This window comes from Lepus europaeus, chromosome 14, assembly GCF_033115175.1.
Source record: "Lepus europaeus isolate LE1 chromosome 14, mLepTim1.pri, whole genome shotgun sequence".
Classification (NCBI taxonomy): Eukaryota; Metazoa; Chordata; class Mammalia; order Lagomorpha; family Leporidae; genus Lepus; species Lepus europaeus.
In genome coordinates this window covers 35,671,477-35,743,565 of record NC_084840.1, presented here as the reverse complement: position 1 = coordinate 35,743,565, position 72,089 = coordinate 35,671,477, and the positions used below count along the sequence as shown (strand labels likewise).

Below are 72,089 nucleotides of genomic sequence, written 5' to 3'. Positions count from 1 at the left end.
TATGAATTTAGTGGTGACATGTATTTTCATGATGATTGCTATTAATCCAGGGCACCCTTCGGAATTCCTTGTAAGGCTGATCTGGTGGTGGTCAATTCTCTGTTTTTGCTTACCTGGAAAATATTTTTCCCTCACTTTTAAAGGATAGTTTTAGTGGATATGATATTCTTGGTTAGAAGTTTTTTTCTTTTTTTTTTCTTTGACAGGCAGAGTGGACAGTGAGAAAGAGAGATGGAAAGGTCTTCCTTTTCCATTGGTTCACCCCCTAATGGCCGCTGCGGCCGGCGCACCGTGCTGATCCAAAGCCAGGATCCAGGTGCTTCTCCTGGTCTCCCATGTGGGTGCAGGGCCCAAGGACTTGGGCCATCCTCCACTGCACTCCCGGGCCACAGCAGAGAGCTGGCCTGGAAGAGGAGCAACCAGGACAGAATCCGGCGCCCCGATCCTGGTGTGCTGGCGCCGCAGGCAGAGGATTAGCCTATTGAGCCGCGGCGCTGGCCCAGAAGTTTTTTTCTCCCAAGACCTTGAATATATCATCCCACTGTCTTATGGCCTGTAGGGTTTCTGGTGAATAGTCTGATGCTAATCTAATTGGTTTTCCTTTGTACATAACTTGATGTTTTTCTCTTTCTGTCTTTAGGATTCTCCTCTTACCTTTAACTTTTGACAAATTGACAGCAATATGCCTTAGAGAAGACCTTTTTTGGTTGAATCTGCCTTGGGTTCTTTGAGCTTCATCTATCTGGATGTCGGTATCTCTTTCAAGTCCTAGAAAATTTTCAATTGTTATTTCATTTAGCAGGTTCTCAATGCCTTTTTTCTTTTCTTCTCTTCAGGAATACTTATAATATGAATATTTGGTTGCTTAATGGTGTCCTATATTTTGCATAAACTTTCTTCCTTTTTGAAATTCTTTTCTCTTCCTTTTAATCTGATTGGGTGTTTCAAAATTCTTATCTTTGAGATCTGAAATTCTTTCTTCTGCTATGAAAGTTTTCAATCATATTTTTATTTTTTGAGAAGTTCACCTCAAAAATTTCTATTTGGTTCTTCTTAATGAGCTCTATCTCTTTAGGAATATTTTTATTCATGTTACTCATTGATTTCCTCATTTCTTTAATCAGTCTATCTGTATTCTCCTGCATCTCATTGAGTTTCCTTACAATCATTATTTTGAATTCTATATCTGTCATTTCATAAATTTCCTTAATTTCAGCATTTAATTCTGAAGGATTAATCTTGTTCTTTGTTACCTTACTTCTTCATGTCTCCTGTGTCCCTACAGTGATGTCTGCTCTTCTTTATGGAGTAGGCTTTATTGGAACAAGAGTTTAGGGTTTAGCAGGGTATCACTTGGCTTGTTGTTTTGGCATTGGTTTCTAACTGAGCTCAGTAGTGTAGTCTCTGAGTGGTTTATTTTGTCTTAATCAATATCAGCTGTGTCCATAAGGGACACAGTGGTATAGACTCCTGCAGTTCATAAGGATAAAAGTGTGGCTTTGGGATGAATAAGGGTTTCCTTGGATGTGTATCTTTGTCCCACAGAGTGGTCAGTGTCGGTCGTCTTGATGAATGTGATAGGCAGGGCCTTGTTCTTGATGCTGATGGAAACAAAGGTAGTTGTTCTCTTGTCCCACTGCCAAGCCTGAATGATGCCAGGGCTTGTGGCACCAATTGCTGTGGCTTTAGGACTGTGTGATATGGATGGATCCTTCCGCAGACCCTACTAGGAGAGTCCATCTGGAACTGTGGCTAATAATACCAACAGCCCTAGCCTTAGGACTAGAGGATGTGAACCTGACCCTGTTTCAGGCCTACAGGGTGACTACAAGGTATACAGGAAATTTTGCTCGGGAGAGTATGTGTCCAGAGAGTTTGAATGTGATAGGTCTTTCTCTATGTCCACCAGGTAGATTCCAGTGGCACTGAGAAATTTAGAATGAATTGTTACAGTCCTGGTGTTACAGGAAATAGTCAGGTCATTATCCAGATCTCCCAGGGTGGGAGCAGATTCTCTCATGGGCTGCTTGTGGTGTGAATGCCCAGAAGCTAGGCTCAGCTGTCTCACATAGAGTGTGTAAGCATAGCTCTAGGGCTGATACCACAAAACTCCCAGAGTTTCAGGATGCAAGGGCTCCGTCCTGTGCCCCACACGTTGTCCTGACTCTGACTACAATGCCAGTAGGGGCAGAATAGAGGCCCGCTGCACAACTTTTCACTGCCAAGTATGGCACCCTTTGCGGGGGGGGGGGGGGACAACGCAGCTTTCCTGCTCCATGTCTGGCAGTTGCTCAGACCCCAATCAGCTCTCCAGGTTGAAGTAAAAGCCAGTGGGCGACTGTGGAATTCCCGTCAGCTGAATCTGCCAGCGGCAGGGTGTGCAGTGAGTTCTTCCTATTGAAGAGGTAAGATGGCAACTCGCAGCCAGCAGCTGACTGTGCTGGTGGCTGGCAGCAGCCGTGTCTCTGTCTTCTCTCCTTTAGTTCCACAGATTCTTCATTGTTTTTTCACTTCTTTTCCAGAATTTCCACCAGTCAGACCCCTGGGAACGTAGTCCTTCCGTTGTTCTTTTCATATCCCAGAGCAGCATTAGCTTAGCTACACGCTACTCAGCCATCTTGGATTCTCCTACGAATCCAATTTCAAGTTGAGAGTATCAGCTCAGTTTTTCTAGTCCTTGGGAACAAGAATTGCAAATAGAACATGCAAGTGGCTAGGAATTTCCTGTGAATTAGAGTATTCCTGCAGAAAGGTGACACAACTGCTCATCACCCATACCTGCTACACCTGCATTGGCAAGTGAATGAAATATGGCTACTGCTCTGTTTGACCACTCCCAGATCCAATCTATTTCTCTTCTTCACATTCTGACTTTTTGTGAGCTGGACATGTATGTCATCAATAGCCATTCCTACCAAAACTACAATGTTAGTCAATTCTGACAGGGATTTTTGTCTTATATGATGAACATCTTGAATTGACTTGACCTCACCTGACTTGACCTGAATTCATTTGAGCACCTACTGTGTGCCAGGGTGGCACTGTTGCCTTAGCACTCACTATCTGCAGGGGCCAAGAATGTACAAATACAGTTGAGTACTTAGCACAGAGTAGACACTTCAATTCATCCAAACACAGATTGACTGGCAAAGAATGTGATTATGAAATGGTTGTTTATTTACTGCATAAACCAGAGACAATTCTGAAAACTCCCCCAGGATGAGAAATCTGGGAGGACTTGTGTCACTTTCACAGAGCACTTGAGACAGCCCTTCTTGGACTGCTGCTCCCCATCTAATCCAGAATCAGAGCAGAGCATATCCACCCAGAACATAAAGAATTCATTGACTTCCAAGCAGAGGTCTTTGATAAAATGCCTTTCTGAAGACATGTTTATCAGCTTCAGTCACATGCTAGAAAATAACCACTGGTCAACCTGCCAAAGAGATTAACACCAGGAAACACCAGGAAGTATCTGTCTTAGCATTCTAAAAAGGAAGAAGTTGAAAGAGGAAAGGAAGTAACTAAGAAGAGGGAATTTTCTAAATATGGGAGATAATGTTAAACATAATTTTCTCAGAGTTTTTAAAAATTATTTTATTTAAGAGGCAGAAAGAGAGAGAGAAAGAAAGAAAGAGAGAGAGAGAGAGAGAGAGAGAGAAGAGAGTCTTCTATCCACTGGATTACTCTCCAAATACCTGAAAGCCAAGAATTCAATCCATGTCTCCCACATGGGTCACAGGGACCAAAATATTCAAGCCATCACCTGATGCTTCCAAGGGTACACATTAGTACGAAGCTGGAATCAGGAGCAGAACCAGGGCTCAAGCCCAGGCACTCGGATATGGGATGCAGAAGTCCTAGCTGGCAATTTAACCTCTGTGCCAAATAATCCACCTTGAATAAAAGATGATCTAAATTTTCAAAAGTGCCGGCAGATACAAAAATCAAGAATGGAATGGATTATAATCAGAATATGTTGATATTTTCATAGATGCAAGGGAAAAAGTAATTGGAGTTGATTTGTCAAAAGGACAATACGTTAAGTAAAATACAAAACGAGTGCTTTGAAAACCATAGAGCTTTCCACAATAGATGTTTGGTTAATATATTTCTAGGTACGAATAATTCAAAAGATTTAGTTCCCTAAACTGACAGCTAACACAAAAGGCCAACTCAGTAGCTGAGAAGGTGTGAGGTGAGCCAAGGGCATGCATCCAGAAAACCAATGACTCAACGCCATGCCCATACTATGGTGTGAATGATTAGGAGCCCCTAATACTCACCTGTTAAAACCCTAGAGCATGGGGCCAGTGCTGTGGTGCAGTAGGCTAATCCTCCACCTGCAGCGCCAGCATCCCATATGGGCACTAGTCCTGGTTGCTCCTCTTCCAGTCCAGCTCTCTGCAATGGCCTCCCTGCAAAAGCAGCAGAGGATGGCCCAAGTCCTTGGGCTCCTGAACCCGCCTGGGAGACCAGGAAGAAGTGCCTGGCTCCTGGCTTCAGATCAGCGCAGCTCTGGCCGTTGCGGCCATTTGGAGAGTGAACCAACAGAAGGAAGACCTTTCTCTCTGTCTCTCCCTCACTGTCTGTAACTCTCTCAAATAAAATAAATAAAATCTTAAAAAAAAAAAAAACCCTAAGGCCCCCCGAGGGTGACACTAGGAGACCAGGAGAGCAGCCCCAGATCCTCCAGGAGCTGATTTGGTCATGAGGACAGAGGACCTCATAAAGTAGATTAGTGTCCTGGAGAAAGAGGACAGAGTGAGGATTTGGCAGTCTGCAAAGCAGAAGAGGACTTCAGTGTGCTGGGCCCTGGTCTTGGACCCCAGCCTCCCGGACGGTGAGAAATACATTCCTATTTCTTGTAAGCCATCTATTTAGGGTATTTTTTTTTCTTTTACAGTAGCTGGAACAGACTAAGATGGTATATTTAAGGAAAGTGTTGATTTATCCATTCATTCATTTTCACCCAAAAGAAACTTATTGAGTTGCCACTAAAGGCTAGCTCCTAGAGCCAGGTGCTAGGGGTAGAAAGGCAAATGAGACATGGACTTGGTAATACAGCTGTCATCCGGTCTGCCGTAAATTCACTGGTCCAGCCTGCAGCAGTCACCAAACTACTGACAACATTGAGAGCAATATTTGGGATGATTCTGAAACTAAAGTCAAGGTTTCACTCAGTCCCTGACATAGAGGGTGCAGTTGGGAGAGTGAAAATGCATGAAGACATAATGGACTCTCAGAAGTTCAGGAAAAACAAAGGGGAAAATTACAAATTCTTATGAAAATGCAATTAAAAATATCCTGGCCGTCTGGAGCCTGAGGGGGATGTGATAGAAGTTTATAAAATCACAAAGAAAGTCAATTAAATAACCCACAATAGTTAAAAGCAGATGCTCTGGCACCAGATTGTCTGGGACCAAAGGCTGACACTGCTGCTTTCTAGCTGTGTGACCTTGGACAAATTACTGAACCTGTCTGTGTTTCTGTTCCTTCATCTTTAATAAAGATGCTAATAAAAGCACACAGTTCGAGCATCTATGTTGATGTGAAGGTTTAAATGACTTAATGAAGGAAGATCACAACAGTGCTTAGCACAGAGCATTGCTTCCTTACCTGTTACTTCCTTTCTCCAAATTTTACATCTTCAGGTCGGATTATAGTGAATTATCAAGATGAAAAAAAAAAAAGGTGCATTATGAAACCATCAGTTAACTAAAGGAGCTTGCTTTACATAGAAGCAGTGCAGTCTTCCCCCACCAGGAGAGACTGAGGTTTGATTGGTGGCTTCGTGTGAGACTAAAGCAAGTCCTGAGGCAGTTCATGTCTACCATGCAGCTTTGCATCCACAGCACACCTCAGTCACACAGCCTCTGGGGTTGAGGGACTGTGGCTCTGACAGCATTCCCTGATTGCTCATCTTGGCCAAGGGGAAAATGTTAACAGTGCTCGATGTAGAAAGACATAAGAATAGGTATCTGTCACACAGGAAGGTGTTGCTGGAGACCCAGGCCAGGGAGTTGGCTTTTTGTTATTTTCATAAAGAAAATAAGTGTTATGTCTACACACGTGGCCCCAGCCTGAATCTTCATGTGACAAAGAGCAGTAGTTGTGTGTGAGGGCACAAAGGGACAAGGAGAAAAGCCTGGCTCCGTGGAAATGGGGTTTTGTCTTCCTATAAGGGGGTGGGGAAATTATTCATTCCACTAGCCAGTCCATCACTTATTTTATTATTATTATTTTTTATTTGAAAGACAGAGTTACAGAGAGAGAGAGAGAGAGAGAGAGAGAGTCTTCCATTCTGCTGGTTCACTACCCAAATGACTGCAATGGCCAGAGCTGATCTGATCTGATCTGTATGGCCAGAGAGAACCAGGCTGGACTTTGAAAGAAGTCAGGGGCCGGCGTTGTGGCATAGCAGGAAAAGCTGCTGCCTGCACTGCTGGCATCCCATATGGCCAGTTCGAGTCCTGTCTGCTCCACTTCCAATCTCGATCTCTGCTATGACCTGGGAAAGCAGTGGAAGATGGCCCAAGTCCTTGGGCCCCTGCACCCACATGCACCCAGAAGAAGCTTCTGGCTCCTGGCTTCAGATTGGCGCATCTCCGGCCATTGCAGCCAACTGGGGAGTGAACCAGTAAATGGAAGACCTCTCTCTCTGCCTCTTCTCTCTCTGTGTAGCTCTGCCTTTCAAGTAAATAAAAATAAATCTTTTAAAAAAAGAAAAGAAGCCTGAAAGGGGGGGGGGACATTATGGTGCAGCAGCTTGAGCTGCTGACTGGGGCACCTCCATCTCATATCAGCGTGCTGGTTCGAGTGCATCTGCTAACACACGTGGGGAAGCAGCAGAAGTGGCCTGAGGACTTGGTCCCCCGCTACCCACATGGGAGACCTGGAAGGAGTTCCTGACTCCTGGCTTCAGCCTTTCCCAGTCCTAAATGTTGAGGTTATTTGGGGAGTGAACCAGTGAATGGAAGATCTTTCTGTCTGTCACTGCCCCCCAACCCCTTGCTCTGCCTTTTCAAGTAAATACAAATATATCTTTTAAAAATATATAAATAAGGTCTGAGGCCCAGTCCTGAGTCCACACGCATGCTTTCTCTGTTGTTTTGTGTCTCAAATTGCCCTGTAGGTAAAATGATGAACCAGGATTAAAACAACAAAACAGAATAACAACAGCAACCACAAAAATTGGATTATTTCTTCAAAGGAAATTTTCCTTTGGATTTTCATGAATAAAACATTGCATATATTTCTATATATCTATCAAGTGTGGAGAGAGGTGGGGATGGGGTGGAAATGTGGTCACACAGCTCCACCAACTTTTCCCTGCTCCACCTCAATTGCCTGCATTTACACTGCTATCCTATCTTCCTCTCTTTCACCCTAACATAGTATAAAACAACTGGCCTAGAAAGGCTATACATTTTTGTTTATTTTCATTTTATTTGATAGGCAGAGAAACAGCAACACATAGACACAGAGAGATCTTTCATGGGCTCTTTCATCCACAAATGCTTGCAATAATTAGGGCTGGGCCAGGCCAAAGCCAGGAGTCAAGAATTCAACCTGGGTCCCCAAAGAGGGTGACAGGGACCCAAGTACTTGAGCCATCATTCACTGCTTACATGGTACACATCAGCAGAAAGCTGGATCAGAAGCAGAGGTGGTGAGACTTGAATCATGCACTCTGATATGGGATGCAGACGCCCCAAGTGGGGTCCCAACTGCTGTGCAGCACTTCCCAACCACTCAGCTCCTAGATGGGCTCTGAAGTCCTTCTAGAGCTAGCATGGATGTGGGGCCTTTAGCATCCCAGTGACCTCAAGTCAGAGGATCTAGGCTCCATAGGATCTAGAACAACACTGTCCAGTGGAAATATGGGAACTGCATGAGTCATTTACAATTTTCTAGTAGCCATATTCTAAGTAAAAAACAAAGTAGGTAAATTTAATTTTAATAGCATTTTATTTAACCCAAAATATGAGCCATTCAACATGTAACTGATATTAAAATAACTAAGGTAGAGTAGTTCCTCCTTATCCATTGTTTCAGTTTCTGTGGTTTCAGTTATTTGTGGTCAACCATGGTGTTAGAATATTAAATGGAAAATTCCAGAAATAAACGATTCATAAGTTTTAAATAACTTCTATGACAGTATGCCATTGTAATTGTTCATCGTCATTATGAACTGTTAATTTCTTACTGTGCCTAATTTATAATTAAACTTTATAAGAGATATGCATGTATAGGAAAAAATATAGTGCGTGTGGGTTTGGGTACTATATGCACTGTTTCAGGGGGCTGCAGAACATTTTGGAACATATAACCTACCGATACACGAAGATGAATACATTTTACATTTTGACAAGAACGTTTTCAAAACTCAATGTGTACTATTAGCTTACAGCACCTCTGGATTCAGACAAGCCACATTTCAAGTGTCCAATAGTTATATGTTGCAAATGGCACCCACACTAGAAAACACGGCTATGGAACATTAAGTGGTTCTGGGATGTTTCCTGAGTCACAGATGCATTCTGCTGTGAATACAATGGGAAAGATCTGCAGGCCTCCTGTGTCCAGGCTCGTGAGTAGTGACATCCTCTGGGCCTGCTATGTGTCCGCCACTGCAGTGGTCACTGTCCTTGTCCATCTGTGCTGCTATAACCAGACTGACATTAGGTGATCTATAAAGAACAGAAATGTCAAACAGCTCTGGAGGTTGATAAGTGCAAGATCAGAGCACTGGTAGATTTGCATATGGCGAGGGCCCAGTCTCTGCTTCCACCATGGTGCCTTGGCATGGGTACTGAGTCTTCATGTGGTGGAAGGGATGGAAGGAGCACACCTGCTTCCCCAAGCCCTGCGATGAACGCTCTCATCTTGTGCGTGAAGGTTCCACCCTCCTGACTGCGTCACCTCCTGGAAGCCCTACCTCCTGATATTGTCACGTTGGCAATTTGCAACATACGATTTTTCGGAGACGTTCACATCCTAGCTGCTGCCTCCTTCAGGCTGTCCTCCTCAGCTGTTCCCTGGGCCTGGAAAGGTACGTTGCAAGGTATTTCATTCAGCTGGCCTCAAAGATCTCAGTGGCTTACCACTCCACTTTTCTATTCCTCAGTCCATTCCCCACTTCCCACTCAATATCATTTTTATCATGGGATTTATTATTTCCAAGTTTATTCTGTGCATTAAGTCTGATACCTCCAGGAATTCACCTTTACCGTAAAGATTATTTCAAAGACCAGACCTCTTCTTCCGTTACCCTGCATGCTTAACCAATAGATTGCACAAAAAGGAAGTAATTTAATGAACAGTTTTGTCTAAAACACTCCGTATTATATCTTTTACATTGGTCTAAGTTAGCTTCATTTTTTAGGCTTTAACACATAGCACTTTGAACTGAAACAATCAATTCTTTTTTATGATGTTTGTAGGAACAAAACTATGACTCAGTACATCATGCTACAACACCTAGATATAAGGAGGATGCTTCATTACTGCTGAACATTAAGGTTCTTCTGGTTATTTGTATACAGATCAGACTCATAGCCACTGGCTGACTGGCATTACAAATTTCAATCTCAGGGCAGTGTTTCATATGGTGTTCTCACGTTATGACTGAAAAACAGGAACAAAATCACCCCTACTTAGTAATAACTGGGAAAACCTCTCTATTTTTTCCTATTTGTTCTACCACTCTGTAATCTGAATGTAAATTATATACTCTTAGAGATGTTTAATTTTAGAAAAATACATTCTTGTTTCTGTAAATGATTTGGTGATTACTCCATGTTTTAGATTTGATAATAAGGAATTTTGCCATCTTTCCCAATTTTTCAGCCTGAATGGTTTAGATTCTCAGTCAACTAGATTATAATAATTCACTGGTTTGAAACTATAATAATCATCTCATTAAATGAATTATATTTCTTTTTGAAGTTACTTTCTTCTTTTGGGCCTGTGAGAAAAGCTGTTAAGAACTTTTTTGGCAATTGTATAAATCCCCACTTTGGGCTTAGATACCGAGGCATTAGCAGTGAATTCATAATTTATAGATCATAAGCACCTTTAAGTAGAGGCACCCCATTCCCTGAAGCAAGTGCAATGAGTTGCTACTGAGTGCCTTTTATCAGCAGTCTTGTCTTCCCCTGAGCACTTGCGTGGGCACTTTTCCTTTTTCCTTCTGAGCTAGGGCATTACCGCTTCTGCTAAATAAACCAACCCTAACTCTGGGGGAACACTGGGAGTCAGAATTAGGACTTAGACCTCTCACACTTTGAGTTAGCAAACACTGTTTCCCAATAGTTGTCTCTGCTCGCAGCCTTTCAGCTCCAAATAGATTCAGGGTAGACCCTCAAGGAAGTTCTCAGATGACTGTGATTACCTACAAACCTGCATTCCTGGCCTTGACCTGCTGATCCTCAAAGCCGTGAGAAGCGAAGAGGACACGCTCAGCTCATTTGTTATCAAAGGCCTGAATGCACGCAGTGGGCCTACCCAGTTTTTTCCTATTTAAGACGCTCGGAGGCACTTGATGCTTGTTCAAACTTTAGTGTGGGAAGTTGGACTGTGTATGGGCCTGTACTTATGCAGAGGTGTTCAGGGGGACTTCTCTCAACAGCTCAGTGGGCACAGGTGGCCAGCTAGTCATGGCTTGACCCCTCCTGGTTTCAGACCCACACTGCAAGCAATTATATAAATATGCCCTACCACCTAGTCTATTTATTAGGTCTGGAGACTGAAGCCTTTCTCTAAACACCTCCAATCAGGTAATGAAGAGACAGAGAGGGGGAGAAAAAAAATCTCAACCATATATTTCCATAGTGTTCATCCTGTTTTACTGCATCGTCATTATTTCGCTTTGTGCCCCCTCCTCCCTGAGACAGGGGTGCAGGGGAGGGAGAAAAAGCTGTCTTTCTTCAGGATTCTTTGTTGTAATATCTCCACAGTTCATCTGGGTTTTTCCAATCCTTTTTGTTTTCCAGGGCAACTTTCCTGAAATTCTCCTGGCATTTTCCTGAGGCGGCGACCAGCAGCTTGCCCCGGCCCTTGTCCCCTGCGCACCGGCAGGGGACCCTTCTGCCAGTCCAAGTCGGGGGCACGGCGAGCGGCGGCGCGGGCTCCTCGGCGCTCCTCCGGCTCCGTGCAGCCAGGCTGTGGACGCCGGGCTCCGGCTCTTTGCCGCCCGCGGCCGCAGTTCCAGAAGCGCCGGGCTGGCGCTCCTCCGCTCGCCGGGGACCGTGCTGGGTGGAGGGGCGGCGGCCGAGGCCAGTAAGGCAGGCGGGCTGCGGAGACCCGACGCGCCGCGGGGGAGACGGGGTGGGCGCCGACTGGGGCGAGCTTCGGGGGCCCTGGGCGGTGCGCGGCGGGGCGCGGGGCGCCGGGCCCTGGGGAACCGCAGCGATGCAGCGGCTCAGCGCCCGCCCGCGGTCGCAGCGGACGTGGCCCCAGGCCTCTGCCTCCTCCGGGCAGCCCTCCGCCGCGCCACCTGTGTGCTCAGGGTCGAGCCCGGGGGCCCAGGCTGGCGACGGCGGGGGCGTGACCGGGTCGCGGATACAGGAGAACAAGAAGGAGGCGCGCTGCCGCTGCGCGGGGTACCAGTGGGGCCGCCGGTGGGGCAGCGACATCTGCGGGCCGCCCGGAGGAGGAGGGGCCGAGTGGCCGCCGGCCCGCGGCGGCTCCGGAGTCGGGGCCCTCGGTGCGGGGCCCAGGGCGGGCGGGCGGGCTCCGAGGCGTCCCGGGGGGGTGGGGGGGAAGTCTTGGCAAAAGTGGGCGAATCCCGGGGAGGGTCTGTCAGGTCACAGCTCTCCCAGGTGGAGCCGGAGGGTGTCCGTGGTCCCCGGCCTTCAGAAAGTTACTCCGGCACTTTGGGTCATCGGTCCGGAGGAGGGAGGAGAGATGAGGAGGCCGCGCGGCGGGTCTCAGGGCGAGGGGCGTCTGGACGGAGGATCCCGTCGAGGAGGGAAGAGCCCGGTTTAGCCCGAGCCGCCCATTGACAATTCAGCCCCGGAAAGGGTTAAGGCGGCGGGCCGCGCCGGCTTACATGTAAATAGAGAGCAGCTGCTCCGCGCGGGCCCCGGCTGGCTCTTTTAAGTTTTTGATTGGTTGCCAATGACATCACCGCCCGTGTTCTAACACAGAGGACCCGGGGCCGCGTCGGATAAACCCGCCCTGACGAGGCGAGGCCACGCCCACAGCTCCGCCCCCCTCGGCCGCCCATTGGCCGCGGGCCTCTATGAGGTAGCGGTCTGTTTTCTCCGGATTCCTACTGGCCCAAGGCGCCGTCGGTCGCAGGCCGGCCCGCCCCCTCAGAATCTTACATTTACAGTGTAGCAAAAGAGAAAGTAACTATGTTGCTGCTGGAGATCAATGAAGCCAAGTGAATGGGGGCTGAAGGTGCGAGTCCTTAGCTGAAGCCGAGCGCCTGGGGGTGGAAGGCTACACTTATTGATGAAGTAAGTGGGAGTCGCCGGGGCCACTCCGGAGAGCCCGGGAGTGGAGGTGCGTGTCTGTGCGTGTGTGTGTGTGTGTGCGTGAGAGAGGGGAGAGGGAGGCGCGATGCTGACCGAGGAGCCCAGCAGGTACGCCTCCGAGCTTGGGGCTCCTGGCCCCGCTGCCCGGTGCGATTACTCGCCCTGCAGCCTACTCGGGTCGGAGGCGAAGCAAAAGCGAGGTTTGTTGGGATGCTTTGCGGCAGTTCTACTAAATGTCCGGGGCTTCTCCACGCGCCGTGCGGCGGCGAGAAGGGGGCCGCGTTCCGTGCCCCCGGAGCGGGCAAGGAGCACGGGCTAATCACTTAGTTTTTCTTTCCAGCCCCTGCCTAGCAGCGGAAGGGCGGCTGGCCAGGGCAGGGGGGCTCAGCTCGAGGTTTCTCCTGGAGGTTTCCTGGGCCAGACTGGATGGTTTCACGCGCAGCACAGACGCCCGACCGTCTGCTGCAGGGCTGCAGATCTGTCCGCACGTCCGGTGCGTGTGTGCGGGCCACGCACCCCGTGTGGAGGCGGGGGTCCAGGCGCGCGTGCCTGCGGAAGCGCTGGCGCGCCCCTCTCGGAGGAAGCAGGCTGTGGATCCTGGACGTGCCCCACCAGGTAACACAATAACAAGACTTTGGCTGCTTGGTCCCGCTGGGACAGTTACAGCTTTTGGAATATGGAATAGTACTCGCTCCTCAAAAAAAAAAAATACTACGCATACGCAAGGGAGCAGTGTGTGTGAGAGAGCGACACCCGAGTCAGTGGGGACCTGCGGACCTGGTGGTGGGTGCGTGCCCCTATGTGTGCGCGCGTGTGTGTGCGGATTCCGCCTGTGAACACTTTGGCTCTGTGTCAGAGAATGGTGACAATCGTGTGTAGACGGATGATAGATGACATTTTTCCCGGACAGCTCTTGAAGTTCGTTTGGGTGAGCGGCTCTTGCTCGGGGTTTGGTTTCTTTGCTGTGTGCATGTCTGATAGAGGAGTCAGCGGGGTCGAGTTGTAGGGTGTCCCTGAGCTCACAGGTAGGAAGGGACCATTCCTGTTCAGGTGGTCTCTGAAGACATCAGGGGTAGACTCCTGGTCTCCACTTCCCTGCCTCCCTTCAACAAGGACAGGCTAAAAGGGAAGTCTTTATCCCATGCCTACTCTCCAAGGGGCAGATATCTGTATGGGATTAAAATCCTATACAAAGCAGCTGCTACCCACTGAGAAAAGCTCTAGGATGCATAGCAGGGGAGATGAAGAGGGCAGGAGTGCAGGATGGGGGGGAGGTTTCCATAGATAACTCCTTGGCTTCAGATTTTGTTTTAGGACACCAGTGTTTAGTGCAAAGGGGGGAAATGCAGATTAATTAATGAGGCTACCAGAAAGCCTGTGAGGTTTTAATATGACTATATTGTGCATTTCAAAGGACCCAACAGAATGGAAAGCAAGACTCGCTCCTGGCAAAAGAGGTTCCACTTAGGGGGATCCTTTCCCTCTCAGGTGCAGAAAGTTGACATCGGCCCCAATGTGTATTTAGCTGCTGTATATTTCCGTGAGCCTTGGCAATGCTCTTGGTCATCCCTCTGGCTTTGCAGGGAGTGAAGGGATGAAGTGGGAAGGATTCGAAGGTGGGCAATCAGGGCTTTCTCAGTTGCAGAATCCTCTGCTCAGGGCGTGAGGCTCAAAATAGATGCCTCTTAAGAACCTTCCTTTCTGTCTTGAGCTTTCCTAATTCTTGGTGCTTGTACTTTCTCCGAGACTGAACTTTGATGTCAGTCCCTGACAGGTTGCTCATTAACATTTACAACATTACCTCTGAATGGAACCCTAGACTTCACAGCAAAACTGATCAGGGGCCCTCAGATTTGCATCCTCCTATGAATACATCCAAGCTTTGATAGCGGCAAGATAAAGGGCACTTGGGACTACTCTGCTCCCAGGGATGCAAAGGCCTTTCCTAGGGATTGGATGAGACTGCCTTTTGTATCACGTGTTTTTATTCTTTCTTTCCCCTCCCCCTTCTTTGCAGACTATCTTGAGTTCTTCTTGAATTGCCAGTTTTCAGCCTCCTCATGCCTCCGTCTCCTTTAGACGACAGGGTAGTAGTGGCACTGTCTAGGCCCGTCCGACCTCAGGATCTCAACCTTTGTTTAGACTCTAGCTACCTTGGCTCTGCCACCCCGGGCAGTAACAGCCACACTCCCGTCATTGCCACCACCGTTGTGTCCCTCAAGGCTGCGAATCTGACGTATATGCCCTCATCCAGCGGCTCTGCCCGCTCCCTGAATTGTGGATGTAGCAGTGCCAGCTGCTGCACTGTGGCAACCTACGACAAGGACAATCAGGCCCAAACCCAAGCCATCGCCTCGGGCACTGCCACCACCGCCATCGGAACCTCTACCACCTGCCCTACGAACCAGATGGTCAACAACAATGAGAACACAGGCTCTTTAAGTCCATCGGGTGGGGTGGGCAGCCCTGTGTCGGGGACCCCCAAGCAGCTAGCCAGCATCAAAATAATCTACCCTAATGACTTGGCGAAGAAGATGACCAAATGCAGCAAGAGTCACCTGCCCAGCCAGGGCCCTGTCATCATTGACTGCAGGCCCTTCATGGAGTACAACAAGAGCCACATCCAAGGAGCTGTCCACATTAACTGTGCCGATAAGATCAGCCGGCGGAGACTGCAGCAGGGCAAGATCACGGTCCTAGATTTGATCTCCTGTAGGGAAGGCAAGGACTCTTTCAAGAGGATCTTTTCCAAAGAAATTATAGTTTATGATGAGAATACCAATGAGCTGAGCCGAGTGATGCCCTCCCAGCCACTTCACATAGTCCTCGAGTCCCTGAAGAGAGAAGGCAAAGAACCTCTGGTGTTGAAAGGTAATGACTGTCCCTGCTTCCTTCCCGAGCACAGTCCTGATTAGCTGAGCTCTCTTGGGTTTTCTCTTAGAGGTGACCCCATTCTCCTTTCCCTGGATGCCAGAAGCCAAAAGAAACCTCCTTCTTGCCTTGCTCTCCATGCCCTTTCTTTATTATTTTTTCTGTAGTGAGATAGACTCGGCAGCATTGAACTAGAAGCTAAAGGTCTGGGTGCTAGCCTTTACTGGGCTTCTGATTTGCATTTTGCAAGTCATTTCACCTCTCTGAGAATGTTTTCTCATCTTTCTAAAAGGGGGCTTTATATCACCAGACGGTGTCTCAAGTCATGCCTGCTCTGGTGGCTCACTGTTCGAATCACTAACTAGTTGGAAAGTTATTGTCTCTCAGACTTAACCTCTGTGCCGCTGGAAAAGAGGAAGCAGCAACTATGGTGCATTACAAGTAAGCCTACAGGTACCAGTTCTTTTCATGGGAAATTCCTCCTCTTTCTCATTTTTTTCACCAGCTTGACTTTTATACAGTGTATCAAGTGACCTTCAAGAAGGGCAGTGATCTTGTTACTAGGCCCCATGGAAAGTATAAGTTCTCCAGATACATCCAAGGCAATGGGGACCTCTCTGTGAGACATTCCCCAACCCATTGTTCTTTCTGGCCTCACCTGGAGACAGCTGGCATCGTGGTTCCTCGAAACAGAGAGCGATAGGTCACTCTCTCCAGTATGCTGATATCAGACTAACTCTGAGGTTAGTACAACTGAACCCTGGGAGGAGGAACTAATTACTTACACCTCACATCTCTGAACCCCTTCTATTCGGCTTTGCCAGCAGGTTAGGCAACTCTTGTGCCCAGCCCAGTTGGGCCTGTTTGGCTTCAGATTGTGTCCTTTGGGGCACTGCACATCACTCCTCATTGGCATCTTCTACTTGGTGGTGGGAATGAGAGAGAGCCATCTTCTTTCTTGTCTCCTCTTGTATGTTGAGACAGTGTACATAGTTTCTTGATGGCATCTTCAGCCAGTCTGTGAACATGTGTTGGGCACTGTGTATATATGTTGCAACAGGCTATTTATCTCAAGCAAGTTAATGGTTTAGTCTTCTTGTGACAGCTCTGCCATTCTCCTTGTCTTTCCAGTGATCATTCTGCCTTGTGGTAATCAGTGTTCTGGGAAATATGGCTCTGAATTCCTCTGATATACTCTCTCCGCTTCTATTCCTCTCTCCCCTCCTCAAGCTTGCCTGACCAGAAGGCTCTGATGGAAGGAGAATATAATAGAATTCTTTGCAGAGACTTTTGGGAGCTCTGGATAATTTTTGGTGGTGATGGATTTTCTTGGAGTCACAAATCTGTTCATATTTCCTCCATGCAGCTCAGTATTTTCTTCTGTATCCTTGTTGGGTTGACTTGTCGTAATTCCCTCTAGGTTCTTCCTGCTATTCTTCTCTCACCATAATCTTGGCTTGTCTTTTTCAGGTGAGAAAATACCACGGACAAGTTTCCATTTTTAATAGTTTGTCTTGGGGAGCAAAGAAAAGGGTTGCAAATCATCTTGTTGGTGTCCTCTTTGCTCACGTACTATAGAATATTTTGTTCTTGATAAAAATCAGAACTTTCGTGTCTGCATAATCTGGGGAGAGGTATCAGACAACACATGGACTTGAACATGTGGGTGCTAGGAGGGGTTGCAGATCCTTCCGTCTGTTTGGCAGTGGGTGTTGTTGAGTCTAGAGGTGGCCTGTGGCTCACTGAGAAAGGGGTCTCCTGGGTGCTACCGATGAAAGTGGGGTCCCTCTCGCCTCTGGTGGTTGCAGCTGGGATCTTGGGCAGCTGGGCCTCGCTCCTCTGTGTCAGGGAGTAAGATTGCCTCAGTAGGGCGGGGCCGGACATGCTGCTGACCTCACCACTGGGCGCCCTGGGCGGCTGCAGCAGGCGCTCTTCATTTTCGGAGTTGGTGAGGCACCGCGGAGGAGGTTGGGCTTGGAAGACGCACTGGTGGTAGAGGTTGGATTATTTGTAGTTTGGGGACTTTTTCTTCTCATGTCTGAGAATTCGGAGTGTAATCTGCATTATTTACTAGCATTGTTGTGTTAGTATCTTTTGGAAGAATGGCCTAAAATTGGAACCAAGATGGGAAAGGTATGGATCAATGTTGGAATGTCCCTCTGTAAGCTTCCCTTGGGGTTGAGGAGACCTCGCTAGTGCAGTGCCATGGAGGTGAAGGATGGGGTGGGCATCTCTGGAAAGGCCTGGTCAGCGACTTCTCCCAGCGACTTCTTGAGTGCTTCAAGCAGACCATGCTGGTCTGGCTCTCCCTTGAGGGCTATTTTGGTCTTTCCCTCCCTTGAGAGTCTCAGATTGTATTTCAGCAGGAGTTGTCGTGGTACCATTTTGGAATGAGTGAATTTTGCAGGAAAGAGTTGGTGGCGGGGTTAGATAGCATAGAAAATAGAAACTCCTAAGGCCTGGCAATGTATTTTCAGAGATTTCAGTGCAGTCTCGGGTAGTTTATGGCCGAGCCTCTGGCTTGTGTTTGTAAACACTGGTTGCTACCCTCCCTGTCCAGGTTTATGCTCCTGTTTCCTTGCCACGCTCTCCATTTTTGGTGCCGTCTGTCAAGTTGTGTGGCTGCTGGGTTGCCATTTTAGTAATGCTGTGTCAGGCTGGGAAGAAACTGATCGGAGGCGCGGAAGCCCCTGGGATTAAGTCACTGTTCTACTTTACATTCCCCTCCCTGCGGCGACCTAGGTCGGAAAGCGTGTTTTATCCTCCTTCTCTGAAGAGTAAATGGCCATCAGACTCGTGCCTCTGTTCAGCCTGCTGAGAATGATCCCAGTGAACAAATATTTAGGGATTTGCAAAGTCTTTGAAATAATTACAATCTATTTTACCCAGTTTATTTTTAATCAACTAAAACCTGGTCTCTAGCCAAAATGAGTAAGGCAGCTCAACAGTTCTCAACCTTCCTTAATGAAAGTTGCTGCTTTTGCCATAAAGTTTGTAAGACTCCTTTCTTTCCAGCAGGGTTGGGGTCAATGAAATATTTTGTCACTTACCTGTGTCAGAAGGGGCCACCACCTCCTCCCTAAAGATAGTATGTGCCTTGAAACATTTTATTATAAAAATTTTCAAAATAAAGAAAAGCAAATAATGAATACCTTGTATACCCCTCAGCCAGGTTAAATAAGTATCATTATTTTCCCTGTTTACTTTCTCTTCTTTTTTGTTGAAATAAAGACAGTATGTTCATGTACTTAGTTAATATTTTGAATTTAACAAAATGGGGAATATTTTGTGGTATGGTATAAATGACATTTTCACTCTTAAATACTTAAGTATCATGTACAGCTTTTTAAGTGTTTGCCAAACTTAGAATCCCGCTGTGACTGACTGGCTGACAGGCCTATGAAGGCACTTCCCTCACTCAGAGTGGGAAGGATGGAGGGCCCTTCATGCCTCTCCAGTGCTTCTCTGGGGTCCGTATCTTCTCCTTGCACAGTGGGATGGCAGAGCCCAGGTCTGCACTTGCTTGGTGCTTTTAAGAACAAAGCTTGACTGACTGATGGCTGAGTGACCACTGGCTGGCTGGCCTGCCGCAGCCATCTTTGACTGGCCTGCTCTGCACCAAAGGCGTCTGGGAGGGACAAGGGAAGGTGAGGACAGTAGTTTCAGAGGCTGATCCATGGGAAAGATTCAAACCCAGAGGGAGTTAGCTCGGCTTTTTCCTTAAGGATTTAATTTTATTCATTTGAAAGGTAGAGTTACAGAGAGGAGAGAAAGGGAGAAACAGAGAATCTTCATCCAGTGGTTCACTCCTCAAATGGCTGCCATAGCCAGAAGCTGGGCCAGGCTGAAGCCAGGAGCCTGGAACTCCTTCTGGGTGTCCTAAGGGAGCTGGATTTGAAGTGGCACGGCTGGGACTCAAAATGGCACTCATGGGGCCGGTGCTGTGGCATAGTAGGTAAAGCCACTGCCTGCTGTGCTGGCATCCCATGTGGTACCCGTTAGAATCCAGGCTGCTCCACTTCCAATCCAGATCTCTGCTGTGGCCTGGAAAAGCGGTAGAAGATGGCCCAAGTCCTTGGGTCCCTGGACCTACATGGGAGACCCGGAATAAGCTCCAGGCTCCCAGCTTCAGATCAACTCAGCTCCAGTTATTGCAGCCATTTGGGGAGTAAACCAGTGGATGGAAGACCTCTCTCACTCTCTCTGCCTCTGCCTCTCTGTAACTCTGCCTTTCAAATAAATAAATAAATCTTTTACAAATAAATGGCACTTGTATGAGATTGCCAGCATTGCAGGTGGTGGATTAACCTACTGCACTGTAACACTGGCCCCTGGAGTTAGCTTTTTATACTATAAAACATAAGGCATAACTCCTGAACAGTGAAAAACATTGACACATTTTCCCTAAGTCAAATAGGATCTGAAATAGACACTCATAAGCAGTATGGAGTTCAGTGACAAAGTGGATGGCTGTGTTTAGAAACCTCAGGAACATATTCTTTCTGTTCTTGCTTCTCAGGGATATCAAGAGGGGTTTGGAGATCTGTGAAATACAGACATAGCCACATTCACTTACTTACCATTGCTATTCTGAGCCTTTGATTAACATCCAACCTTGAATGCCAAATGCTAGCCTTATAGAAGTGAGAGAAGTGAAGGCAGGACTTGGAGTCTCATGGGCCTGAGCTCTTGGTTCCCCCCTTCCTAGCTGTAGCCCTTGGGCAAGTTGCTTTATCCCTTAGTTCCTTAGTTTCCTCATTTACAAAAAAAGGATGTATCAGTAGCCATCTCATAGTGTTAGTTTAAGGAACCAAATACACTAATGTGTGTAGTGTGTTTAGTACAGTTTGTCTTCAGTGGTAAACACTCCATAAATGTAGCTCACTGTGATTATCACTGTTGATTAAACAGAAATGATAGTGCCTGTAAAAAGCTAATTTTGGGTGCTCTTCCAAAGGAGTGCAAATAACAAGCTAGGTATAGTGGAATATGCATGCGTGTCTGTGTGTGTGTGTGTGTGTGTTGCTATGGCCTAAAAATAACTTGGTGGCTGTTACCTAATTTAAGTAGCATACAGTTGGGAACGCCAAGTAATTGCAAAAACATGTTGGGTCAAGAGGCCAGAGTAATTTGGGCATATTCTAGAATTATTTATTTGTAGGGGCATTTGTTAAAAGGTGATGATAAATCTGTCCCAGTAGCATGCCCCCAACTAAATGATGAAAGTATAAAACTTTTAGGCTCTGTTTTTGCTGGCCTCACACTAGGCCGATTTATTTTTGGAATGAGGATTGTAGTGTGACTATAAAAGGGTGGAAGGAGGGGGACTGGGTTCCAGAAGCTTTGGTGGTGATGAGGCAGGGTGTGAAGGAATAGGACGAAGGGAGTTGAGTGGCCTGCCAGTTTCTTTCAGCAGGTCCTGAGCCTTTCCCCTCAACTGCTGCACAGTTGCCTGCACTCCCTCGGAGCTCAGATGTGTCTTCTCCTGCTTCTTAATTAAAATGGATGTGAAGAGAGGAGAGACATGAGCTCGTTCCCCATTCAGGTTCTTGCTCCGACTCCTCCTTATTCACTACGTGCTAAGTAGAGGGGAGTTTTGCTCACTTACACTTGGGTTCAGATCTAGGCTTTTCCACCGAGCAGCTGTGTGCGTGTGTGTCCTTCGGCAACCCAGATGACCTCTCCAAGGCCCAGGTGTTCAGCATTGTGACCTAGGGGCAATGCCAACGTGACAGAATGAGAGGAGATGATGTAAGTAAAGTGCCTGGCACATAGAAAGCTCTGGGTAAAGTCATGACCCTGGGCTCCGCTCCACGAAGCGTGCCTTTGACGAGCCTTCCAGGAGAGGGAGGGAAACGGCAAGTTGTTCTAAGCACCGACGAGTGGGCGCGTGTTAACAGTGAACCCTCCTGGCCTCAGCAGTTCAGAACTCGTTGAGTTCATCTTCCGGCCTGAAAAGGGCAACTGCAAGAAGCTCCTCTCCTTGCAGTGGTAGATGATTATCTTCTATTAGAGAAACTCAGATTGGGAAAGAAAGCTAAGTAAAGCAGTGTGTCTAATTCTGTTTTCAAGATAAATATGTACAGGAGAAAGGAGAGGGAGAACGGGCAATGTTCTACTTGTTCCTTTAGGCAAAAGCATCTGGGGTATAACAAAGTCACGGGCACAGAAACTCTGCCACAGCCTTTCGGTTCCTGTATGTCCAGGGCAGGAGCCTTGGGCCAGAGCAGATCCTCCTTGCATTCATTGTGCTTTCAGCAGCCAGAGTCTCTGTGCCTTGGCATTGCTGGAGAGCAGCCTCAGCATACAAATGGTTTTGTTGCATTGCCCAGGCAATCACAACCAAGTTGGGAGAAAAAAGATACACACTAAGGACAGACAGAAATTCTCGTCCCAGGAGAGCTCATCTCGCCTTTTTTTTGAGTCAAAGAATCCCAGTGTTTATAACAACAGCAAACTTTTGGAGTAATCTAGTAGTTTTCACTTTCAGCTGTGCATTGGTAGCACCTGGGGGAGATTTAACATGTATCATCCTCGGTTGCACCTCCAGAGATTCTGATTAAATTGGTCTGGGGTGCAGGCTGCATGTCAAGATGTTTAAAAGCTCTCCAGGTGATTCTAATGTGCATCCAAATTTAAGAACCACTGATCTAGTCCTGTCTTCTCATTATGCAGTTATGGAAATGAGGCCTAGAGAGGTTTATTGCTTGTCCAAGGTCACATGCATGATTAATTTTAGAGCCTTGATCCTTAATGTGAAAGTTGGTCTTGCCAGCTCGATAGATTGATATATATATATGTGTGTGTGTGTGTGTGTGTGTTTTAAAAAAAGATTTATTTATTGGAAAGGTTGAGTTAAAGCAAGACACACACAGAGACAGAGAGCTTCCATCCTTTGGTTCATTTCCCAAATGGCCATAACAGCTTGGGCTGGGCCAGGCCAAAGCCAGGAGGCAGAAACTCCATGGGGATCCTCCAGATGGGGTAGGGGACAAATTATACAGGCCATCTTCTGTTGATTTCTCAGGTGCATTAGCATGGTGCTAGACTAGAAGTGGAGAAACTGGAACTTGAATAAGCACTCATGTGGGATGCTGGCATCCCAGGCATCAGCTTAGCTCTCTGTACCACAATGCCTCCCTCATGTATGTGAATTGTTAGCTAATAATTGCAGTATCTGATATGTAATATAATCTGATGTATATGTCTAAATAATTTTGAGTACTCTACCTTTTTTTCTTTAATTTTACAATTCAAGTCTAGAACTGACAGGACTCAAGTTTAAGATTTTTTGATCCAAGGGGGCAGCACTGTGGGTAGCAGTTTGGGCCTTTGCTTTTGGTGCCAGTATCCCAAGTCCTGTCTGCTCCACTTCCAATCCAGCTTCCTGCAAGTGGCCTGGGAAAGCAGTGGAAGACGGCCCAAGTGCTTGGGCTCCTGCACCTATGTAGGAGACCTGATAAAAGCTTCGGGCTCCTGGCTTTGGATCAGCCCAGCTCTTGCCGTTGTGGCCATCTGAAAAGTGGGCTGGCAGAAGGAAGACCTTTCTCTTTGTAACTCTGCCTCACAAGTAAATGAATGAACTTATTTAAAAAAAAAAAAAAAGACTTTTGATCCAGCAGCTGACATGCTAGTTATTTACCTATAGCCTAGAGATTTGGACCAAATATTAACATTAATTTAATTCTACCTTTTAAGGAATATAATTATTTAGGAACAGCTGAAAAACATCTATCAAAATGTCCCCAAATGTCTCAGTCTTATAGGGACTTTTAGGTAGGTGGTCTTTATGGTTGTCCAACTTGCGGGTAGAGAAAATTCATCCATTTGTTCCGTAAATACTACTGAGTGATTTCTGTGTGCGAAGCATCAGCCTGTGGGCCGGGGAATCTGCCATCATAGTGCTGACAGTCCAGTTGCTGGAATGACAGCACAAATGGATGAGACCAATCTTCCAACTCTTCCCTGCCTGGAAAGTGTGCTGTGAGTGTGTATGTGTTCTCCATCCTTTTCTGCCTCACAATCTTAGTTAGTGAGCTGTTCGTCCTCAAGAATGTTGTTCTCTTAGGATGTACATATTTGTACATTTTTTCTCCTTTCTTCTCTTTCAAGAAAGAGCCTAGTCTTTTCTAAGTGCATTGTGTGCCAACAGAATTTCTTTCCAGTGTGTTGGTTCAAAAAGAAATGATTTGCTGGTTTTTAATGGAAAAAGAAATATATGTGTTCTTGCTGCCTCACAGGCTCAGGGCTGACAAGCCTCTGTTCAACAGAGTGGAACTTTGTAATTTGGACCCCAGTAATTTTGGATATGTTGCTGGTAAGAGCCAGGCCTGTGTTTATTTTCCCTGAATGCCATCAATGAAGAGAGGACTCTGTAAGCAAAGAAGTGTTGTAAACAATATTTCAGGTTTTGGCCTGCTTAAAAAAAAGTTTGTAAGTACAATTAAATGCCTCTCTAAGGAAAAGAGCTAGGATAAAAACAAAACCTGTATAATACCCCTAAACCATCTGAACCTGTCTTCAGAGAATTTTCATTGGTTATGTTTTTATGTACTATCTATTCTACATTCATAGAGTAGATTCCTACTCACTCAGAAACTAGATGAAGGAAAAACAGTGAATATGAATCATATCTTGCATTTCTTTGCAAAATATTTAAAACTATATATAATATCACATTGTTGTAGTCTTCTAATTATTAAGTTTTAGACTCCTTAGATGTTTTCACCCATACTGAAGAGCCAAATGTAGACATCATTGCTTTCCAGGTGATGTCTGTATCATTTGTTAGTACTATGATTACTTAAAAGTTGGAGAATCTATGAGGATTCTTCGTACAGTTACTGGACAATGGAATTGAGAGAAGTGTGTTTGGTGCAAACATTTTTTGGAAGTTATGCTTAGTTTTTCATCATACGATTTTCCCTGAACCTTCTGAAGACGGCTTACAGGCACACACTTTTTGAAGTACCACATCACGTGTATGTCCCCTGCCCTTTGCAAGACCCATATTTAGTGTAACTTAAGGGAAAAGGAACGTTGAGCCTATGGTTTTGGATAAGGAAATGAGCTGTGGTGGCTGGCACTTTCCTACACGATAAAGGCTGTCACCCCGTGCTCTGGCTCTGGCAATGTGGAAGGCCACTTACAGGAAGGGAAGGGTTTGTGCAGTCATCCCATTATTTGTCGTTTCCTTACTGTTTCGTTCATGGTGAAGGCCTACTCATGCTCTCCACCCCCAGGTTATAATTTCTGGAAAACAAAACAAAGCCCAATTCTTTCTGAGGGCTTCCACAAAGGTTTCACTTTCTTGTCCTACCACTCCACACAGAGGTCCACTGGGCATTTTTTGCCCATTCTGATATCAAATAAAAGATGAAATTGCCTGATTCCAGAGTAGCATCAGGCCGGTCCACCCTTTAAGGAGCTAAAGTCTTTCATGTTATAATAGGAGCTTGACTAACTGATCTCGTGTCCCCAGATAAGGAGGCAGTCACCACTGTACGTCAGAACATCGTTTCTGGTTCTTTAATATGTTATATTTATTCTACAGAAGAAATTATCTCACAGTCTTTGAATCATAGCCCTGCAATCTACTACCACTGGGCTAAATATTACCAGCTGTTGCTCCTGGCAAAGGAGAAGAATACACGGATTGGGAAGTGAGAGAGGAAGGGCAGAGGGAATAGCGAAAGAAGAGCCCCAGGGCAGTAGGTACTGCCAGGATGGCAATAACACAGCTACCGGTTCCTCATGTTCTGGGCTCTAGGGTTCAAGGCTGTATTATTGTCGTTAGTCATTGCAGAATCTCTGCTTCCCACTTAATACAACTAGATACAAACTTCTAAGAGGTCTTCCCATGGGGGTAGGGGACACTTTCTTAATATTCCTATATTTCTACTTATTAAGGTAGTACATTTTCCTCTTTTTATTATTATTAGACAAGGAGAGTTATAGACAGTGAGAGAGAGAGAGACAGAGAGAAAGGTCTTCCTTCCATTGGCTCACTCCCCTAATGGCTGCTACAGCCGGCACTGCGCCGATCCGAAGCCAGGAGCTGGGTGCTTCCTCCCAGTCTCCCATGCGGGTGCAGGGACCCAAGCACTTGGACTTCCTGGGCCACAGCAGAGAGCTGGACTGGAAGAGGAGTAACTGGTTCTAGTACCTGGTGCCTCAACCACGACTAGAACCCGGGGTGCCGGCGCAGCAGGTGGAGGATTAGCCAAGTGAGCCACGGCACTGGCCATGGTAGTACATGTTCATTGTGGACATTTGATCAGTGGTTAGGACACCACTTGGGATGGCCACTTAGCATACTGTAGTGCCTGCTGTGAGTCCCAGCTCCACTTCTGATGCAGCTTCCTGCTAATGCACAACCTGGGGAGGCAAGAGATGATGGCTCAAGTACTTGGGTCCCTGCCACCCAGGTGGAGACCTGCATAGAATTCCTGGTTCCTGGCTTTGGCTTGGCACAGTCCTGGCTGTTGTGGGTATTTGGGGAGTGAACTAATGGATGAGAGATCTTTCTTTATCTTTATCTCCATCTCTGTCTGACTCTCTGTCTTTCAAATAAAATTAAAAGTATAAGTTTTGGGACCAGTGCTGTGGCTCACTTGGTTAATCCTCCGCCTGCAGCACCAACATCCCATATGGGCGCCAGGTTCTAGTCCAGCTGCTCCTCTTCCAGTCCAGCTCTCTGCTGTGGCCTGGGAGGGCAGTGGAGGATGGCCCAAGTCCTTGGGACCCTGCACCCACATGGGAGACCAGGAAGAAGCACATGGCTCCTGGCTTCAGATAGGCGCAGCGCTGGCTGTAGTGGCCATTGGGGAGAGAACCAATGGAAGGAAGACTTTTCTCTCTGTCTCTCTCTCTCTCACTGTCTATAACTCTACCTGTAAAAAAAAGTATGTTTTAAGTTGCTAGTTTTTGAAAAGATGAATCTTGTTCTCATGAAGTGATATTTTAGTCTTCCTGCAGAATATTATTTAGCCATATGCAACTACTCTGAATCTGACCAACCCATCATCCCTGAAATTAGAAACTCATTTTCTAGTTAGTTTTGAGGGAAAAAAACCCCAGCAATTGAATGCTTTCTGTGAGCATTTGGCTATCCTATATGTGTCTTCAGTTCTAAGAACAGCTCAGTGACTGTGGGTTTATATTCTCAGTTTTAAATATAAGGAATATGAAGCACAGATTAAATATTTTCTCTTGTTGTCCACTAGTGAGTGGGAGAACAAGAATGAATCAAGTTCTTAACACATCAGTGCCAGGCTCTTTTAAGGCTGGCCATGTGTCTATTTGTAAGGGAGCTGTAGAGCTGTCCTTTTGGTTGCCTTGGTTGTGCTTTAGTTTTAATACCATCTTTATGGGCCGGCACCACAGCTCAATAGGCTAATCCTCCGCCTTGTGGCGCCAGCACACCGGGTTCTAGTCCCGGTCGGGGCGCCGGATTCTGTCCCAGTTGCCCCTCTTCCAGGCCAGCTCTCTGCTGTGGCCCGGGAGTGCAGTGGAGGATGGCCCAAGTGCATGGGCCCTGCACCCCATGGGAGACCAGGAGAAGCATCTGGCTCCTGCCATTGGATCAGCGCGGTGTGCTGGCCACGGCATGCCAGCCGCGGCGGCCATTGGAGGATGAACCAACGGCAAATGGAAGACCTTTGTCTCTGTCTCTCTCTCTCACTGTCCACTCTGCCTGTCAAAAAAAGAAAAAAAAATACCATCTTTCTTCCCCCATTATCTTATAGATCCTCAAGTGAACATTCCAAGGCTAAGAAGAGTGGCCTATTCTTTGTCTTTAGAGGAGAGAACTGGCTTCCCAGTGATCTAGCCCTAAATTGTATCCCAGCCTTTGGAAAATCTAAATTTTGGTCATAGCAGAATTTTTTTAAGGAGTAACAAATTGATTAAAGAAATTTTCAAAAACTGCCATATATATCTCTACCACTTGTGAAGTGATTAAACGTCTCATGCTATCAATTGAGTTTCTATATGAATATCCGTGACTCACAGAGATCTAACACATATCTAACATGGCTCAGTTGGTGCATGGTAGAACCTGCATAGACATGGCTATGCTTCTGGATGGTGTATCTTTTTTTTTTTTTAAGATTTATTTATTTTATTTGAAAGTCAGAGTTACACAGGGAGAAAAGGAGAGTCAGAGAGAGAGAGAACGAGCTCTTCCATCCACTGGTTCTTTCCCCAATGGCTGCAATGGAGCTGTGCCGATCCAAAGCCAGGAGAAAGGAACTTCTTCTGGGTCTCCCATGTGGGTGCAGGGGCCCAAGGACTTGGGCCATCCTCCACTGCTTTCCCAGGCCATAGCAGCGCTGGGTCGGAAGTGGAGCAGCCGGAATTCAAACTGGTACCCAGATGGGATGCTAACACTGCAGGCAGTGGCTTTACCCACTACACCACAGTGTCAGCTCTTGGATGGTGTATCTTTTTTTTTTTTTTAATTTTTTTGTCACTTTTTAAAATTTATTTATTTATTTATTTATTTATTTTTGACAGGCAGAGTGGACAGTGAGAGAGAGAGAGACAGAGAGAAAGGTCTTCCTTTTGCCGTTGGTTCATCCTCCAATGGCCGCCGCGGCTGGCGCGCTGCGACCGACGCACCACGCTGATCTGATGGCAGGAGCCAGGTGCTTCTCCTGGTCTCCCATGGGGTGCAGGGCCCAAGCACTTGGGCCATCCTCCACAGCACTCCCTGGCCACAGCAGAGAGATGGCCTGGAAGAGGGGCAACCGGGACAGGACCGGTGCCCTGACCGGGACTAGAACCCGGTGTGCTGGCGCCGCAAGGCGGAGGATTAGCCTATTGAGCCGCGGCGCCGGCGGATGGTGTATCTTTAATGCCAGGAACCTTCAAAATCATTGTGCTGGTATTCTGTGGATGAGGATGATGTATTTTTCTTCACATATTCGTATATTCCTTTACCTTTTAGAGTGGGAAGTAGGTGAGTGGGCAGAGGGATAGATGCAAAGTGAGAATGAGTAGGGAAAATACACGTGACTACATCTTGAAGACCCCAATGCCCAGTGGTATTCCAGCCCTTATGCTTTGTCTTCCTTATCCCTCCTGTTAGTGTGACTGATATGTGAACTGTCGATTTTTTTTCCCTCCTCAAGCATATGAAGAAAGAATCTCTAGTAGATTTTCATTACCCTTTGGGAAAGTGAATTCTCTGGGATAAGTGAGCAGAGATCCTATCAGAGCACTGACTATTTGCTGTTTTGCTTTTCTGCCTTCTTCCCCTTCTTATCTCTGTTTTTCCCTTTACAGCCTAAGCCTACAAATACAGCTCAGGCATTCTGGGGGTGTGGCAGGGCAGACCCTGGAAAACAACAGAATGAACACCTCTGACAGGTGAAGGACTGGCCCCTTGGGAACGCTACTTTGGAAGCAGTATTTGTTCAGGTGAATTTTGTCTCCTGTCCATGCACCCAGCTGCATCCAGTGAAGGTGTGACTGTCCTCAGATGCCAACTGTATAAAGTTAGACCACATCACCCCAGACACCCCAGGTCCTCCAGTGGTAGGGTTGGGGGAGCGGTGTGTGCATGAGCAAGGTGGTAGAATTAGTGACTAGAGAAGACAGTCAAAAAATAGGAGAGGGGCCGGCACCGGGGCACACTTGCTTAATCCTCCGCCTGCGGCTCTGGCATCCCATATGGGCACTGGTTCTAGTCCAAGTGGCTCCTCTTCCAGTCCAGCTCTCTGCTGTGCCCTGAGGAAGCAGTAGAAGATGGTCCAAGTCCTTGGGCCCCTACACCCACATTGGGAGACCAGGGAGAAGCACCTGGCTCCTGGCTTCGGATTGGCGTAGCTCCAGCTGTTTGGCCATTTGGGGAGTGAACCAATGGAAGGAAGACCTTTCTCTCTGTCTCTCTCTCTCTCTCTCTCGCTGTCTGTAATTCTACCTGTCAAATAAATAAATAAATAAAATCTTTTTAAAAAAAAATAGGATAATTCTTTAGTCTGGAAAATATAAGTGGCTGATTTTAAGAAAGTTTTAAATTCAAGAGTATTAATTTTGGTGCTCATAAATTCTGATATTCACATGACAAAGTGAATTTTCTGTATTGCAGCCACCCCAGGATGACATTGGAGATGTTGAGAGACCATACTGATAAGAGTTTCTTGCATAACAAACACCCACTCTGTATTAACTGAGTTTGTTTTAAAAAAGGAAATTTTTCATGGAGCGTACTATCATACAACCTGAAGAGACAATTGAGCATTTGGTCAAATTGTTCCATTTTACAGATAATGGAAACTGATTACTTACCCAGGAGGATATAAGTATCCAGTAGCAGACTGGCATAGAATTCAGGTTTCTTAACTCTCAGTTCAGATTCTTTCTTTCGTTTTAATTCCAGCAGGCCTATCATCTTTGATTTGTATCTGAGTTGGTATTGTTAGCAAATCTTGTAGGTCCAATTGTTTCAGCCAGTTCATTCCATGATTCCTTTCTTTTTCTGATGAGCTTATTAAGTGACTTCTCCTGGAATGAGCCGGTGATGCTCTCTCCCATTTGTATTCAGCCTTCCTAGTAGGAATTTATATCTTTTCTTGCTGAGGAAGTGTAATTCTGGAGTCAGACTGCTGCATTTGAATTTGACATTAGCTCTTGCTATAATACAGAACTTGGGCAAATTAGCTTATTTGTACCTATAAAATTAGGAGGGTCACATCACTATTTTTTATGGAGTCCCTTGCAAATTAAATTAGATAATGTATGTGTAAGTGCTTCAGACAATAATATGTAATATTTAACATTTACTTGAATTTTATCATAATTATGTTGAATATTTACAAAAATAATAATTCCTCATCTACTTATGTTCAGGGGATATATGAGGGACGTAGGTCAGTAAAATCATTTGACATCTTCACTAGGTCAGTATAAGAGAAGACTTTTTGGGCTTGGTAGATCTTGGAAAAACCCAGTGTTTCTTGAGGGGCAGATAGATAACAACATCGGTATTCTGTTTGCCTTTCTGATTCAGTGCCACACTGGAACACTGTATGCTGGTTCCAGGTAGGAAGATCGTGTAAAATTAAGCCTTAGAAAAAACTCTTCATGCATACACATTGTTGGAATGTTAAGGAGATTTTAGAAAGAACGAAATAATATGCTCATCCCACCCTCACTGGCCTGGTTTCATTTTTACATATTCTCTTCATTCTTTACCCATATAAGTGCAGGTTTTACAGAGTTTCTCATATAGAAACTGAAACTCATTTTCACTTTATACTGCATGTACTTTTGCTTCCTGTATTGTCATCCTAGGCTTTTCTTCATTAACCCTGTACTTGTTTTATTACCACATTGTGCTTGCCTAATTTGTCTATTTAATGGAATAGAGATTGTTTTCTGGTTTTTGATTTGATAAGAGAAGCCTGTTGAGGGAATCCTTCATTTCTAACCTCTTCCCATCCCACTCTTTCAGAGGAATGGGTGCCAGCTGCCAGCCAGTTCAGGTTTATTTTCTTCACTTTTTCATTCCTGCTTTTCTCTGTGTAATACAAGAACTATCTACCTATCAAAGCTGTTAGTTTTTCTGGGTCAGTGTTTGGCCTAGTGGTTTAAATGCAGATTAAGACACTCCCAATCTGGATTGAGTTCTGGTTCATTGTGGGCAGTAGAGGATAGGCTCCCTTTCTCTGTTTCTGCTTTAAAATAAATAAATAAGAAAAAAACTGCTAGTGTTTAGGGAAGTCTTTCCCCTTGAGCACACACATATGTACCTTCACACAAATGTATGTGCACACGTACACAGCACACGTTCTCTAAGGCATGGGCTGTAAACCTTGGACTTCCCCTTTGGAGGGCAGAGTGAGGAGGTGGGGAGACCCGTTCTGTGCTGCTGCAAACCAGAAGCCAGTGTGGACGTCAAGCTGCGTAAATAGGGTCACTCCCAGTTTTCAGCTGTTGATAAAACACTTTGGACGGACAATAAAAACAATAAGTCAGACTTTGTGTGATCTCAGTGACCTGTGTACATGTCAACATCGTCCTTGCTCTCTTTATTTAACTCCTGGGGTTGTAGTGTGGTCCCAAAGTCTGCTCGGTGCTCAGGCAAACACAGGCAGCAAGAATACATCAGCATGGAAAGACAATGCCCATTTGTTCTTTTTAGCAAATTGAGGTAAAGTGCCCTTTTAATAGGAGATAATTCTCTGACAATTAGCTTGTCTTCCTTGATAGTACATGAATGGATTGGATTTATTATAATTAATTTTGCACATTCTATACAAATGCATTTGTCTGCCCTTATTAGGTGAATCTCTTCACTCCTACTGTGAGAGTAGCTAGGATGGCCTGCCCCATTCCAGTGAGAATCTAAGGGACTGGATGTATGTGAGAGGGACCTTGTCCTGCAGCTCTCACTTACAAAGATTGGGAGAAGCTGAGAGTAAGATGCTGCCGATGGAAGCCACAGATCTGGGGTGGGCACTTGGCACAGCACTTAGATTGCTATTTAGGGTGCCCGGAGTGTCTGGTTCTAGTGCCAGCTGCTTGTAGTCCCAGCTCCTCTGCTTCTGACCCACTGTCCTTCCAATGCACACCCAGGGAGGCAGCAGATGATGGCTCAAGTACTTGGACCCCTGCTACCTACATGGGAGAACCAGATGAAGTTCCTGGCTCCAGGCTTTGGCCGGGCTGGCTCAGCCCTGGCTGTTGCAGCCATTTGGAGAGTGAACCAGAGGATAGAGGATATTCTCTCTCTGTGTCACTCTCTGTCTCTCTCTACCTGTCTCCCCCCCTCTTTCTCTGTTTCTCTCTGCCTTTCAAATAAAATGAAAGTAAGTGACTGAAAATTTTAAAAAGGCATGCAGATTTCATGTTGATATTACGTCTTTAAAAAAAAATACTTTAAGAATGCATTGGGCCTGAGAATCATAATGCTACAAAGCTGCCTAAATAAGTAGCTTGAACTCAGTCTCCTCCTAGCAACACTCTTCTGAGTTTATGGTGCAGGGGTCTTCCCAGGGAGTGGAGAAGGTGATTAGTTGGCGGCTGCCCAGGTTTTGGGGATTGGCCTAGGAGGGGGTAGGAGCCCAAGCTCTTCCCTGCAGTTAGTTTTTCTTTCTCCCCGTTGCTCAGCCCCTCGGAGATCCTGGAGACAGCCCCACCTGGCTGCATGCTGCTTTCCACCTGTCCTTTCCCATCAAAGGCCCTATGCATGGCTAGTATTAAAACATGCTGGGGTGATGTGAGCATATGGGAACAAAGAGCAGGCTGTGGACAATCCTCTGGATTCTCCATACTCTGAGTTGAAGCTCTTCTCTTCCTGAGCAGATAGTGGCTATCTGATGTCCCGTGGGAGCTGACTTCCTGGTGCAGCATGGCTAACAATACCTTACCTTTTAGTCATTGATCATGTTACCCAAATGTGTGTGCATACACACACATCCACAAACACATCTACAATGGAGGATGGACATGACATCAGCATGAGTTCATTTCATGGAGATAGTAACACTCTTATTATCTCCATCTCTGCTGTCTCATGGTGGCCACGTGCCAGTTGTGGCTCTTGAGCACTTGAAATGAGACATGCTATGTGTGTACAAACATCCTGGATTTCAAAGACTTCACATAAAAACAATGTAAAATTTTTCCTTAGTTGTTTTAATATTGATTATATATTAAAATGATATTTTACATAAAATGAGCATCTCTAACATATTCAGTAAAATATATTATGTTAATTTTACCTGTTTCCATTTTTGAATGCAGCTACTAGAAAAAAAATCTCATGACATAATAGCTTGCTTTACATTTTGACCAGTTGCTGCTGATCTCTGTATAGTAATAACAATATTATTACCCCTGCTTTTTAGATGTGGAAACTGAGGCTGAGGTAAGTTAGGTAAGTTGCCCAAAGTTACAACAGGAAGTTAAAGTCAGATTTATTAGACTCTGGATCCTGCACTCTTGATCACTATGAAATTGTTGCATAATAGAGAATTCGAGAATTTGGCCTTTGTCCTCCAGATATGGATGATAACCTCAAAATGTCCAGAGAATAAGTGTATTATTATTATCTGCAATGGCTCTCTTGGATCGCACCTAGTTACAATAGGCGTTGGTCATCAGAAAGACCAAACATGTGATCAGAGGATTAGGACTGCCTATTAATCCAGCCTCCTCTGTAGAAGAGAGTGGGACTGCAGATGAAGTCAGACTGTACAAGGCCGATGATTTAATCAATTATGCCTAAGGGATGAGGCCCCAATAAAAACTCTGGGTAGTGAAGCTCAGTTGTGCTTCTTGCTTGGTGAACACGTGGCTGTGCCAGCAGAGTGATGTGCCCTGGTTCCACAGGGAGAGATCCAGAAGCTACATGTTCCAGACCCTCCTCATCCTTGCCCTGTGTCTTCATTTTGCTCACTTCTGGTTTGTACCATTTATGATAAACTCGTCATCACAAGTGGTGTGCTTTCCTGAGTTCTATGAGTCATTCTAGTGAATTATTGAACCTGAAATGTTGTAGGAACCACAGGATTTACAACCAGTTAGTCAGAACCGTGAGTGGCCTGGGAACCCCTGAACTTGCAGCTGGGGTCTGGAGGTGAGGACAGTCATGCTGGGGACCGTGGCCCTGGCTTGTGGAGTCTGCATCGACTTAGGTCAGTGTTCGAACTGCCCTGCCGCATTGCAAGTATAGACTGCCTTTCATCTGGATATTTGTATTAAGGGCACAGTGGTCGAGAGAGCTACATGGTTGCTGGTCTCTCAGATCACGTTTCCTTAGTGACAATGGCCAGCCAGTTACACTCTAGGCTTGTAAAATGACTCAGTATTTGAACAATTGTTTCTGACCTCTAGGCTGAGCCTGGAGGCAGGCAGGCCACTGACACTTCATGCCCAGTCCCTCTAGGCTGCAACATTTTGCGCTGTGTCTATTTCATCACCCAGATAACATCATGTGCATGGTCGTGACATACACAATGTGCTGGCCCCTCTTGGATACCAGGGATTCTTAATTATTGATGTTGGGATTAAATTTCTAATGGGGAAAAATGTAGGATGATCATTGTATGGGCACGGAGCATTCTAATTTTCTTTGGTTTTTTAATCTTTTCCATTATCTGGAATCATACTTCTGTAGCATATCTACACATCTCATAAACAAGGAGTTTAAATCAATGGTTGCCTTTCCTTTGGGCCTTTGTGCTTGCAATTTTTAGCCATGATCCCCCATATGTTTTTATTATTCTTTGTTGGTTTGGTTTCTCCTTTCCTGCTTCAATGCTTTTGTCTGTGGTCAGATTAAATATTAGCCTGCTATTCCTGCTCAAGCCCAGCCCTTGTCCTGCAAGGCTCTAGTAGATCACCAGTTGATAGCAAGTTCACTCTATGAGGACATCTTGGGGCCACCCTGGAAGGTAAATGCTGTGGTTCTTGCAAGGAAAGTTTCCTACACCAGGAAAACCAGAAATGAGACAAACAAAGTCTGCAGGGTTGTAAAATAGGCTTCTGGAACCTCCTGTGATGACTTGATTTGTGTCTAAGGAGGTCTGGCGCCAGGCACCTCTCACCTGGCTACTCTGCCAGGCTTGCTGTGCACAGGTGTTCAGTTGAAGTTTGCTCACAGGCCACAGCAGGGTACCATGAGGCAGCTCTCTTTGTTGCTCTCAGTGATGGTGGGAGAGTCAGGCCCAGTGTCTAAGAGGGGTGGAGCAGACTCAGGCACAGACATTAGGCACCCATCTTTTGGAGGGCCAGAGGCTTTGGGATTTCCTGTCTACCCTTGAGGAGCACCATAATGTGCTCTGCCCTGCGAGAGAGCCAGGGCTATAGCAGCTCTTTTATGGGTATGAGGTAATGCTTATAATTGATTTTAATAAAGCTCTTATGATTTGATGTGACCTTATGGTTAAAAAGTTTTCCCAAGAGTTAATAAGTGGGCCGAGAGGAAGCCAGAGTTCTTGATCGTGGATCCAATGTTAGATCCCTTGAGCAGGAGGCAGAAGATACATAGCCACCAGGGCATGGAGAAGATGGGGAACCATCTGCTACTGCTCCCCACGTCTCAGCGGGAGGGCCACCTGCCTCTGAGAGGGCCCAGCTTGAACTTGCTCAGTTTTATACCCCATTGACGGGCACTATGCCCTCAGCCCTTCGTTAGTGCTTAAGAAGCACATGTTGAGCAGGACTGAAGCCACCTCCTACTGCTCACTGACATCCCCGAGGCTCTGTGGTCCCTCTTAAGCCGCCTTCTTTTCTTTTTCTGGACTACTTTCCATCTCCCTCCACCATTCATTGCTCATGCAGAATGTCCAACAGAATGGAACTTGAGGATGGGAGAAAGGTTTAGAGGACACCAAGTGTGATTTTTCTTGGATCTCAGTCTTCCCCAGGGGGTATCCACTTGTCACGTTTAAGACTCAGCACTACTCCTGTAGTTTGCCTCTTCCTCTTGTGTCTGGACAGCCCTCCCACCCAGCCAGGGGAGTGTCAAGATTTCTAAGTTGCTGTGCTAAACTTACCTGACTGGTCCTGCACCTGCTTGCATGAGTCATGGTGTGATAACATCACTCAGTTCAATCTTCAGTGTGTTTTTAAAATATTCCTTTTGTTGAATTTCCTCTAGTGATCCTTCATCCCTCCTTTCTCTCATTAGATTTATCTTTGGAAGTTTTTTGGTTTGCCATTTAAAGATCTCCCGAATTCCTAGTATAATGCTCGATAGCACATAGTAGGTACTTTACAGTGAACTGGTCATCTCTCATCACAGCTCAATGTTCAGATAGTCTAAGATATTTAATATGCTAAACACTGAATACCCACAATTCCATTAATAGCTATCATGTAGTAGCTCATTGAATTCTCACAGTCACTCCATTGTGGCATGCTGATACTATTATTAATTTGATTGTATAGAAAAGAAAGTAGTGTACAAAATGTTAAGCAGCTTTGTCAAGATTATACTGTAAAGTTGTAGAAGCAGCCTGCCCTTGATACCCTGAACACTTATGCTATATTTCTTCTAAGACAGCACCTGGGCTTTCTGTGACCCATGCTTTAAAGAACTAAGTAAGGAAGAAATTTGTTATTTTAGAGACTTCCAAGTGTTCTGAAGAAAATAAGACTTCATGTTAGGGTGAGAGAGAGGGAGAAGGGGAGTGAGGGAGAGAGAGAAAGAGAGAGAGATGGACGAGAGGAAGGCAATAAATTGAATGACAGGGAAGATCCTCCCGAGAAGACCACTTTTGTTCTGAGGGCTGAGTCACCCATGTGAGTTTAAAGGGCCTTAGGAGAACTTTTCTCTTCTGTACTCTCACGATACGGAACACTCTGGGAGCACTTCCCTGCACACCAAGCAGTTTCCCGGCTGACACAGAGCACTTGTCCTACAACTTAACTCAGGTCTGGAATTGCCTATCTGGAATTAGCATCAGAACCCACAGATTGAGGGCTCAGTCCTACAAGATAGTCCCCTACTTCAGAAAATAGTCACCACATGGACCGGCAGTAATTGGGGTTCCCACAACCCCATCTTTGGGTTTGATGACTTGGCTGAGACAGCTCATCAAACTCAAGAAAACAGTTACTTTTTTTATTATTATTATTAGAATGTTACACAAGAACAGCCAGATGGAAGAGGTGCTTAGGGCAAGTTCTGGGGAAGGGGTTTCTTACTGAAACCCCCTCCAGGCACCTCCCGGTTGTGGGTGTCAAGGGAGGCTTCATTAAGTAGGATGACTGAGTAGATCATTGACCGGCAGCCCCTCTCTCCTCCCTGAAGGTTGTGAAGTGGGCTGAAAGCCCAGACCCTTTAACTACGATTTGGTCTTTCTGGTAACCAGCCCCCCATTTAAGCTATCTAGGGGTTCTCAGCCACCAGTTATCTCTTCACACCAAAGACACCATCACCTCTCTGGAGCTTCCAAGGGTAGTAGGATGTGTGTGCCTGGAAGCAGGGGCAGAGACCAAGCATGTATTTCTCATTTTATCACAACATCACAGTGAGGAGCTATGGGAAGGGAGTTCCAGGAAGAGGAAACAGCAAGGGCAAAGGCCCTGAAGATGAATCCAGTTACTCAGGCCTCACACATCCTATAGCAGCTGACCTCATTCTTGCCATTGTTCATCCATCCACATCTGGTTGAGCAAAGTTGCCTTGAAGTTACTGAATGCAGCAATGAGGAGAAACTTCAGGATGATCCAGTGTCCTGATTTTATTTATAGAGGTGGCAAAAGAGGTCAGAGAGCTAGAAGCCAGTGTCACTTCAGTGTAGAAAGAAGGGCTTCCTTCCAAGTTCTTGTTTTCAGGCCTCAGCCTGTGTACAGTTATGTGTGGCTGCAGGGGCATGTGGTTGGAAAGCCTAACAGTGCCGGAGTGAGGAGCAGGCTCTGTCTGCTTTCCATTCTACACATCCCGGGTTGAACTGACCACGGTTTGTGTGGTTGTCCACTTAGCCTCGAGTCCATGTTGACAGTAAATAATTCTTTTTTTTTTTTTTTTTTTTCAGATGTAAGAATTTTTTTTTTTTTTTATTAAACTTTTATTTAATGAATATAGATTTCCAAAGTATAGCTTATGGGTTACAATGGCTTCCCCCCTCCCATAACTTCCCTCCCGCCCGCCACCCTCCCCTTTCCCCTTCCATTCATGTAAAGATTCATTTTCAATTCTCTTTGTATACAGAAGATCAGTTTAGTATATATTAGGTAAAGATTTCAACTTTTTGCCCATATAGCAACATCAAGTGAAAAAACTACCATTGGATTACTAATTATAGCATTAAATAGCAATGTACAGCACATTAAAGACAGAGATCCTACAGAATTTTTTTTTTCAAATTAATTAATTTTCTATGCCATTTCCATTTTAACACCAGGTTATTTTTTTTTTCATTTCCAATTCTCTTTATATACAGAAGATCACTTCAGTATTTAATTAGCAAAGACCTCATCAGTCTGCGCCCACACAGAAACGCAAAGTATAAAAATACCGTTTCAGTACCAGTCGTAGCATCACTTGGCTTTAGACGACACATTAGGGACAGATCCCACATGGGGTGTAAGTACACAGTGACTCCTGTTGCTGACTTAACAATTTGACACTCCTGTTCATGGCGTCAGTAATCTCCCTAGGCTCTAGTCATGAGTTGCCAGGGCTATGGAAGCCTTTAGAGTTCGCTGACTTTGATCTTATTCCGATAGGGTCATAGTCAAAGTGGAGGTTCTCTCCTCCCTTCGGAGAAGGGTACCTCCTTCTTTGATGGCCCCGTTCTTTCCACTGGGATCTCACTCACAGAGATCATTCATTTAGGTCTTTTTTTTTTTTTTTCCCATGATATCTTGGCTTTCCATGCCTGCTATACTCCCATGGGCTCTTCAGCCAGATCCGAATGCCCTGAGGGCTGATTCTGAGGCCAGAGTGTTGTTTAGGACATCTGCCATCCTATGAGTCTGCTGTGTATCCCACTTCCCATGTTGGATCTTTCTCTCCCTTTTTGATTCTATCAGTCATCTGGAAAACATCATGCTGAGTGAATTAAGCCAGACCCAAAGAGAAAAATATCATTTGTTTTCCCTGATCGGTGACAACTGAGCACCAAAGGGGAAACCTGTTAAGTGAAACGGACACTATAAGCAACAATGAACTGATCAGCTCCTGTCCTGACTTTAGATGTACAATGTAATACTTTATCCATTTTAGTATTTGTTGTTATTGTTGTTGTTCTAGTACTATTGGTTGAACTCAGTAATTAACACACAATTATTCTTAGGTGTTTAAATTTTAACTGAAAAGTGATCCCTGTTAAATCTAAGAGTGGAAAAAGAGAGGGAGGAGATGAACAATTTGGAACATGCTCAATCGGTCTGGCCGCAAATGGTGGAGTTAGAAACGTGCCAGGGGATTCCAACACAATTCCATCAAGATGGCATGTACCAATGCCATCGCACTGGTCCAGGTGACCAATTTCAGCTCACAATTGATAGCTCTGACAGGTCTAAGACTCAAAGAGATCACACAAACAAGACAAGTATCTGCTGATACTGACAGTAAATAATTCTAGCCACCTCCTCCAAGGGCGGACTCTGAGGTTTCATCTTCGCCTTCATTCCAGTACTGGTCTGCCCGGGCTGGGACATTCTAGCTCTTTACACGATGCAGACTTGTACATGTCCAGTGCCCAGAGACCTTTCCTGGACAGTTGATCTTTCCAAGCTCAGCCCTTGTGGGGTGGTCTGACTGTTGGGCAAGGCTAGCAAGGTGAATCTGACAGCTGATTGCTAATGCTCAGTCTTATTTACTTTTCTTGCCAAATATAGAATTCAGCTCAGTGACTTGAGGAAGTTGTTGCTATGTTTTTCATCAACTGCAAACACTGGTTCAGGAAAACACTTTAAATTTGGATGCTGACATTTGATCCTTTCCTCTTCCACTTCCTGAATTCCCTAAGCCATAGACCTTTGACCTACAGATCATATTAAAATCTATGAGGTCATCAAAGGTGTTTGTTTCGCAAAGTGGTTTTATTCAAAGCAGGCTAAGATGCACACACATTTTTGACTGGGCACTTTTACATCCAGTGGTACTGGCAGAGCCCAGCCTCGGCTTCCGTGTGTAACTGTGCCTTGCTCCCTGCTTTTCCTCCGTAACTTGTGCCATAGAAGTTTCTAGATGACCTTTAGTGAATGTAATTTCCAATGCGGAATGTTTCAAAGTAGAAGTATGCTCTCCCTTGAGGCTTGCTCTTGGCATTTCTAGAGATTTATTTAATTGGACTTTACTTAAATCCCATTGGGAAACATACTTTTGCTTGCTGTGAAGTTATGATATGTTTAATTTGGGGTCTAAAATAAATGTAGTTCTCGGGGAGAGGAGTGAATTGTTAAACAATTGTTTTCCTTTTGTACGGGGTCTGGTTTAATGAAGAGCTTTACTGGGCTTTCCTCTGTTTGTTTGTCTAGCGATGCTTGATTATTTAAACTTCTCCTGTACTGAAAAGCCAAGAATGCTTCCCCTCGCTTCAGGGCATTAAACAATAATGCAGAGTATCTGGTGGAGCTCTTGGGGAAAAATATGGCTTTGTGTTTTGTAGCACTCTTATTCTGTTAACATTCTTCCCTCCACAGCCTTCCAGCATGATCTCATGGATTTTTTTTCCTGTCCTTTAATCCATCTTGATGGATTAACAAGTATTGAGCTTTTTAATAAGCAGAGAAGGTGGAGCCCTAACATGATACAGAGTAGCCTCCCGGAGACCTGGAATGCTTCCAGCTAAAGTGTTCTTAGCTTCAGAAGCATGCTGCAGGGGGAGCTTGGGTCAATGCTCACCCACCAGGAGGGTGTACCTAAGGAGGAGGACTGTGTCTGGGAGAGGAATGGGATTCTGTCCTTGTCACTGTTTCATGCAATTAAGGTTCTGCTAGCACCCAGGAGTTGGAGGGCAGCCTCACAGTTCTTAGAATTTCTGTGTCTGAATGTTTATCATCTGTCTCTTCCCACTGGACCCTGAATGGTAGGGGCATAGAGGGGGAAATGGGCTGGACATCCTTTTCTTTTTAAGATTTATTTATTTATTTGGAAGTCAGAGTTACACACAGAGAAAAGGAGAGGCAGAGAGAGAGAGAGAGAGAGAGAGAGAGAGAGAGAGAAAGAGAGAGAGAAAGTCTTCCATCCGCTGGTTCACTCCCCAATTGGCTGCAATGGCTGGAACTGTGCCGATCCGAAGCCAGGAGCCAGGAGCTTCTCCCAGGTCTCCCACGAAGGTGCTAGGGCCCAAGGACTTGGGCCATCTTCTACTGCTTTCCCAGGCCATAGCACATAGTTGGATGGGAAATGGAGCGATCAGGACTCTAACCATATGGGATGCTGGCACTGCAGGCGGTGGCTTTACCGGCTATGCCACAGAGCCGGCCCAGAGCATGGACATCTTTAGCAAGTAGATAACCTCCACAAGCCCTAGAAATGTTGGGGAGGGTTTGCTCTTAGATATAAGAGATTATGTGACTAAAAGTGAGAACTAACTTAATGTGATTGGCAGTGGGTCTGCTAAGAAAGCCCAGAAACGGAGCCATGTGTTTTTGGTGTGCCCTTCTCCCTCGGGGCTGGCTGGTCTGTCCTAGCACAGGTAAACTTTACACGTAGAAGAGTGGAAAAGCTGGAAGGAAACCTGAACTTGCGAGTTTCCAGGAACATAGGGCATTGGTTCTCGCAGTCCTTCAAACCCCACTCTTCCTCCCAGACACTGGTTTGTTTATATTTTGATAGACACACTTCTAAACAGATAGCTGCTCATTTACTGAATCCCAAAGCCCTGTCCTGAAAGTTAAAGATAATTAATTTTGCTTTCTTTTATTGGCATTTTTATTGGTGGGAGTCAAACATGGTCTAGAGGCTGAAGAACTCTTGGAAAAAGTGAGACCCCATGGGCTGGGCCTGGGGGTTGGGGAGTGGGAGAATGGAGGGCACAGCAAGACCCATCAGAAAGGTGATTTGCTCTGACCCTTCCATTCTGGAAGTCACCTTCCTGTCCTCTGGCAGAGCGAGGGCCTTGGGGAAGTCAGTGAGACCCACACCCACTGGGGTGGTTGGGTGATTCTTACTGAAGGAACGAAGAGGGTGGTTGTAAAGATGGGATTCTTTGCCATAACAGTTCCTTACTCTGTGTGTGTGTGTGTGTGTGTGTGTGAGAGAGAGAGAGAGAGAGAGAGAGAGAGAGAAGAGAGATGGAGGAGGGGCTCAACCATTCTTTCCACCGCACTCCCAACTTTTATAAAAAGTTCGAACAAATTCTCTGTGAATTAATTGGACATTCAAACATCTCTCCCTCTCTTGTCTCTGTCCCATGACTCCTGATGGGTTTATGAGAGTGGGAGGGGAGAGGAGAGAGGGGAAAGGAGGGAGGAGAGGAGAGAGCCAAGGGGTGCTCCTCTCAGTGTCACACGGAGGGGGCTGCTGGCTCTGGGAACGCCAAGATCTCACAGTTTGAATCCTGCTCACATAAAAGTCATCTGCTCATTAAAGTAACACAAAGCTGTTTAATTGTTGTCTTTGTGGAAAATTACATGACTGTCATCAGCTGTTGCTTCTGGCAGTGCTTTCTGTTCTAATGTAAATAAATGAGGTAACAGATTTAAAGAAACAGACTGTATTTACATACTTGTGAAGTATCCTCTTAAACAATCTGCCCATGTTATTCAAATACACACAAATTAAACTTGTGGTATCCCAAACACTGGTTACTCTTGAAAGCCTTAAAGTGGAGCGGGTAGGACGGACGCCTTGGGAGTGCAGCTCCCTTCATGGGAGAGAAACAGGAAGCTGCCTTGTGGAGCAGCTTCAGTGGGCTCTGGATGTGATCCCCAACCCTTTCTGTACACATTCCTTAGAAGAGAGGGCTGGGACTCTAGACACCGGAGGCCACTGCTGAACTGGGAGGGTTGGGTGGTAGGGGCAGAAGAAGCTTTTAAACTGTGAGGACACATGCCAGGGTCAAATTTCAATTTGTTGTAAGGCTTCCAATTAAAGCTTTGTCTTCAATTTTTATAAACCACAGTTCCTAAATCATTGCATCTTTCTGACTCAGTGCTCCCCACCCCCACTTTACAAAAATTATTTGTGAAGCAGAGATAGAGAAAGAGAGATACAGAAGAGAGAGACAGAGAGAGAGTGAGCTCCCACCTGAGGGTTCACTCCCCAAGTGCCGGCAATGCCTGGCAGCTAAAAGCCAGAGTCAGGAATCTATCTCTAGATCTCACAGGTGGGTGGCAAGAACCCAACTAAGTTGTTCATAACTATGCTGGCTCCCAGGGTCTGCATTGGCAGGAAGCTTGAACCCGGAGCTGAACTGAACACAAGCATCCAGTGTGTGACGGGGGCATCTCAAAGAGGATCTTATCCTCCGCCTTGCGGCGCCGGCACACCGGGTTCTAGTCCCAGTCGGTGCGCCGGATTCTATCCCGGTTGCCCCTCTTCCAGGCCAGCTCTCTGCTGTGGTCAGGGAGTGCAGTGGAGGATGGCCCAAGTGCTTGGGCCCTGCACCCCATGGGAGACCAGGAGAAGCACCTGGCTCCTGCCATCGGATCAGCGCGGTGCGCCGGCTGCAGCGCACCAGCCGCGGCAGCCATTGGAGGGTGAACCAACGGCAAAGGAAGACCTTTCTCTCTCTCTCTCTCACTGTTCACTCTGCCTGTCAAAAAATTAAAAAAAAAAAAAATCAAAGAGGATCTTTACTAGTATCCTAATGGCTGGGCCAAATTCCCAGCCCCAGTTCTCTTTATTGAGACACAATTTAAGGAAGAATTTTTCTTTTTATTTTTGTACACATATTTGAAGTTCTATTAGATGTTACTTTCCTTTACAATTCTCCATTAATTTTTTAATATAATTAATATGTATTCATTTGATTTACCCATTTTTAAATTTTTTTATATTTTCATTTATTTTTTACTTTTAATTTAGTTAGTTTTATCAGATACAATGTGATTTGTAGATACAATTCTAAGAGCATAACGATATTCCATTTCTCGCACCCTCCTCTTCTCTCCCTTCTACCCTCCTGCCTTTCTATTTTTAGTTTTTGAAGTAACATATTTTAAATTTACATCACAGTAAAAAGGCTTAATACTTCACTGAATACAGAGTTTAACAAGTAAAAAGCAAAAACCCCTTAGTTTAGTGGAAATATGGACAATGATAAGCAGTAATTGAATGGAAAAATGACCATTTCACCCATATATAGTGAATTTTAAAGTAATCACAGATCATTACAAATATAGTAGTATAACATTTTTTACCATTGATTTGACGAAGGCATAAAACAAAGTTTTACAAAACTATATTTGCAGCAATACTGACACAGATATTTCTTTTTTTTTCCTTCTGTTAATTTTAGCTTCCACATCTAAGAGAGAACATGCAGTATTTGCCTTTCTGGATCTGGCTCATTTCAGTCAACATGACATCCTCCAGTTGCATCCATTTTGCTGCAGATGATAGGATTGTTTTTTATAGCTAAGTGATATTCCATTGTGTATATATACCACATTTTCTTTTTTTAATGATTTATTTATTTATTTGAGAGGCAGAGTTACAGAGAGGGAGTGGGAGAGACAGAGAGAGAGGTCTTCCATCTGCTGGTTCACTCTGCAAATGGCCACAAAGGCCGGAAGTTGAGCCTATCCGAAGCCAGGAGCCAGGAACTTCTTTCTGGTCTCTCACATGGATGCAGGGGCCCAAGTACTTGGGCCACCTTCTACTGCTTTCCCAGACTATAGGAAGAGAGCTGGATCAGAAGAGGGGCAGCTGGGACTCAAACTGGCACCAATATGGGATGCTGGTGCCACAGGCAGAGGCTTAGCCTACTATACCACAGTGCTGGCCCCATTCATCTGATGATAGACACCTTGGTTGATTCGAAGTTTTGGCTATTGTGAGCAGTGCTGCTGCAAACATGGTGGTGTAGATATCTCTTTGATTGATTGTGTTCAAGTCTTTGGGGTACATACCCAGCAGTGGGATTTGTGGATCATATGACAAGTCTATTTCTAGATTTTTAGAAATCTCCACACTGTTTTCCACAGTGGCTGCACTAATTTATATTCCTGTAACAGTATGTAGTGTTCCCTTTTCTCCAGATCCTCGCCAGCATTTGTTATTCTCTTGTGTTTTGCAATTTAGCCATTCTGACAGGGGTGAGGTGATACCTCACTGTTCGGATTTGCATTTCCCTGATGTCTAGCGATGTTTGGCATTTTTTTCATATATTTGTTGGCCATTTGTATTTCTTCTTTTAAGAACTACCTGTTGAAGTCCTTTTCCCACTTCTCAACTGGATTGGTTGCTTTGTTGTTGTTGCTGTTGTTTAATTTTTAAGTTCCTGATATATTTGGGTTATTAATCCTTTGTCAAATAGGTGGTTTGCAAATATATTTTTCCATTCTGTTGGACGTCTCTTCACTCTATTGAGTGTTTCATTTGCTGTGCAAAAGCTTCTGAGTTTGATATAGTCGCATTAGTTTAGTTTTGTTTTTGTTTTGTTGCCTGTGCTTTGGGGGCCTTGTCCAATGTCTTGGGATGTTTCCCCTCAAGTCTTAAAACTTAGGTCTTTGATCCATCTTGTTGATATTTATATATGGTTAGAGGTAGGGATTTAATTTCATTCTTCTGCATAGATAGATAGATAGATAGATAGATGAATTAGATCCCTCTTTATATAAATATATGTGTATATATATATATACACATATATATTTTTTGCCATTTAGGCAAGAATTTTAAAAACATTCTCTGTATTGAAAACATTGCAAAAATTTCATTAATCAACAAAGGAAGCAATGTATTTGAAAACATAAGAAAAATACAGGAACCCTGCAAACAAGGTAATGATTAAAAGTAGTTGTAAAAGTATAGGAAACAAAAATTTGTGAAGAAAGCATATTGCTAATTATATAAAGATTAGGAAGAAATGGAGGTGATGGTTTTTAGTTCTTGCTAGTGTCATAGTCAATACTGTTAGCTTATTTTAAGCTGATGGATTTTAGAACCCACCAATCTGTTGAGGTGAAGAGATATCACTTAATTTGAGGAACAAAAAGCAACCTCGATACCAGAGTTGCAATAACTACATAAGTAATGCTGAGTTTCTGTGAGTCTCAGCGGCCTAAATTCTGTTTCTAAGTGCAGCAGAAAATCCAATGAAACTATAATTAACCCCAAATTCAGGAAAATTCTTTTCAGGACTTTAATTTTTTTCTCTTAAAACATTAATTACAATTTTGTTGATGTTTATGACAAGAGTAACTTTTTGTCTGAGAAGATAGTTTTGTGAAGGATTCTTGGAGTGATTTCTTCCTATCATTTGTCCCTAGGCAGAATAGACATCAGGGAGCTCTTTGTACATTATTTTTCTTTTTCATAGTTATGTGTGGAAAGAGATGACCACCTATCACAGTAACTTTTCTTGAGAACACCTCTTGGTATCCAGCATATCAGTAAATCTTCTGTCTTCATGGGAAAGATCTCTAAGTCCTGCATACAAAAGAAATTAAAATAAGGGTGTTGTTGCTCTTCAAGAGCTTTGCTTCCATTAAAGCTGTTGATTTGGATATACATAGAAAAGAAAATATGGAAATAAGTGTCAGTAGTACAGTTTTACAAGTACAGTGAGACTGTACTTGTAACTTACCAAAGCCTATTTTTTAATAGAGTGACCCTGAGAAAAATTATGAACATTTAAACTTATTGAGGAAATAGAGTATAGGATATTTATTCAAATATTTATAAATAAAAATACAAACAAAATTTAAAAAAATTATATTTAAGCCAATACAAATATATATACTGTAATATATTTATATATTTATACAACTTTTCTGTACCATTATTTTTCAATACATTGTTGTGTTCATATAGTAATATATAATATTAGAGATATATGTAGGTTTTCTATATCTCTATGTCATGTATATAACTTTTCTATGCCTCTATTTGAAACATTTTTAGAAATATTTATTTATTTGTCAAGGATGCATCTGACCAATGGTAAAGTTAGATTTTCTACTGAAGTCTTAAGACATAAAGAAGTAAATGGGACAAGGTTTCCAAGCATCAACCACAAGACCCAGCCCCCATTCTGTGACCCATTTCGCCCTAAGTTTGTAGGAGTCCAAACATACCCAACAGCACGGAGTCCAGCCTGTACGAAAGCAGAGCTGCAGTGAGCTGCCCTCATGGTCTCTGCATTGCCATCCCTTCCCTGGTTATGTCTTTGCTTGGGACTATCTCAGGGAGACGGTCTAGTCTTTACTTCTCTGACCCAGCGATACCATCTTTCAATATCTCCCTCTGGCAATGCTTACTATGACTGCTCTCCAGCAACACTCCTGCATCTGGCCACCTACCGTGCTTGTTAGCATCTCTCTCTCGCTCTCTTTAAAGATTTATTTATTTATATGAAAGGCAGAATCACAGAGAGGAGAGACAAACAGATCTGCCACCCACTGGTTCACTCCCCAAATGGCTGCGATTACCAGGGGTGGGCCAGACTAAAGCCAAGAGCTGGAAGCTTCTTCAGGGTGGGTCTCCCACATTGGTGGCAGGGTCTCAGGGACTTGGGTCATCTGCTGCTGCTTTCCCAGGCATGTGAGCAGGGAGCTGGATCAGAAGTAGAGCAGTCGGGACTTGAACTAGTTGCCCATACAGGATGCCAGTGTCACAGGCACTGGTTTAATCTGCTGCACCACACACACAGTACTGACCCCTGCTTATTAGCTTTTTTATTCCATTGACAGCTTTTATCCAAATACTTGCCTTATTAAAGATATCAGGATGGGTGCTTTATAGCCAACCTTCTTGAATAATTACAACAGATCTGGGCAGTAGTATCCTCATTCGAGAGTTAAGGAAGCTAGCCCAGAACACTCTGTCACTTTCAGCAAGTTATGTAACTCTCATGGGGCAGGCCCTCTATTCTAACTCCTGGGTAAACTCTCTCTCTGCTCCATTATATATCACAGACTGCCTTCTAGAGTGGGCTTTTAAGATACATCCGATGAGAATTTACATCTCCTCCCAGAGAGCCCAGACAGTAAAACCCCATGGGGTGAGGGGCTCATTTACCTACAGATAGAGCTTCCTGCAATACTGAATAACATACTATGCCAAATAATCCACACGTTGAAGTCAAGATCATGAGGGCTATTTAGTTTTAAGAGGTTTTAAGCTTGTGCTGCCTCCTTGTTTATGTATGCTCACACATTGGACATTTCACCCGTGAGCCAGCCACACTGGCTGGAGGGAAGCAGTCAAGCAACCAGATCATAGGAACCCTCCCCCCGACTCACAGTCCCCATCAGCACAATCTGTCTTTTCCCTGGGCAGCAAAGCTGTTTTTTTTTTTTTTTTAATCCCTTTATTTGGTACATGACACCTATGGAGACAGCACTCTACACAACTCATTCTGTCTGGTGCAGTGTCCCTTCACGCTCCCTGAGAAAGACATTTACATTCCCTGGGGACAGGTCAAAAGATGTACCATTGGCCGGCGCCACAGCTCACTGAGCTAATCCTCCGCCTGTGGCGCCAGCACCCCAGGTTCTAGTCCCAGTTGGGGTGCTGGATTCTGTCCTGGTTTGCTCCTCTTCCAGGCCAGCTCTCTGCTGTGGCCCGGGAAGACAGAGGATGATGGCCCAAGTCCTTGGGCCCTGCACCTGCATGGGAGACCAGGAGAAGCACCTGGCTCCTGGCTTTGGATCGGCACAGTGCGCCGGCTCTGATGGCCATTTTGGGGGTGAACCAACGGCAAAGGAAGACCTTTCTCTCTGTTTCTCTCTCTCTCTCTCACTGTCTAACTCTGCCTGTCAAAAAAAAAAAAAAAAAAAAAAGTACCATTGCTTTTAGGGAAGCCCCTATGATAGTATCTCTGTGATATCAGTCTTTCTTCCTCTTATAAAAATGATATCTAACTTTTATATAGCATTTGCTCCTTATTAAGAGCCCTATGTGATAGATACAATTATATACAAATCAGAGAAGTAGGAACTGAGGTGCAGAGACGTCAAATAGCTTGCCCAAAGTAACACAGGTGATGAGTGAGATGGACAAGGATTCGGACTCAAACAGCTCAGTCTGATCTCTGTTCCTCACCACTATCATCAATGTGCTATTTTACTTTAAAAGTCTGGTCACCCAGTAAGAAAAACCAGGCTACACACAGGGGTGATCAATATGCCTGCAGCAAACTTGCAGTGGAGTCCAATGTTAGCATGCCTGCGCGTGTTTACACACACACACACACACTTTTCTTGGACATTAATTAAGTCTGCTGCCCTTCAGTGGGAATTTTCTTTAAATTTCTGGAAAGCTTAGCAGAAAACCAAAAAGCTTGTGTGTAAAAGTGCTGTCCATCTTTAGAATATGGAAATCGCTCACTTGTAAATTCTGCATTTGGATGTGGCTTCTTTAACTCCCTACCCAGCACATTGCTTCTGACTCACAATATAGAGGCCTCTTTGGTTTCTAGGAGTGCAAGAGACAAAACAGCAACGGGAGCTGAAATGAACTATAAAGGGAGGCTTCCCACGAAAGCTGGAATCCATTGCTTCAGTGAGGCTGTCACTTATCTGAGCTTTTCTTGGAAGAAACCAGTGGGTGGTATTCCCACATATTTTACTTTCAGGGTGCTGGGTATTCTTTGCTGTTGCCATTCAGAATCGATGCACTGACCAGACTCATTTTGGCAGGGAACCTAGTCTGGAGATAAGGCTTGGAAAGTTTGCCCCTCAGCATTGGTGCTCATGCCTTGAAAAATATTTGCGCTGATAACTACAAGCTCTGTGTGCATAGGGAGGTTAGCCAGTTTGGTAGAGATTAGGGGATCAGAGAGGGAGGGGAAAAGAGCAGTGGTGATTTTTCTTTTTTAAAGAGTCATTTATTTATAAGAAGGCAGAGTGATAGAGTGGGAGGGAGAAATCTTCCATCTTCTGGTTCAGTCCCCAAATGCCCACAACAGCTGGAGCTGGACCAAGCTAAGGCCAGGAGCCAGGAAATTCAGCCGTGCAAGAGTGGGTGGCAGGAACCCAAGCTCTTGGGCCATCATCTGTTGCCTCTCAGCTGCACTAGCAGGAAGCTGGATTGGAAGGGGAAGTGGAGCTCAGCTCCAGGTGTTCCTATAAGGGATGAGAGTCACCAGCAACAGTTTAACCTGCTGCACCACAGCTTCTAGCCTGAGCACTTTCGTTTTAAAAATCCTGTCATCCTCTGGACAAACCAGGAATCCAGACATACAGTCTTTATGGGAAAACGAGACCAAACAAAATGAAATCAGATATATTTGTCCAGGAGGGATTACAGAACTGTTGTTTTCCTTATGACAAAAGTATATTATTCAAACTTTAAAATTGTTCTGATCTTTGTTCCTAGGTTTTTTAAAATAAAATTTTCAAAGTAAAATCTCTGAAATATGAGCTTGCTTACCACTTGGAGACTTTGTGTTAAACAGTATTTTTTAGATCTTTAAAATGATCGTTTCCCAAAGTGATTTTTTAAAGTGTATACCGTGTGCTAGACATTGTCTCACAGTACTCTTAACCAGTTTAACATCTACAGCAGTCCCACGATGTAGGGACAGTTATGATCCCTGTTTGCTTTACTGAGAGTGAGAGTAAGAGTGGGGGTAGAGAGGGAAGAGATACCTTGTCCTCCTGTCTACTCATTTACTCCCTAAACACCCACAAGGGCTGGGACTCGGCTGAGCTGCAGGCGGGACCAGGGACTCAATCCAGGTAGCCCACATGGATGGCAAGGACCCAACAACTTGTGCCACCACCTGGTAATTCCCAGGTTGGCTGCATGAGCAAGAAGCTGGAATTGGGAACTGCAGCCTGGAATCAAACCCAGGCTCTCTGACATGGGACTCAGGTGTGATATTCCGTAGCCCAACTGCTAAACCAAATGCCCATCCTGTGGATACCTGTTTTATACATAGGGAAACTGAGGAACAGAGAGGGGAGAAACATGGCCCAGATCTGATCTTTTGGGTTTGCTGTTGCTGGGATCCAGATTCAAGCAGTCTGGCCTGATGTCCCTGTGAATCACTGCTTGCACACAGGGCTCTCCTCAGGGGCTGCAGGCATCACCTGGAAGTGAGGGCAACAGGATACTAGGGTAATACAACATTAGTTGTCAAATACCTGGTTTATATCAAAACTTTTACTAGATTTCCTGTACAACCACTCTGTAGGCAGATGTTATGACCACGTTATAGACTGGTAAACTGAGGCTTCATGAGTGAGAGTGTTCTATACCATGTCTCCCAGCTCCTACAAAGGGCAGACTCATAACTGCATCCTGGATCTGTCTACCTCTAACCCCTGATTTCAAACACCATTCGACACTGTCTCTGCTTTGTGAATTATCATGCAATATTTTTTTTTCAAGTCATAACAAATAGAATAAAAGCTGCTCATTAAGTGATCAGTAATTTGGCCTGTGGTGCTACATGATGAGGGAGGACTGGGGAAAAGGAATGGGAGAGAACACCCTATTCGTTTAGTCTCCCCCTTCCCCTGCAGCCTCCAGTTCTAACTGCTCCACGCCCCAAAGGAAGAAAACACTGGTTCCTGCAGACTTCTCTCTGAAAACCCTCCACTGTGAGCCTCCACTAGTTCCTTTGGCTTTAAGCACCAGGCACAGAGGGAGTTTTTAACCACAGTACATAGTCGTGCATAACCCTTAATGAGAACTGATGCCCAAGTTGATCAGCCGACTGGCAACTGAACAGACTGTTTCCTCGGACCCTCCATAACAATGTGCTTGTCTGGCTAATGTATTTGAATTATAATAACTCCCTTTCTAGCCTCTCTTGCAAATATGAGCAGAGTTCCCACATGATTTATACATGCAATACACACATAAATTTGCACATAAGCACGCCCTGTGATTCGGCGCATTCTGTGTGTGTTTGTCTCAAATTCCCTCCTTGGCCCCCACCCCCATGGGTTTTTTCCCCCATTAGGCAAATGGAAGGCCCATGCCACCTGTTAGCATTACATCATTGGCTCCCCAGAACACAGTTGCACCAAAGGCCTTAAACAAAGTAGTTCTTCTTGTATTGTTTGCACTCAAAGAGCTGATATCATGCCAACTGATGTCATTGTATGTCTTTGTGTAACTGCTATGGCAACTGGGCAGGTGGGGAGCCTCCAGCTGATGTCATTGGGAAAGGAGGTGTAGAGACAGAATTTTAAAAAGCTCTATGCTGCTTTTTTCTGTGTGTGGGGTTTTCTGGCTTGCATTTAAAAAAATAGTTGCTTTTAAGACAAGTTACAGCTTGAGTACCCTAAATAAGAACAGAGAGTCCCCCCTCCCCAATCACTTCTTTTGAGTTTGCTGTTTGTTCTTTCCTCTCATCTTATATGGAAAAATGTAACAACTGCCTTTTTCTTAAGAAAAAGTGAATTAGGTTCCCATCACAGAATCTGTATGAAATTGCTTCCTTGGGTTCTCATGGAGGCAAAACTGAGCAGATTTTCAATAACTCTTTAGAGTCCCGTGATGATGACAAGTTTTGCATTTTTCAAAAGTATTTAGTGGTGAAGGGTGAAGTTTTTCTGTTTTTCTATTTTTTCTTTCTACTTTGAAAAATGTCTCTTTGGGCCTAAACTTTATTGTCAAGATTTCATAGCAGAAAAAACTCATAATATATATGGGCAGAGTTTAATTCAGAAAATCAATTACAATGAGTTTAGGGCTATTTTTTTTTCCTTTAAAAAACAAAGGTTTTGACTGGTTTCTGGTGAGTAAATGATCATAGTATTGCCCCTCTGAATTTTCTTTGTGACATCACCTTACCTTACTAAAAATGTGACTTCCCTGTTTCACTCGACTGACTTCGTGTCTGTCAGCTGAGAAACTCATGAGACTCTGTCCAGATCACAGTCCAGAGCTTCCGGCTCTGGTTACCAAAGGTGAAACTCCGAATGGAGACGAACATGTCGCGCTCAAGGACTCGTGGACAGAGGGACTTGTCTTCCTTCCACATGACCAAACCCTGCACGCACTGTGTTTCCGGCCTTACCTCCTGAAGCATCAAGACAGGCAGGCATTCTCTTCAGGGGCTGATGTGTCCTGTGGCTTTCAGCTGAAAAGGGTCCTCTATGTTCTCCCTCTTTTCAAATGAAACACCGGAGGTCGGTTCTGCTTACTTAGAGTTAGAGGTTAGTTGGTGGTAATGATGGCAACCCCTTGTCTCGGGCTTGTCATGTCCTCCTCTGTTGTATGATTGAGCCTCAGAAGAATGCTTTGGGCTCATCAGTGTGTCAAACAGTGTGCAACAAATCTTAAGGGAAAATGTAAATAATCAATAATGATCCCTACATGTTCCAACTTCATTTTTTTTGCATAGTCCTTCAACTTTTCATGAATATTTTTGAAATATTTTTCATTTAATATTAAATAGAAATATTGTCACTGTTTTCATCTCTTTTAATTGCTATTTACTATTCCATGGAATGAATGCTTTCTTTTAATTTATTTTTAATTTTTAATTTAAATTTTAATTTCTTGCTTTCTTTTAATTTATTTCTATTTATTACTTGGTCTTTTCCATGAAACAGATAATGTTGTAGTGAACACCTTTATGTACCTATCTGATTATATTTGAATAAATGAGGTACATGAGATATACCCCCATAAGTGAGACTGTACTTGCTTGGTAGATATTTGTATCTTAAAAATGTGGAAACAGGCACAGTTTAAACTTTTTGTGCAAGGCCCATAACTCTTGAGAGGCGCAGAACAAAGCCTGCAGCTCAAATCTGTGTATTCATGGATCTGTCCATGGCTTCCTAGAGGGTTTGTATACACACGAGTCTCTGAAAGTTGAATACAGGGGATCGAGGTGCTCTGATTCTGTTTGGCTTGAAGTCAGAGTTGACACATCAGGAACCGACCTGAAAAATGTCAGAAAGGGGTCATAAGGATATCTCATGTCACTCTGCCCTGTCTTGTTTATTTTGAGCATTTCTCTGATTCTCCACCTCTGGGACCACTCAACACAAACAGTACTCAAGATAGCTAATGCTTGCTGAGCAATAGCGTGTACCAGGCAATGTGCCAAACACTTTACATGTAGTCATTCATCTCTTAATGACACTTAGAGTTGGATGCCATTACCCTCATTTGACAGATGGGGAAACCGAGGAAGAGGCAGAGAAATGAGCTTAGCCAAGTTACAGAGCCAGGAAGCGGTGGTACTAGGAAGATAGCCAAGGTGATTTGGCTGTTTCAAAGTCTCTGCTTGTGACCACTCTGCTGTATTGGGACCACACTTGGCCTTGTGGGTGAGATGAACTATGAAGGGTGCAAGATTCAGCCAGAGTTCTCTGTCCCTTCCTTCCTCAGCTCTCAAAGTGCAGGGTGCTAGGTAGGCCACTGAGCACATTTGCAGATCACATTTGCAGCTGATGCAATTGCCTCGCTACACAGAACCTTTTCTTGGGAGACATCCCCCATTAGTGATACCTCTGAAGCTGGTCCTGGGTCTCCAGATGGACTTCCTGTTCTTTTTTCTGTCTGTTTAACTGCCTACCTACCTACATACCTCCCTTGAGTATCTAAGCAACAAAGTGCACCTGTTCCTGTGGGGGAGGTGGCCTTTTGGGCCAGCTCTGGTCCTAGGAATGGTCACTCTGGATTTCTGTGTTTGTGTTCCAGGTGGACTTAGTAGTTTTAAGCAGAACCATGAGAACCTCTGTGACAACTCCCTCCAGCTCCAAGAGTGCCGGGAGGTGGGGGGCGGCGCGTCTGCGGCCTCAAGTGTGCTACCTCAGCCCCTCCCCTCCACCCCCGACATCGAGAACGCGGAGCTCACGCCCATCCTGCCCTTCCTCTTCCTCGGCAACGAGCAGGATGCTCAGGACCTGGACACCATGCAGCGGCTGAACATTGGCTATGTCATTAACGTCACCACTCACCTTCCCCTCTACCACTACGAGAAAGGCCTCTTCAACTACAAGCGGCTGCCGGCCACCGACAGCAACAAGCAGAACCTGCGGCAATACTTTGAAGAGGCGTTTGAGTTCATTGGTAACTATCTCCTGTGGGAATTCTCAGCCACTGCCTTCCTTTCCCTCTGGCTCTTGCTTTGATATCAACTGCAAGGTCTATTCCTGTCTTGCAAAAATAAAAGCTGCTCCGAGGTGTCACAGGCTGTGACCCCTAATGCAGCCAAAATGTTCTCCTAACCTGTCACCTGGGAGTTGCATCGGGGCCATCAGAAGCAGTCAGACAAATCATACCATTGGTTTTGGATCTGTTCAACTAGAGAGTTTCATGCCTCGCCTTCTGAATGCAAAAGTGGTGGGGCTTAGCCCTCTGTGCTCTGTAACCAGAATTGCTGGGAAGTAAGAAATTGGAGGCCAGAGCTGGACCTGCAGTTGCCTGCTCCTACATAGTGCTCCTCAAAGGCTTGCAGGAAATAAAATGCAAGGGTATTTCAAAGGGTCATGGCAGAGTGCAATTAAAAGTTTATCTTAGCTTGAAAGTTTTTGAAACTCATTCATAGTTTTTTTTTCATAATCTGCATTTTCCATGAACTTTTTGAAGGCCTCACATATGATACCCTTTCCAAACACACCTAAACCTTCCTTTTGCCCTACTAAGACTTATTCATACAGCATAGGAAGTGATTTCATTTCCTGACCTCGAGTTTAAACTAAAATTGCCATTGGCATGACCTCTTGGCATGAGGTTGAAGCGATGGTAGCGTTTGCTGAGGGGTTGGCTCTGAAGAAACCTCAGATAATGCTGTAGTGGACATCTTTCTGCAGTGCATCATTGCAGCGCAGGGAGAGGAGCAGGGTAGAGTGGTGACGTGTTTTCTTCTTATTTGTGTTGTCTCAGTTTTTAAACAGTGGTTAGCCAAAGCTCATAAATATTAGTGCTAGTGAGATGGTACTAGATTTCCCTTTTTAGTTTGTCCCAAAACTCATGGCAGGAGGAAAGATCAGGTTGCAAAGCCTGAGTAGTTCTCAAGGAGGAAAATTCTAGCAATAGCAGACTTTGATCTCCAGAAGAAATCAGTTAACAACTTAATCCTAATTCTAATCGCAATGTTTGCTGCTTCTATAGTTTCAAACTGTTTTAAGGCTCAAAATATGATTTGGAAAATAACAGCACCTAGCAGATACTGCACATTTTTTTTCAAGTGACTCCAACCTTTATAACTATAAAGGGATGGCCCTGAACTTTTCCTCAATATTGTAACAGATTGTTTAGGTGCCTCTGTCAGGGGAGAACACTTTGGTACTTTTTTTTTTTTCTTATCAGAAAAAGCGTCAGGTTTAACAGCCATTAAATCTGATGGATTTGCTGTGGAGTTGGCAGCTCTGGTTAATTTTCCCAGCTGTTTTCTTTGCTAATTGTGCTTTCAGTGTAGGGCCATGGGATATTCAGTCTGGAAGGGAATTATGAATGGGCACTGAACTTAATGAAGCAAAGTGACTTCTCCAAGGCTGTAGGGATTCTAGTGTCAGAGAATAGACCAGAATGCAGGCTTCTTTACTCCCAGGCAAGGGATCTTTCTACAACATCCCTTTCTCAGTTGGCAACATTGGATGCAAAGGTACCTCGGATTCTGTATTAATAAAATCTGAACCAAACCCTGGGCCCTGAGGAAGTAGTATTTGTCAGCAAGTCCTTGAGGAACTTCCTGCTCGATACGTGATACTATGACTCTGATTCCATCTGCCTCAGTCCAGTTGGGGAAGTTAGGAAATCGCTTTGCATTTACCCAGTAGCATTAGATAAGCTTGTTCTAAGAGGATTTCAACTGAAGCACTCACATTCCTTTTGGATTATTCAGGCTTACCTGTTGTTGTTGTTTTTTTTAAATAAGGACAATAGAAGCATCAACAAGCAGATTTAGCCTAAAGAACAATTCAGAACCACATACTACATGGGTACAATTTTATTTTCATTATTATCTTATTGTATAAACTGAAATCTTATAGTCTAGCTTTATGGAGAACATAGCAAGTTTATAAGAATAATAGCATTCACCAAGAATCTAATATAAATTAAGCAGAGCTTGGTTTAGGGTTTAACTGGCTATTTAATTTTTCCTAAGTCCAATTATAATTATTCTGATATTCTGTGAGGCTGGTTGTCTGGTGTCAGTGCTAATATTCAGACAGGAACATTGAGATTCTATGAAGTTATACTTCACAAAGTTATACTCATACAGCATCACTCAACTAAATGTGTAGTGGGACCAGTGGTCAAACCTACCACTTGGCAGCTGACTCCCTTAGCACCTTGTTTTCTGGTCTTGGTTTGGGGTTAATTAATAGTATGTGCTAATGAGAAGAATTTTAACAGGAAAGTGGGAAAATGCTTATTTTTCTTAAAACACTTATATCTATGGGAAGTTTCACTTATCGATTTTTAAGATGAAAGGTTACCTTTTATTTTTTGTCTTGATCCAGTGGTGGGACACCTGGAAAGCAGTTTGAGTTAAATCCCTATTCTTTTGTTTATCCCTCTTTCTCAAACTGTTTAATGAATATTCCTTCAGGGAAGCTTTCTTGGATATATCTTTTAGTCTACAAGTATCATTAAAAATCTGTTCATGCAGTGCCCACAAGCTATTCTCCTGAGCTTTTAATGTATCTGAACCCTTAGCAAGCTCTGTTCCGTCAGTTGTATGTGGCCTCAGAGCCATTGCTTGAATTCCTCCATTGTCTACATCATGGTCATGCTAGAACACCATACTTGAGGCACAGGGGGTTAAAGATGCAAAAGAGAAAGTGAAACCTTGGGACTGCATGCTATAAACCTCTAGCTCAGTTAAAAAATTGGTTTTATATTGAGACATTGAACATAACAACTTTCTAGTTGAATTTTAATCTCTCAGCCTTGCATCAGGGTTTGGTGAGACTGAAACTCTTACATATATATTACCAGTTCCTGTACTGAGCAATTCCTTAGAATAAAGGAAGAAATGTGTTTTTTTTCCTCTATCACAAGTAGGAGAAGCATTGTTAATAGCACTAGTCTCAATAGGTCACACAACTTGACGACTGAAGTTAAACTCTTTAATCAGAAGCTTATGCATACATGAAAATACTTCAGAAAGTTTATGGGAAATACATATTATAAAAAAGCTTTGTGTGGACTTCAAAGTTTTATGCCAAAATAATTTATCTTTTAATTCCATTTTCCATGAACTTTTTGAAGTACCCTTGTGTGTATGTGTGTATATTTTATCCTTCTCTTCTGTTTTTTCAATATTATGATTCCAAGAAATAACAAAATAGCAAGGGACAAAGACATTTGAGAGAGAGGCCCGATGGCTCTTAAGGTCTACTAGATCTGTAGCTTGTCTAACAGGTAAGTGCATTGTGCTGTGGGTCTAACCTTAGCACACTGCTACCACTTTTGTGTAAACCATTCCTGTGAATGATTCCTTTACTGTGTCTTCTCTTCAAATGTAGACATATGTATGACTTCTTACTCATGCTAACATTGATTTTAGCTGGTTCTGGAAGTTGTAATGTTAACATAGGTAATTAGTAGATTATCCTTAGCTTTAAAATAATGTTACTTCATTCTTTCTCTACAAAAGAAGGAATTGTCAAATGGAGAAACAAGTTAATATTTGTCCATCCATCTCTTTGTCCTCCTTTAACCTCCTCTCTCTCTCTTTCTTCAGAGGAAGCTCACCAGTGCGGGAAGGGACTTCTCATCCATTGCCAGGCTGGAGTGTCGCGCTCTGCCACCATTGTCATCGCTTACTTGATGAAGCACACTCGGATGACCATGACTGATGCTTATAAATTTGTCAAAGGCAAACGACCAATTATTTCCCCAAATCTCAACTTCATGGGGCAGTTGCTGGAGTTTGAGGAAGACCTAAACAACGGTGTGACACCACGAATCCTTACACCAAAGCTGATGGGCGTGGAGACAGTTGTGTGACAACAGTTGGATGACAGGGATTACTGCTCTCCATCAGGAGATGGAGAGGAAGGGGGATGGATTCAGTTTCTTTTTTCCTTTTTTTTTTTAGTTTGGGGTAAAGTTTGTGAATGGAAACAAACTACTTGTTTAAGGACTTTTTATTTTTAACAAGTGTGAGAAGACTATAACTTTTGATGCCCTTGAGATTCACTTCCCACAAACTGAAAGCAGGGAGGCTACAAAGGTCATTTTTTTTTAAAAGCCAACAATAAATATATAAGAAAACTTCTTTTCCCCCTTTCCTTTTAAGCTATTTGTAGAGTTTATGACTAAATAGTCTGTGCAGGTTCATAGACCTAAGATACTATACTTTAAACCAATTAAAAGAACCAAAAGTCAATAGCAGCGACATTGAATCATGAAGGCCTGGAGTCTGCCTGGGCCATCCATATGGAAAACAAAAACCCAACCAAACGAAGCCCTGTTGTGCTCACTGGTGCAAGGAGAGGATCAGGGCAGCTTACATGGTCGAAGAACCCTTCACACATTCTTTAAAGAGACAAAGGATACTGTTGATTTTGTGCGTTTCATGCTCTGGATTTATTTTTCCTTTGTCTGGGTTTAAGAGAGTTTTTGAAATAGCAAGGAAACTGACCATTATACCACATGCCTTCACTGGCTTCTTGTGCAATATTATGGTGTTTTGAGTGTGCAAACAAGTTAGAGCTGGCAGCTCAATGATAGAAAAATAGTGCAAATTTGCCAGCTTGGAGATAGAAAGGAATTCAATAATATCAATTACTTTCCTCCCCACCTTTCCCCTCCCTTTCTTCTTTTTTTTTTTTTTGATTTGATTCTGATTACAGTGCCATAAACCTTGTTACATATGTATATCAGAATGTAAAAAAAAAGAAAAATTTATTTAAAAATATTTTTCGCAAAAAAAGTGTGTTTCTGTTGATTGTGTAAAAATTTATTTTCATTATATAAACAAAATTCATTTTGGGATGTGTCTTTTATTCCCCCCTTTTACGTCAATTCAAGTTTAAGCCTCTTTTACTTTGGTAACTTGTACAGATTGCATAACTGGAAATGAAGCATACATTTGTGTATAGAGGAAGAGAGATGAGGAAGAGAAAACATTCTCTGTTCTCAGTACGAAGCAGAGAGCAGAAGGCACAGAACTCTAGGACTGACGTGTGTAGTTGTGTTCTCTTTGTTCCCACAACCTTGTTACACTGGAAAGCCTCAACTATAGAAAGCCTGAAGCTATGGGGGGGCAGTTCCCATGAGCCTTTGAGACCAGGCTACCAAATGGATTGTTTCCCCCAGGGGGCTATTTGATAAATATTTGTGACATTCTGCCATTTAGGGGTCTTGATGGTCCCTACTTGCCTCCAATACCTCTTGCTTCCTTAACATCTTTGGTGACATTAGCAATGTCAATTATTGGTTAATTGCAATTCCTTGCTCTTTTCCCAGCAGACTGAATTCAGTTCCACAAGTACAACATGTTTGCAATAATACTTGGCTAATACATAGCTGGATTCTTCTCCACAAATAATTGAGGTTGGGGAAGAATACATTCCCAGTATTTTCTATGTTTTATTAACATACACATAGGTGTTTACAGGGACTTGGCCATAAGGAAGATGTAACAGAAAACTGAAGTTTATCTGGTGTGAGTGGAAGAGTTGAAGGATCCTGGCATGTCTGAAGATATGTTGCTTTATTTGACATAAATAATTTTGGGAACATTTGCTTACAAATGGTAAAGCAAAATATTTTTGACACTTATTTTTTTAAATAGTTCTCCTTCCAAAGTGATTTAAAGTTTCTTTTGTTAGAAAAGTGGAGATTGAATTCAACAGGCATTACCTGAGAGTTGTTTGGGGTTATTTTAGTGCAAGGAGTAAAAGAAGTGAACAATAAATCTCTCTTATGGTGTTCTCTACTCAGCCAACTAAAATTTTCCTTGGAGCTAAATCATATTTAAGGAGTTAGGATGATATATAATTTAATTTAATTTAAATATATACTTTAAAATATATAGCAATTTGCTAAACATTTCTTTTTTAAGTCCAAATGTTAAATCTTCAAGTGTAAACATTTCTTTTCTCTCCCCTTCTCTCTTTCTTAACAAAACAATAAGAAGAATGAATCCAGTTTCTCCTTTTTGGCTATACAGAAATGACTCATGGTTTTAGACATTGATGATGTTCACAGAAAGCCTATCCTGGGGCAGACAGAGATCCTGCCAGCCAGCACACCACGAATTGTGAGAGGGACTCGGGCCTTTTTTGCTAATCTGCTTTGAGTCACTCAGCCTCCATTTCTTCATGAGGAATGTTAACCACGCCATGAGAATAATATGGATTATCCAAGTCATTGCTCTAGAAACCAGATTCCCCCCGGATTTCTGGGCCTCTTCGGATGCCTGGGAGCTTTAGGGCTGAGCTAGGAAATAATTGTGCATCTTTCTGAGAAAGCAGAGTTTCTGGCCAATGCATGGATGCTTCTTGGAATTCAGCAAGGAATCATTTTTGCTGAATGAATGTGATGATTTAACAACACGACTCTGTAATCTTGCTAACTTAAAAGACACAGAGCAGGCATTGTTACCTTTATTTTGACAGAACAACAGCTGCAGCCTCTCTGAATACATTTATTTCAATAGCGAATACTTTTCAAATTATTGCATGTTAACTAGGATGGATGTTTCCCATTTTATGGATGAGCTTATGCTGGCTACTTATAGAAAAAGCAGGCAAGGTGAGAAGCTGGGAAGGGAAAGTGGCAAATGGAGGACATGTACCAGCGAAGATACAAAAGAAGAAATGCATGCAACCCAGCAGTCATACATTGGTGGGAAATGGGGGAAGGATAACTTTTAAAAACATGAATGAAATATGAGAAAGGAGAAAATAGGAGGTTAGCGTCAACAAAAGAGGGGAAATACAGAACTAGGACCTGACTCTGACTTGAAAAGTCGACTGAGAGTGATAACAAAGTGCTCTAACTCATTCTGAACTTTCGGCAAGCTAAACTGAATAACGATGAAGCAATTATGGCTTTCACCTTGCTTGTGGATGGGGTCCTCTAAATAAGCACATTTATGTTTTATTTTTTTCCTAAACATATAACATCCGATCTTAGGAAATAGAGGTTTTGTTTTAAGCTGTAGCTGGAGACAGTCATTGTTGAGTGGATGGCAGTTTAGGGGGGAGAGTGTGGCAAACTGAGTATGAAGTCATGACCAGAAGATGAGCAACAAAGTGTTTAGGAAGAAGTGGCCAAAATCGCACCTGTCTATAGAACTTCCTACCCTTTGGAAGTGATAGAGACTTTCCATGGTTCCTGATTTCTGTATCTATGATAACCTTTGCTGATATTAGGTGTAAGATGTGTCAATCATGATTTGATCAGAGGAAGAAACCCTGGATGATACTGAATGAAAAGATTATTCTACCTTTGTCAGTGTGCGGTGCAAGATACATGAATCAGGATTTGATCAGAGCCAGAAACACTGACAGAGAATGAAGGGTTTATTCTGGGAATTAGAACTCAGGTAATTATGAGGCCTTGTGAAGTCACAGGGAAATCTTGCATCTCATGATATGGGTGAAGGCTCTGTGGGTCAGCAGACCAGCAGAGAGAAAAGCTGGGCACGAAGTAGGAGAGAACAAAGAAGAAAGAACTGGGACAAACTAGAACCCACATCAGCCTTTTGCCAACCTCACTGGGAGACTTGGAGAGGGATCTAGGGTCATTGTGTGGAGATGCCCATGTCCCTAGCATCTAAGATTCAGCAAAGTGAAGGCAGAGGTCCAAAGAGAGCTTTGAGAGCTACAACCACAGCCACTACTCTAGGTCAAGGTGAGTCACTGGATCAGTGAAAATGTGGGCTAATTATGTTGGTTCCCAGTGCCCCCTTCAAAGTCTGATGCTCCTGCGTCACTTCTGACTTTCCAACTCCATGCAAATTTCCCTTAGGATAAATTGATCCAGTGTGAGACAGGAATGGGAATCCTGGGAAATATAGTTGCTACTGATTTAGCTAAGTCAATACTGTACAAAAGCAATGTAGCCCATCACTTGCCAACTTGGCATCCATGTATATTTTGTTAAACCATACATAGCTTCTAAATAAAAGCATTAGCAAATGATACTGTCAGTTAATAAATGCCACTTCTATAGATGATAACACATTTACTCTCTCCCCCAAAGAAGACACATAGCCCCTTTTGATAGTTTATTTTCTTCTAGCTGATAATGGCTTCCTTTGATGTCCTATAATTTAAATATTGAGATATAAAGATTTCCTGTTTTGAATTGTGTCTTCCAAAAAGGTGTGTTGAAATCCTCAACTCTGGACCCTGTAAATATGATCTTATTTGGAAACAGGATCTTTACAGATATAATTAAGTTCAGAAGAGGTCATACAACCACCAGAAACAGGGAGAGAGGCATGGGATATATTCTCCCTGCAAGCTTCCAGAAAGGATCTGACCCTGCTGACACCTTGATTTTCAACTTCTGGCCTCCAAACTGCAAGAGAATAAATTTCTATACCAGCTTGTTGTATTTTGTTACTGCAGCCTTAGGAAGTTAATACCTAGGATAATCACTTTTATGGCATTTTATATTAAATGGAAGACAGGAGAGAAAAAAGAATTGGTTGGTATAAAACTAATATATAAAATGAACTTTTGTAACATACTAATTTCTAGCACTGATCTTGTGATTAAATTCATAGGATTGGCCAGCGCTGTGGCTCACTTGGCTAATCCTCCGCCTGCGGCGCCAGCACTCTGGGTTCTAGACCCAGTTGGGGCACCTGTTCTGTCCTGGTTGCCCCTCTTCCAGTCCAGCTCTCTGCTGTGGCCCGGGAGTGCAGCGGAGGATGGCCCAAGTGCTTGGTCCCTGTATCTGCATGGGAGACCAGGAGGAAGCATCTGGTTCCTGGCTTTGGATCGGCACATCACTGGCCGTAGTGGCCATTTGGGGGGTGAACCAACGGAAGGAAGACCTTTCTCTCTGCCTCTCTCTCTCTCTCTCACTAACTCTGCCTGTCAATAAATAAATAAATAAATAAATTCATATGATTTGTGTTGGTAACAGTCTTCTTTCATCGTCCATTCCACATACCCTTTTTCCTCAGCAAGTGTGTCACCTTGTCATGGTCCCTTGCCTGTGGCAGTGACCTAAATCTTCATTTTTGAAGTATCTAAACTCTATTAGCTCTTTGCCACTGCAGCAAAATACCTGAGGCAGTGTAACATTTAGTATATGTGCTTCCCAAGTGGGCAGTGAGGCAGTGTAACAGGATAGAGGGGAGAGGTATGTGTCCGCTCCCAGTTTGACCTCTGATGAGGGTGGTAGAAAACACCACCTCTGATGAGAGTGGGGCACAAAGTTGCACGATGAGCCAGGGAGCAGAGGCAGTGTGGGCTCCACTAAGGCTTTATTATCTTATCCTTGTGTGGGAACCCCCTTCCCAGGACACACCTACGATGACCTGAGGACCTCCCATCAGGCCCACTTCCTAAATATCATTCACTGGATTAAGCTTCCACCTTCTTAGTACCGTACTTATGACTGAGGTTTAAACATCTGCATGATTGGGAGCCAAATCATACGGCTTCATATGGGCGCCAATTCAAGTTCCGGCTGCTCCACTTCTGATCCAGCTCTCTGCTATGGCCTGGGAAAGCAGTGGAAGATGCCCCGAGTCCTTGGGTCCCTGCACCCACGTGGAATGAACCAGCAGATGGAAGACCTCTCTTTCTGCCTCTGCCTCTCTGTAACTCTGCCTTTCAAATAACTAAATAAATAATTTTTAAAAGAGTCTTCACACCTTTTAGCTGCTTCAGATGATGAATAATAATGATAAGACTATTGAATATCATGGGCATCAGCCTATTCCCACCATTCATTTTGTGCAAAGTTCAGTTCCTTGTTCAGAAACAAAGTATTATTGAACACTATGATGGTGAAGTAGACATATAAGAATTGTGTAAGTCCACAAACGCTGATTTTTCCAAAGTACTGCGGGTAAGGAAGGCAAACACACGTGAAGAGTAGGAAGTGAGAACAAAGTGCTGCTCTTCCATCACAGAAGTGGTCGGGGTAATTAACTTGCCGACCCAGAGCTGGCTGCTTTCCCCAGGGGATGGTGTTATTTCGAGGGTTCAAGTATTGGTCTCTGCTTTTCATGAGTTGTATGCTTGGCAGTAGCTATATACTTTTTTTTCTTTAAAGATTTATTTATTTATTTGAAAGTCAGAATTACACAGAGAGGAGAGGCAGAGAGAGAGAAAGAGGGGTTTTCCATCTGCTGGTTCACTCCCCAATTGGCCACAATAGTCAGAGCTGAGCTGATCCGAAGCCAGGAGCCAGGAGCTTCCTCTGGGTCTCCCCAATGGGTTCAGGGACCCAAGGGCCTTGGCCATCTTCTACTGCTTTCCCAGGCCACAGCAGAATGCTGGATTGGACTTGGAGTAGCCAAGACTCGAACTGGCACCCATATTGGATGCTGGCACTGCAAGTGGCAGCTTTACCCTCTACACCACAGTGCCAGCCCCACTAGATATGTATTAACTTTGGTGAGTGGAAGTTTATTCCAAACCCATGCATACCCACTATGTTCACCACCATGGCTAATTTATTCATGAACTCATTGGTCAAGGACAGGAATTTACACAATGTTTCATCTTGCCCATAATTAAGATCCTGTGGTTGGCTTTGGTGAGCATTCACGTGGAATATAATGTGTCCATTCAGAAAGATCCATCCAGTTACTTCTTCCCTAGACTTCCCTGTCACCAATTTTCCAGTTGTATTTCCTTTAAGTCCTTGATTAGCCACCCAAACACAGCCACCCCCACGATGCAATGTAGAATCGTACTTCTGGCTCTCTCTTCTTTCAGGAAAGTGAAAAGTCAGTTCTGCCTGGCTCTGAAACGTCTCCTTCATCATGATCCTCCTGAGCCACCCCAAAGTGGGACTACAATGATCTAGCCATCCATTCTTGGATGATACCCGGATATGAGTAAAACTTTCTATAAATTAGGAAAATATCTTTTCCATCCACTGTGATTTCACCATGAGGCCATTGATTTATGTTCTAGGAAGTACTGCAGCAGGGGTAGAGACCACAGGTATGTGTTCACTTGCTTATTCAATGTACTTGTGCTTGATTCCATGTTTCACTTCCACCTGATAATAAGATACTGTCATTCATGGCCAACTTAGAGACTTGATGGATTGGCAACATTCAATTTACTGTGAGAATTTCAGGTTGCATTATAACTTGCTGGCCCATGATCAAGCTTCGAGTTTCAAACAAACTGCTATTCGAAAGAAGTGTAGCTTTTCTGAAGATGCTGTCATACTTTTGTTCCAAAATCTTAAATGCCTGCTCTGTGACTCATCTATTCTGTGAAGGCTCCATACAGGATTCCCATACAGGACAGAAACATTCAGCATCATGAGATCTGTTGAATCTAGATGTAAGAGCATCTTGCATTGCAGGCTTGAACTATGTGGAGTATTTAGAAACTTCTTTCATTCTGGACCCCATTCAAACTAGTGAACTTACACCTTACTTGGCAAGTGGATTGGAGTAGCATGCACAATGAGATCTATGTTCCCTGAAAAATCCAAACGTCTCATTCAACATTGTGTCTATTTCTCAGTGGTGGGAGGGGTCAGACGCAGCAACTTGTTTTTTCACATGTCCATGCAAGGGGTAATTTCCATGCTCTCAATCACTAGACTTCTATAAGTTTCAGTGGATGTAAGTCCTTCAACTCTGTTTTATTTTCCATCCTCTAGCATGCAAGCATCTTAATAAGATTTCCAGAATAGTTACTTCACCCTACTCACCAGATAGTCAGCATGATATCATTAACATAATAATTTGCATGATGTCTGGTGGGATGGATAGACAATTACAATCCCTGTGGATTAGGTTATGAAGTAGCCCTATAGTAGGATAGTGAAGGTATACCACTACCCCTGCAAGCTGAAAGGCAATTGTTTCTGATGGTCTTTACCAGGGGCCAGCAAACTTTTTTTTTCAAATATGCAGATAATAAATATTTTAGGCTTTGAAGGACATGGCTCCATTGTAACTATAGAACTCTTGTCCAGCACAATCTGGATACATGTGGCTGTGTTCTAATAAAACTTCATTTACAAAAATATACCAGTCTTGATTTGGTTCACGGACTGCATTTTGCTAACCCCTGGTTTTTGCTAATAGGTGTGGAAAAATAAGAATTTGCAAGACAAATAGCTACTTACTAGGTGCCAGGAGCTGTGTAAGTTGCTCCATCAATGGAAGCATGTCTGGAATAGCAGCTGTAATTACAGCCAACACCTGATTGAGATCTTAAAAACCCACTGTCATCATTCAAAATTCATCTGTGCTCTGCATAGAACACATAAATGAAATAAATGTGGAATGTGGTAAGGATCACCATCTTTGCATTTTGTTTCAGTCCCTGTTGGCGGGCCTAATCTCCAAATCTTTAGGAATTCAATACTGCTTTATATTTTCTATTTTGACAGATAGCTTTCTGCTGTGTAACAAAGTACACCAATGCTTAGTGACTTGAAATTATAAACATTGTTTTGTTCATTAATATGCCTCAAGCAGGTCCAGTAGAGATAGAATATGAAATATCATCATATAACTGCTTGCCTGGGGCTAGAGAAGCCACCTGCAACATGACTTGTTCAACTGATTGGCAGGTGATTCTTTCAGTGGACCTAGAACTCAGCCATTGTTGTCAATTTTAAACCTTGGCTCCTCTCCACATGGGCCCCTCACAGGGATGCCTGGGCTTCCTCAAAGCATGGCAACTAGTGGATATCAGCAAGTTTTCCAAGGACCCGGATGCAAGCTGCAAGATTTTAAATCACTTAAACTTAGAAGTGCTGTATCACTTATGCCAAATTCTACTTCAACTTATTAAGTGAATCACTAATGCAAGCCAGGTTCAAGAGGAGGGCATTAGACTCCACCTCTCAATAGGAAGAGCAGTGAGTAATATATGACCATCTCTTTTTTTAAAGATTTATTTATTTATTTATTTGAAAATTGGGGTTACAGAAAGAAGAAGAGATAGAGAGAGGGAGGTGTTCCATCCGTTGGTCTCCTCCCCAGGTGGCCACAACTACTAGGGCAGAGTCAGGCTGAAACTAGGAGCAAGGAACTTCACCTGGGACTTCCACATGGGCGGCAGGGGCCCAAGTACTTGGGCCTTTTTCTGATGCTTTCCCAAGGCCATGAGCAGGGAGCTGGATCAGAAGTGGGGCAGCTGGGACTTGAACTGGCACGCATATGGGATGCTGGCATTGCAGATGGCAGCCTTACCTACTAGAACATAATGCCATCCCCAATGACCGTCTTTAATATACCACAGCTTTGCATAACTCAGCCAATACATGAAAGATGGTCTACAGGAGGTATTAGTGTTGGGGTGACTGTAATGAAGGCAATGACAATAATTTCCTCTATAAAAGACTTCACATAGTGTAGTTCAAACCTAACACTTAAACTGTATTCTGAAGTTAAAGACTAATCTTCCTCCATCCTTCCATGCCGAGCCCTGAAGCACAGGGGTGAAAGATACCAGGTGAGAGTTATACCTATTTGATGATGCTTGCACTCTTTATTCTAAGTGTCAGTTTCCTAAGAATCATGCCACCCCGCATCTTATTTCACTCAGATCAGATTTCAATAATGTAATAGATTTTTAAGGTGACTCATTTAAGAAACATTTTACATTCCATAATTTCTGGTAAATTCTCTTTTGCCTTTCTTCCTTTGGCTTGATATAGTATAAAAAGAACCCCGAATGCTCCTGGAGAAAGAAAAAAAGTTCTCCAGATGTATCCTATGTCTATGCACTACGAGATCATATCTGAAGAATCAGAAACCAAATGCTGGCCTGATGCTGGTATTTGGAATGATGCCTCCCCACTGGGGGCATGGACATCCCCTGTGGTTACACACAGCACGAGCCTTCAGACTTGTGCCTTCTGGATGGCGCTTCACTTCCTATTAGTCAATTGCGGAATCCTGGGAATAGATTCCACCTTGTGTTTGGTTTTCTCAGAAGCAGATCTTGAGACAGGGATTTAAAAATAAGCAGCTGACGAGGTGATCTCTGATAAAAAATGATAAGGTAGAAGGGAATTCGGAGAGTTTAGGGAAAGAAACTAATAAAGAAGTTATCAACAAGTTCTCATTGTGAAAAACGTGAATTTAGTTCCAATGTAGAGCACGAAATTAAGAATTATCCTCCCACGGGGTGACAGGGCTTCCATATTTATGCATAAATTCCCGTTAATCATTAGATGAGGGTTACTTGGGTAGAGGAGGGGGCATCCATTCCCCGGCAATTCCAGTTTTCACAGACGGCAGGCAGAAGGGCCCGAGGAAGTCCTCAAGCCGAGGATCACGGTTCCTAACAGAAGACAGGCATGTCTTGGGAATTTCAAGTTACAAGGACTAAGGCAGACACAGGCTCTTAAGAGCTACAGGCCCCGGTGTGCTACAGTGGAGTTAAACTCATGTTTTTCTTAATGGGGACTTGTTGATAATTCATTCTTTATTGGCTTTGTCCCTAAACTACTTTCCCTAAGCTGCTCCACAGCCAGTGGAGAAGAACGATGGCTCCCTGGAGTCCCTGATCCTTTTTCTTCAGTCCCAGGGTAAAGACTCGTCGGAGAAGAATGAGAGCTTCCTCCTCACTCAGAAAGCCCAGAACATCTGCTCCTTTCCTGGCTTATTCTTCTCATTGACATTATTTCTTACCAAGAGGACACCCAATTCTTCATTCTTCCATTTCTTATCTCATTTAACACTCATCATTTTTACTAAGAAAGAGTTAAACTCACTAAATTGGTCTACTTCCAAAGAACATTAATTTTCTGATGATCGGCTTTGCACACATTGAGGTCCAAGGCTCTGAACACTGCAATTTTTCCCTACACATGGACACCGTTCATTCAGTCAGCACCTGATTGGTCGGCACGTGGGTGTTTAATCATGCATACAAGCATTAATTGTAATAGAGTGTGTATGTGGGGAAGGTGAAATAAACTGGGGAGATGTGATTAAAGACAATCCCCTAAACACCAGATGCCAAAAACCTGGTGCCAGGATGAAGTTGAAGTCTTTATCATGAGACTGTATAGCTTCCTGGGTATTTGTGACATATAATAACTATGCAATCATTGTTGTAATTATTTTCTTCTGACTCATATCATGGCTGTAGTTCACTGTAAGGAGAAAGTGCTTGAATCAGTAATTTTTTCTTTATTACCATTTCCACCCCAGGATATCTTTGTCTCCATGGGGATAATGTCAATTGAAGTGTCCTCAAAGATAAAACACCACACTCTTTTCTTTTGTGTAACAAAAATCCAAGCTAGGTGTCATAAGTTCTGTGTGGAAATGACCAAGCCATTTAATTTTTCTGAGTCTTATTTTCCTACTTCACTTGGTTATTATGAGCATTAAATGAACTAATATGGGAAAAGCATCTATAATATGATTAACACAAAACTAGAAGACTGAAAATGTTACTTCTCCCAGGTGAAAGTTTTTTGAGAAAATAATGTAAAATCTCACAGACCTATTAAATCATTGGGGATCCTAGGAACAGTATTTCACAGCTTATGCTCTACCCAATGAAGCTAGAGAAACAGATATGAAGAGCTGAAGAACACAAGCATTCATCCATAGTTATTGCTCTTTTTTTAAAGATTTATTTTATTTATTTGAAAGTCAGAGTTACAAGGAGAAAGAAGGAGAGGCAAAGAGAGAGAGAGAGAGAGGGAGAGAGAGTGACCGAGAGGGAGAGAGAGAAGGAGAGGTCTTCCATCCACCTGTTCACTCCCTGGTTGGCTGCAACGGCTGAAACAGTGCCGATTGGAAGCCAGGAGTCAGGAGCTTATTCCTGGTCTCCCATGAAGGTGCATAGCCCCTAGGACTTGGGGCATCCTTTACTGCTTTCCAAGGCCATAGCAGAGAGCCGGATCAGAAGCGGAGCAGCCGGGACTCTAACCGGTGCCTGTATGGGATGCCAGCACTTCAGGTGGTGGCTTTACCCACTATGCCACAGCACTGGTCCCAGTTATTGCTCTTTATATGTGTCTGTTCCAAGAGGATCAGAAAGACATTGCCCTCCTTCTAATCTGGACATGAGTGGCTGGAATTCTCACAAAACTTACCTTACAATGCTAAACAGCACCACACATTAACATTTCTTTATTTCTTTATTCATTCAACAAACATTTGCTTAATTTATGTCTTGTAGTCCTGCAGTGGATGGCAAGTACTTATTAAGACTATATCCTTGGGGACTAGTGCTATGGTATAGTGGGTAAGGTCACAACCTGCAGTGCCTATATCCCATATGGGCACTGGTTTAAGAGCCAGCTGCTTCACTTCTGATCCAGCTCTCTGCTATGGCCTGGGAAAGCAGTAGAAGGTGGCCCAAGTCCTCGACTCCCTGCACCTGCATGGGAGACCCGGAAGAAGCTCCTGGCTCCTTTCTTCCAATCAGCACAGCTCCAGCCTTTGCGGCCAATTGGGGAGTGAAGCAGCAGATGGAAGACCCTCTCTCTCTCTCTCTGCCTCTCCTCTCTGTGTAACTCTGACTTTCAAATAAATCTTTAAAAAAAATAGATGCTAACATATTTCCATGTAGTGAATAGAGAAACCGATGATAAAGTCATTCATCAGAGAGAAGGTTAAGATGAAAACCAGAGAACAATCCATCATGGGAAGTGGGATACACAGCAGGCTCATAGAATGGCAGATGTCCTAAATAGCACTCTGGCCTCAGAATCAGCCCTTAAGGCATTCGGATCTGGCTGAAGAATCCATGAGAATATTTTAGGCATGGAAAGCCAAGACACTCTGGGAAAAAAAAAGAAGACCTAAATGCAAGTGAGATCCCAGTGGAAAGAACGGGGCCATCAAAGAAGGAGGCACCTTTCTCTGAAGGGAGGAGAGAACTTCCACTTTGACTATGACCTTGTCTAAATAAGATTGGAGTTGGTGAATTCAAAAGGTTTCCACAGCCTTGGCAACTCATGACTAGAGCCTAGGGAGATTACTGACACCATAAACAAAAGTGTCAAATTGTTAAGTCAACAACAGGAGTCACTGTGCACTTACTCCTCATGTAGGATCTCTGTCCTTAATGTGTTGTCCAATGTGAATTAACACTATAACTAGTACTGAAACAGTATTTTACACTTTGTGTTTCTAT

The 72,089-nt window shown here is 44.0% G+C and overlaps 1 protein-coding gene across 1 annotated transcript; it reads left to right on the top strand.

Moving 5' to 3' along the window:
* The first annotated feature begins 12,022 nt into the window (after window positions 1–12,022).
* DUSP10 (dual specificity phosphatase 10) lies at window positions 12,023–59,752 on the top strand. Its single transcript, XM_062210381.1, has 4 exons — window positions 12,023–12,467; window positions 14,503–15,356; window positions 54,550–54,921; window positions 58,547–59,752. The coding sequence occupies exons 2-4, from the start codon at window positions 14,546–14,548 to the stop codon at window positions 58,810–58,812; spliced, it is 1,449 nt and encodes a 482-aa protein (XP_062066365.1). The 5' UTR covers window positions 12,023–12,467; window positions 14,503–14,545; the 3' UTR covers window positions 58,813–59,752.
* The last annotated feature ends 12,337 nt before the right edge of the window (window positions 59,753–72,089 follow it).

Coding starts and splice junctions, on each gene's coding strand:
- DUSP10 (XM_062210381.1), top strand. CDS start 14,546: ATGCCTCCGTCTCCTTTAGACGACAGGGTAGTAGTGGCACTGTCTAGG. Junction 15,357..54,549: donor AGAACCTCTGGTGTTGAAAG/GTAATGACTGTC, acceptor TTTGTGTTCCAG/GTGGACTTAGTAGTTTTAAG. Junction 54,922..58,546: donor AGAGGCGTTTGAGTTCATTG/GTAACTATCTCC, acceptor CTCTTTCTTCAG/AGGAAGCTCACCAGTGCGGG.